Here is a 72089-nt window from a genome sequence, read left to right as displayed (position 1 = left end):
ATTGCGATGCCTGGTTTTTAAATTCTAGTAAATCCAAAACTCATCTGAAATTCATGAAACTTGGCATGCTATCATGGAGCGGCATCAACATGTCGTGGTACAAATTTTGGCCCATTTGGGGCAAGTTTGGGTATATGCTTCTCACAAACCGGAGCTTCTCACAACGAGCATGATGGTTTTCGGTAGGGAACATCCCACCTTTGTGGACAAAACGATATCCATTGCCTCTTATTGCTTTCAAATTTCTTTCTCATGTCAACATAGAAGAACAGGAGTGTTGTGTGATTTTTTGTGATTTTTTGGGGTTCGTTTGGACATTTTTATGCATTAACTGAGTTTTCAATGCATTTTATGTGCATAATTCAAATTTGAACTACATGCACATCCTACAGTGCATATAAATTGGTTGAAAATCCAAATCTGTGTCCTGGGGTGCATGCTTAGGTCCCATGCAAGAAATGGGAATGAATTTCAAACATCGGGGCACCGTTGATTGCCGTCAAAACATTGAGATGCCTGGTTTTTAAATTCTAGTAAATCCAAAACTCATCTGAAATTCATGAAACTTGGCACGCTATCATGAAGTGGCATCAAACATGCCATGGTACAAATTTTGTCCCATTTTGGGCAGGTTTGGGTAGATGCTTCTCACAAACCGGAGCTTCTCACAACAAGCATGATGGTTTTCGGTAGGGATACTCCGACCTTTGTGTACGAAATGATATCCATTGCCTCTTACTGCTTTCAAAAAATTTTCTCGCGTCAACATAGAACAACAAGTGTGTTTTGTGTTTTTTTTGTGATTTTTCAGGGTTCGTTTGGACATTTTTATGCATTAATCAAGTTTTCAATGCATTTATGTGCATATTTCGAATTTGAACTACATGCACATGCTCCGGTGCATATAAATTGGTTGAAAAAAATCAAATATGTGTCCTTGTGTGCATTCTTAGGTCCCATGCAGGAAATGGGAATGAATTTCACACACCGGGGCACCGTTGATTGCTGGCAAAACATTGAGATGCCTGGTTTTTAAATTCTAGTAAATCCAAAACTCGTCTGAAATTCATGAAACTTGGCATGCTATCTTGGAGCGGCATCAACATGTCGTGGTACAAATTTTATCCCATTTTGGGCCGGTTTGGGTATATGCTTCTCACTAACCGAAGCTTCTCACAACAAGCATGATGGTTTTCGGTAGGGAACGTCCCACCTTTGTGGATGAAACAATATTTATTGCCTCTTATTGCTTTCAAATTTCTTTCTCATGTCAACATAGAACAACATGAGTGTTGTGTGATTTCTTGTGATTTTTCGGGGTTCGTTTGGACATTTTTATGCATTAACTGAGTTTTCAATGCATTTTATGTGCATAATTCAAATTTGAACTACATGCGCATGCTCCAGTGCATATAAATTGGTTGAAAAATCAAATCTGTGTCCTTGGGTGCATGCTTAGGTCCCATGCAAGAAATGGGAATGAATTTCAAACATCAGGGCACCGGTGATTGCCGGCAAAACATTAAGATGCCTGGTTTTAAAATTCTAGTAAATCCAAAACTCGTCTGAAATTCATAAAACTTGGCACGCTATCATGAAGTGGCATCAACATGTCGTGGTACAAATTTTGTCCCATTTCGGGCAGGTCTGGGTATGTGCTTCTCACAAACCGGAGTTTCTCACAACAAGCATGATGGTCTTCGGTAGGGATAGTCCCTCCTTTGTGGACGAAATGATATCCATTGCCTCTTACATTGTGTGTTATTTTGTGATTTTTCGGGGTTCGTTTGGACATTTTTATGCATTAACTGAGTTTTCAATGCATTTATGTGCATAATTCAAATTTAAACTACATGCACATGCTCCAGTGCATATAAATTGGTTGAAAAATCAAATATGTGTCCTTGGTTGCATGCTTAGGTCCCATGTAAGAAATGGGAATGAATTTCAAACATCGGGCACCGTTGATTGCCGGCAAAACATTGAGATGCATGGTTTTTTAATTCTAGTAAATCCAAAACTCGTCTGAAATTCATGAAACTTGGCATGCTATCATGGAGCGGCATCAACATGACGTGGTACAAATTTTGTCCCATTTGGGGCAGGTTTGGGTATATGCTTCTCACAAACCAGAGCTTCTCACAACAAGCATGATGGTTTTCGGTAGGGAACGTCCCACCTTTGTGGACGAAACAATATACATTGCCTCTTATTGCTTTCAAAAAAATTCTCGTGTCAACATAGAACAACATGAGTGTTGTGTGATTTTTTGTGATTTTTCGGGGTTCATTTGGACATTTTTATGCATTAACTGAGTTATCAATGCATTTTATGTGCACAATTCAAATTTGAACTACACGCACATGCTCCAGTGCATATAAATTGGTTGAAAAATCAAATCTGTGTCCTTGGGTGCATGCTTAGGTCCCATGCAAGAAATGGGAATGAATTTCACACACCGGGGCAGCGTTGATTGCTGGCAAAACATTGAGATGCCTGGTTTTTAAATTCTAGTAAATCCAAAACTCGTCTGAAATTCATGAAACTTGGCATGCTATCTTGGAGCGGCATCAACATGTCGTGGTACAAATTTTATCCCATTTTGTGCCGGTTTGGGTATATGCTTCTCACTAACCGGAGATTCTCACAACAAGCATGATGGTTTTTGGTAGGGAACGTCCCACCTTTGTGGACGAAACAATATTTATTGCCTCTTATTGCTTTCAAATTTCTTTCTCATGTCAACATAGAACAACATGAGTGTTGTGTGATTTCTTGTGATTTTTCGGGGTTCGTTTGGACATTTTTATGCATTAACTGAGTTTTCAATGCATTTTATGTGCATAATTCAAATTTGAACTACATGCACATGCTCCAGTGCATATAAATTGGTTGAAAAATCAAATCTATGTCCTTGGGTGCATGCTTAGGTCCCATGCAAGAAATGGGAATGAATTTCAAACATCGGGGCACCGGTGATTGCCGGCAAAACATTAAGATGCCTAGTTTTAAAATTCTAGTAAATCCAAAACTCGTCTGAAATTCATAAAACTTGGCACGCTATCATGAAGTGGCATCAACATGTCGTGGTACAAATTTTGTCCCATTTCGGGCAGGTTTGGGTATATGCTTCTCACAAACCGGAGCTTCTCACAACAAGCATGATGGTCTTCGGTAGGGATAGTCCCTCCTTTGTGGACGAAATGACATCCATTGCCTCTTACATTGTGTGTTATTTTGTGATTTTTCGGGGTTCGTTTGAACATTTTTATGCATTAACTGAGTTTTCAATTCATTTATGTGCATAATTCAAATTTAAACTACATGCACATGCTCCAGTGCATATAAATTGGTTGAAAAATCAAATATGTGTCCTTGGGTGCATTCTTAGGTCCCATGCAAGAAATGGGAATGAATTTCAAACATCGGGCACCGTTGATTGCCGGCAAAACATTGAGATGCATGGTTTTTTAATTCTAGTAAATCCAAAACTCGTCTGAAATTCATGAAACTTGGCATGCTATCATGGAGCGGCATCAACATGACGTGGTACAAATTTTGTCCCATTTGGGGCAGGTTTGGGTATATGCTTCTCACAAACCCGAGCTTATCACAACAAGCATGATGGTTTTCGGTAGGGAACGTCCCACCTTTGTGGACGAAACAATATACATTGCCTCGTATTGCTTTCAAAAAAATTCTCGTGTCAACATAGAACAACATGAGTGTTGTGTGATTTTTTGTGCTTTTTCGGGGTTCGTTTGGACATTTTTATGCATTAACTGAGTTTTCAATGCATTTTATGTGCACAATTCAAATTTGAACTACACGCACATGCTCCAGTGCATATAAATTGGCTGAAAAATCAAATCTGTGTCCCTGGGTGCATGCTTAGGTCCCATGCAAGAAATGGGAATGAATTTCAAACACTGGGGCACCGTTGATTGCCGGTAAAACATTGAGATGCATGATTTTTAAATTCTAGTAAATCCAAAACTCATCTGAAATTCATGAAACTTGGCATGTTATCATGGAGCGGCATCAACATGACGTGGTACATATTTTGTCCTATTTGGGGCAGGTTTGGGTATATGCTTCTCACAAACCGGGCTTCTCACAAGAAGCTTGATGGTTTTCAGTAGGGAACATGCTACCTTTGTGGAGAAATGATATCCATTGCCTCTTACTACTTTCAATTTTTTTTCTCGTGTCAACATGACAATAGGAGTGTTGTCTGAATTTTTGTGATTTTTCGGGGTTCGTTTGGAAATTTTTATGCATTAACTGAGTTTTCAATGCATTTATGTGCATAATTCAAATTTGAACTACATGCACATGCTCCAGTGCATATAAATTGGTTGAAAAATCAAATTTGTGTCCTTGGGTGCATGCTTAGGTCCCATGCAAGAAATGGGCATGAATTTCAAACACCGGGGCATCGTTGATTGCCGGCAAGACATTGAGATGCATGGTTTTTAAATTCTAGTAAATCTAAAACTCGTCTAAATTCATGAATCTTGGCATGCTATCATGGAGAGGCATCAACATGTCGTGCTACAAATTTTTTCCCATTTCGGGCAGGTCTGGGTATATGCTTCTCATAAATAGGAGCTTCTCACAACAAGCATGATGGTTTTCGGTAGGGATAGTCCGACCTTTGTGTACGAAATGATATCCATTGCCTCTTACTGCTTTCAAAAAATTTTCTCGCGTCAACATAGAACAACAAGTGCGTTTTGTGTTTTTTTGTGATTTTTCAGGGTTCGTTTGGATATTTTTATGCATTAATCAAGTTTTCAATGCATTTATGTGCCTATTTCGAATTTGAACTACATGCACATGCTCCGGTGCATATAAATTGGTTGAAAAATCAAATATGTGTCCTTGTGTGCATTCTTAGGTCCCATGCAGGAAATGGGAATGAATTTCACACACCGGGGCACCGTTGGTTGCTGGCAAAACATTGAGATGCCTGGTTTTTAAATTCTAGTAAATCCAAAACTCGTCTGAAATTCATGAAACTTGGCATGCTATCTTGGAGCGGCATCAACATGTCGTGGTACAAATTTTATCCCATTTTGGGCCGGTTTGGGTATATGCTTCTCACTAACCGGAGCTTCTCACAACAAGCATGATGGTTTTCGGTAGGGAACGTCCCACCTTTGTGGACGAAACAATATTTATTGCCTCTTATTGCTTTCAAATTTCTTTCTCATGTCAACATAGAACAACATGAGTGTTGTGTGATTTCTTGTGATTTTTCGGGGTTCGTTTGGACATTTTTATGCATTAACGAGTTTTCAATGCATTTTATGTGCATAATTCAAATTTGAACTACATGCACATGCTCCAGTGCATATAAATTGGTTGAAAAAACAAATCTGTGTCCTTGGGTGCATGCTTAGGTCCCATGCAAGAAATGGGAATGAATTTCAAACATCGGGGCACCGGTGATTGCCGGCAAAACATTAAGATGCCTGGTTTTAAAATTCTAGTAAATCCAAAACTCGTCTGAAATTCATAAAACTTGGCACGCTATCATGAAGTGGCATCAACATGTCATGGTACAAATTTTGTCCCATTTTGGGCAGGTTTGGGTATATGCTTCTCACAAACCGGAGCTTCTCACAACAAGCATGATGGTCTTCGGTAGGGATAGTCCCTCCTTTGTGGACGAAATGATATCCATTGCCTCTTACATTGTGTGTTATTTTGTGATTTTTCGGGGTTCGTTTGGACATTTTTATGCATTAATTGAGTTTTCAATGCATTTATGTGCATAATTCAAATTTAAACTACATGCACATGCTCCAGTGCATATAAATTGGTTGAAAAATCAAATATGTGTCCTTGGGTGCATGCTTAGGTCCCATGCAAGAAATGGGAATGAATTTCAAACATCGGGGCACCGTTGATTGCCGGCAAAACATTGAGATGCATGGTTTTTTAATTCTAGTAAATCCAAAACTCGTCTGAAATTCATGAAACTTGGCATGCTATCATGGAGCGGCATCAACATGACGTGGTACAAATTTTGTCCCATTTGGGGCAGGTTTGGGTATATGCTTCTCACAAATCGGAGCTTCTCACAACAAGCATGATGGTTTTCGGTAGGGAACGTCCCACCTTTGTGGACGAAACAATATACATTGCCTCTTATTGCTTTCAAAAAAATTCTCGAGTCAACATAGAACAACATGAGTGTTGTGTGATTTTTTGTGATTTTTCGGGGTTCGTTTGGACATTTTTATGCATTAAGCGAGTTTTCAATGCATTTATGTGCATAATTCAAATTTGAGCTACATGCACATGCTCCAGTGCATATAAATTGGTTGAAAAATCAAATCTGTGTCCTTGGCTGCATGCTTAGGTACCATGCAAGAAATGGGAATGAATTTCAAACACTGGGGCACCATTGATTGCCGACAAAACATTGAGATGCATGGTTTTTAAATTCTAGTAAATCCAGAACTCGTCTGAAATTCATGAAACTTGGCATGTTATCATGGAGCGGCATCAACATGACATGGTACAAATTTTGTTCTATTTGGGGCAGGTTTGGGTATATGCTTCGCACAAACCGGAGCTCCTCACAACAAGCGTGATGGTTTTTGTTAGGGAACGTCCCACCTTTGTGGCGAAACGATATCCATTGCCTCTTACTGCTTCATATTTTTTCTTGTGTCAACATAGAACAACAGGAGTGTTGTCTGAATTTTTATGATTTTTCGGGGTTCGTTTGGAAATTTTTATGCATTAACTGAGTTTTCAATGCATTTATGTGCATAATTCAAATTTGAACTACATGCACATGCTCCAGTGCATATAAATTGGTTGAAAAAACAAATTTGTGTCCTTGGGTGCATGCTTAGGTCCCATGCAAGAAATGGGCATGAATTTCAAACACCGGGGCATCGTTGATTGCCGGCAAGACATTGAGATGCATGGTTTTTAAATTCTAGTAAATCTAAAACTCGTCTAAATTCATGAATCTTGACATGCTATCATGGAGAGGCATCAACATGTCGTGCTACAAATTTTTTCCCATTTCGGGCAGGTCTGGGTATATGCTTCTCATAAATAGGAGCTTCTCACAACAAGCATGATGGTTTTCGGTAGGGATAGTCCGACCTTTGTGTACGAAATGATATCCATTGCCTCTTACTGCTTTCAAAAAAATTTCTCGCGTCAACATAGAACAACAAGTGCGTTTTGTGTTTTTTTGTGATTTTTCAGGGTTCATTTGGACATTTTTATGCATTAATCAAGTTTTCAATGCATTTATGTGCCTATTTCGAATTTGAACTACATGCACATGCTCCGGTGCATATAAATTGGTTGAAAAATCAAATATGTGTCCTTGTGTGCATTCTTAGGTCCCATGCAGGAAATGGGAATGAATTTCACACACCGGGGCACCGTTGGTTGCTGGCAAAACATTAAGATGCCTGGTTTTTAAATTCTAGTAAATCCAAAACTCGTCTAAAATTCATGAAACTTGGCATGCTATCTTGGAGCGGCATCAACATGTCGTGATACAAATTTTATCCCATTTTGGGCCGGTTTGGGTATATGCTTCTCACTAACCGGAGCTTCTCACAACAAGCATGATGGTTTTCGGTAGGGAACGTCCCACCTTTGTGGACGAAACAATATTTATTGCCTCTTATTGCTTTCAAATTTCTTTCTCATGTCAACATAGAACAACATGAGTGTTGTGTGATTTCTTGTGATTTTTCGGGGTTCGTTTGGACATTTTTATGCATTAACGAGTTTTCAATGCATTTTATGTGCATAATTCAAATTTGAACTACATGCACATGCTCCAGTGCATATAAATTGGTTGAAAAAACAAATCTGTGTCCTTGGGTGCATGCTTAGGTCCCATGCAAGAAATGGGAATGAATTTCAAACATCGGGGCACCGGTGATTGCCGGCAAAACATTAAGATGCCTGGTTTTAAAATTCTAGTAAATCCAAAACTCGTCTGAAATTCATAAAACTTGGCACGCTATCATGAAGTGGCATCAACATGTCATGGTACAAATTTTGTCCCATTTTGGGCAGGTTTGGGTATATGCTTCTCACAAACCGGAGCTTCTCACAACAAGCATGATGGTCTTCGGTAGGGATAGTCCCTCCTTTGTGGACGAAATGATATCCATTGCCTCTTACATTGTGTGTTATTTTGTGATTTTTCGGGGTTCGTTTGGACATTTTTATGCATTAATTGAGTTTTCAATGCATTTATGTGCATAATTCAAATTTAAGCTACATGCACATGCTCCAATGCATATAAATTGGTTGAAAAATCAAATATGTGTCCTTGGGTGCATGCTTAGGTCCCATGCAAGAAATGGGAATGAATTTCAAACATCGGGGCACCGTTGATTGCCGGCAAAACATTGAGATGCATGGTTTTTTAATTCTAGTAAATCCAAAACTCGTCTGAAATTCATGAAACTTGGCATGCTATCATGGAGCGGCATCAACATGATGTGGTACAAATTTTGTCCCATTTGGGGCAGGTTTGGGTATATGCTTCTCACAAATCGGAGCTTCTCACAACAAGCATGATGGTTTTCGGTAGGGAACGTCCCACCTTTGTGGACGAAACAATATACATTGCCTCTTATTGCTTTCAAAAAAATTCTCGAGTCAACATAGAACAACATGAGTGTTGTGTGATTTTTTGTGATTTTTCGGGGTTCGTTTGGACATTTTTATGCATTAACCGAGTTTTCAATGCATTTATGTGCATAATTCAAATTTGAGCTACATGCACATGCTCCAGTGCATATAAATTGGTTGAAAAATCAAATCTGTGTCCTTGGCTGCATGCTTAGGTACCATGCAAGAAATGGGAATGAATTTCAAACACTGGGGCACCATTGATTGCCGACAAAACATTGAGATGCATGGTTTTTAAATTCTAGTAAATCCAGAACTTGTCTGAAATTCATGAAACTTGGCATGTTATCATGGAGCGGCATCAACATGACATGGTACAAATTTTGTCCTATTTGGGGCAGGTTTGGGTATATGCTTCGCACAAACCGGAGCTCCTCACAACAAGCGTGATGGTTTTTGGTAGGGAACGTCCCACCTTTGTGGCGAAACGATATCCATTGCCTCTTACTACTTCATATTTTTTCTTGTGTCAACATAGAACAACAGGAGTGTTGTCTGAATTTTTATGATTTTTCGGGGTTCGTTTGGAATTTTTTATGCATTAACTGAGTTTTCAATGCATTTATGTGCATAATTCAAATTTGAACTACATGCACATGCTCCAGTGCATATAAATTGGTTGAAAAAACAAATTTGTGTCCTTGGGTGCATGCTTAGGTCCCATGCAAGAAATGGGCATGAATTTCAAACACCGGGGCACCGTTGATTGCCGGCAAGACATTGAGATGCATGGTTTTTAAATTCTAGTAAATCCAAAACTCGTCTAAATTCATGAATCTTGGCATGCTATCATGGAGAGGCATCAACATGCCGTGGTACAAATTTTTTCCCATTTGGGGCAGGTCTGGGTATATGCTTCTCATAAATAGGAGCTTCTCACAACAAGTATGACGGTTTTCGGTAAGGAACCTCCCAACTCTGTGGAGCAAAATATATCCATTGCCTCTTATTGTTTTCAACTTTTTCTCGTGTCAACATAGAACAACAGGAGTGTTGTGCAATTTTTAGTGATATTTTCGGGGTTCATTTGGACAATTTTATGCATTGATTGAGTCTCCAATGCCTTTTATGTGCATAATTCAAATTTGAACTACATGCACATGCTCTAGTGCATATAAATTGGTTGAAAAATTAAATATATGTCCTTGGGTGCATGCTTAGGTCCTATGCAAGGAATGGGAATGAATTTCAAACACGGGGCACCGTTAATTGCAGGCAAAACATTGAGATGCCTGGTTTTTAAATTCTGGTAAATCCAAAACTCGTCTGAAATTCATGAAAATTGGCATGCTATCATGGAGCAGCATCAACATGCTGTGGTACAAATTTTGTCCCATTTTGGGCAGGTTTGGGTATATGCTTCTCACAAACCGGTGCTTCTCAGAACAAGCATGATGATTTTCGGTAGGGAATGTCCCACCTTTGTGGACGAAACAATATTCATTCCCTCTTATTGCTGTCAAATTTCTTTCTCATGTCAACATAGAACTACATGAGTGTTGTGTGATTTTTCGGGGTTCGTTTGGACATTTTATGCATTAACCAAGTTTTCAATGCATTTATGTGCATAATTCAAATTTGAACTACATGCACATGCTCCAGTGCATATAAATTGGTTGAAAAATCAAATCTGTGTCCTTGGGTGCATGCTTAGGTCCCATGCAAGAAATGGGAATGAATTTGAAACACTGGGCACCGTTGATTGCTGGCAAAACATGGAGATGCATGGTTTTTAAATTCTAGTAAAGCCAGAAGTCATCTGGAATTCATGAAACTTGGCATGTTATCATGGAGCGGCATCAACATGACATGGTACAAATTTTGTCCTATTTGGGGCAGGTTTGGGTATATGCTTCGCACAAACCGGAGCTTCTCACAACAAGCGTGATGGTTTTTGGTAGGGAACGTCCCACCTTTGTGGCGAAACGATATCCATTGCCTCTTACTGCTTTCATATTTTTTCTTGTGTCAACATAGAACAACAGGAGTGTTGTCTGAAGTTTTGTGATTTTTCGGGGTTCGTTTGGAAATTTTTATGCATTAACTGAGTTTTCATTGCATTTTATGTGCATAATTCAAATTTTAACTACAGGAACATGCTTTGTCGGTGTACTAGAATAGGGGTACCCTAGTACCCCGAACTTGTGCACGAGCAGTTGCAGCACCCCGCGGCAAGGCTTGCCGGGCGAACGCCAAGATCCTCCATGGTTCCCTTGGAGCCATTCAAGAACAAAGTATTTAAGCTCAGGAGACAAGGCCCCGGCAAGAGGAGCTTGCTGGGAAGGCCAGCCAGGACACCCCAAGGAACTTGCCATGACGCGCCTCGCGCTCCGGCAAGGCAACAAGGCCCCGGCAAGAGGAGCTTGCCGGGAAGACCAACCAAGGTACCTCGAGGCCCGGTAAGCGACAAGCCTCCGGACCCGACAAGATAACAGCAACGGAAAGGCGCTTGCCGCGGCAGGCGGCCACTCTGTGCCCACGCTCCAGCGCATCCACCAACGTGTCGCCCTGGGGGCTTCTCCAGGCGCGCGTGGCAGGAGGCTATGCAGCCAGCGGTGCGCAGGGGCATGCGAAGCTGACAAGATCGCCATCGTGGCGAACGGTGGCGCCCCTAACGGTCCTTTTCTGCACTGTTTGGGCGATGCAGACGGGCACTTAATGCCCTTGTCCCCTGCCGTCAGGGTTAGGTAGGGTGCACTGTACAAGTAGCTGTACCAACCACCTCACTTTTTACATTTGTACCCTTCTCTGCATTGCCACCTGTCGGTGACCCCTTTGGCGTATAAAAGGAGGCCCATGCGCAACGTAGGGGGGGGGTGGGGTTCGGTTCGGTTCGACGCATTCGTAACCCAGAAAGACACTACGCTCTCTCTCTAGAGCAAGAACAGAATAGAACCAGACAAGCAGCAGTAGGAGTGTTATCTCTCCGGAGAGCTCCGAAGCTGGGTAAACTTCTCGTGTGCTTCGCCTCGATCTGCTCTTCGTACGATGTCCGCCCCCCGCCGAACCGAAAGGGGCCTGGTCCTCCGGCCCCGTAGGTGTTCGAGGATTAGTTTCCCCGACATGCTCCAGTGCATATAAATTGGTTGAAAAACCAAATTTGTGTCCTTGGGTGCATGCTTAATTCCCATGCAAGAAATGGGAATGAATTTCAAACAACGGGGCACCGTTGATTGCCGGCAAAACATTGAGATGCATGATTTTTAAATTCTAGTAAATCCAGAACTCCTCTTAAATTCATGAAACTTGGCATGTTATCATGGAGCGGCATCAACATGACATGGTACACATTTTGTCCTATTTGGGGCAGGTTTGGGTATATGCTTCGCACAAACCGGAGCTTCTCACAACAAGCGTGATGGTTTTTGGTAGGGAACGTCCCACCTTTGTGGCGAAACGATATCCATTGCCTCTTACTGCTTTCATATTTTTTTCTTGTGTCAACATAAAACAACAGGAGTGTTGTCTGAATTTTTGTGATTTTTCGGGGTTCGTTTTGGAAAATTTTATGCATTAACTGAGTTTTCAATGCATTTTATGTGCATAATTCAAATTTGAACTACAGGCACATGCTCCAGTGCATATAAATTGGTTGAAAAACCAAATTTGTGTCCTTGGGTGCATGCTTAGGTCCCATGCAAGAAATGGGAATGAATTTCAAACAACGGGGCACCGTTGATTGCTGGCAAAATATTGAGATGCATGGTTTTTAAATTCTAGTAAATCCAAAACTCGTATGAAATTCATGAAACTTGGCATGCTATCATGGAGCGGCATCAACATGCCGTGGTATAAATTTTGTCCCATTTGGGGCAGGTCTGGGTATATGCTTCTCACAAACCGGAGCTTCTCACAACAAGCATGATGCTTTTCGGTAGGCAACGTCCCACCTTTGTGGATGAAACGATATCCATTGCCTCTTATTGCTTTCAATTTTTTTCTTGGGTCAACATTGAACAACATGAGTGTTGTGTGATTTTTCGGGGTTCGTTTGGCCATTCTTATGCATTAACTGAGTTTCCAATGCATTTTATGTGCATAATTCAAATTTGAACTACATGCACATGCTCCAGTGCATATAAATTGGTTGAAAAATCAAATCTGTGTCCTTGGGTGCATGTTTAGGTCCCATGCAAGAAATGGGAATGAATTTGAAACTTAGGGGCACCGTTGATTGCGGCAAAATATTGAGATGCGTGGTTTTTAATTTCTAGTAAATCCAAATCTCGTCAGAAATTCATGAAACTTGGCATGCTATCATGGAGCGGCATCAACATGTCGTGGTACAAATTTTGTCCCATTTGGGGCGGGTTTGGGTATATACTTCTCACAAACCGGAGCTTCTCACAACAAGCATGATGTTTTTCGGTAGGGAACGTCCCACCTTTGTGGACGAAACAATATTCATTGCCTCTTATTGCTTTCAAATTTTTTTCTCGTGTCAACATAGAACAACAGGAGTGTTGTGTGATTTTTTGTGATTTTTGGGGCTTCGTTTGGACATTTTTATGCATTAACTGAGTTTTCAATGCATTTTATGTGCATAATTCAAATTTGAACTACATGCACATGCTCTAGTGCATATAAATTAGTTGAAAAATCAAATATGTGTCCTTGGGTGCATCCTTAGGTCCGGTGCAAGGAATGGGAATGAATTTCAAACACCGGGGCACCGTTGATTGCCGGCAAAACATTGAGATGCATGGTTTTTAAATTCTAGTAAATCCAGAACTCGTCTGAAATTCATGAAACTTGGCATGTAATCATGGAGCGGCATCAACACGATATGGTACAATTTTTGTCACATTTGGGGCAGGTTTGGGTATATGCTTCTCAGAAACTGGAGCTTCTCACAACAAGCATGATGGTTTTTGGTAAGGAAAGTCCCACCTTTGTGGCGAAATGATATCCATTGCCTCTTTCTGCTTTCATATTTTTTTCTTGTGTCAACATAGAACAACTTGAGTGTTGTCTGATTTTTTTTTATTTTTCGGGGTTTGTTTGGAAATTTTTATGCATTAACTGAGTTTTCAATACATTTTATGTGCATAATTCAAATGTGAACTACATGCACATGCTCCAGTTCATATAAATTAGTTGAAAAATCAAATATGAGTCCTTGGGTGCATGCTTAGGTCCCATGCAAGAAATGGGAATGAATTTAAAACACCGGAGCACCGTTGATTGCCGCAAAACATTGAGATGCATGGTTTTTAAATTCTGGTAAATCCAGAACTCGTCTGAAATTCATGAAACTTGGCATGTTCTCATGGAGCGGCATCAACATGATATGGTACAAAATTTGTCCAATTTGGGGCAGGTTTGGGTATATGCTTCTCACAAACCGGAGCTTCTCACAACAAGCATGATGGTTTTTGGTAGGGAACGTCCCACCTTTGTGGCGAAACAATATCCATTGCCACTTTTCTACCTTCATATTTTTTTTCTTGTGTCAACATAGAACAACTGGAGTGTTGTCTGAATTTTTCTGATTTTTCAGGGTTTGTTTGGAAATTTTTATGCATTAACTGAGTTTTCAATGCATTTTTTGTGCATAATTCAAATTTGAATTACATGCACCTGCTCCAGTGCATATAAATTAGTTGAAAAATCAAATATGTGTCCTTGGGTGCATGCTTAGGTCCCATGCAAGAAATGGGAATGAATTTCTAACACTGGGGCACCGTTGATTGCCGGCAAAACATTGAGATGCATGGTTTTTAAATTCTTGTTAATCTAGAACTCATCTGAAACTCAGGAAACTTGGCATGTTATCATGGAGTGGCATCAACATGACATGGTACAAATTTTGTCCTATTTGGGGCAGGTTTGGGTATATGCTTCTCACAAACCGGAGCTTCTCACAACAAGCATGATGGTTTTTGGTAGGGAACGTCCCACCTTTGTGGCGAAACGATATCCATTGCCTCTTACTGCTTTAATATTTTTTTCTTGTGTCAACATAGAACAAGTGAAGTGTTGTTTGAATTTTTGTGATTTTTCGGGGTTTGTTTGGAAATTTTTATGCATTAACTGAGTTTTCAATGCATTTTATGTGCATAATTCAAATTTGAACTACATGCACATGCTCCAGTGCATATAAATTAGTTGAAAAATCAAATTTGTGTCCTTGGGTGCATGCTTAGGTCTGATGCAAGAAATGGGAATGAATTTCAAACACCGGGGCACCGTTGATTGCCGGCAAAACAATGAGATGCATGGTTTTTAAATTCTAGTAAATCCAGAACTCGTCTGAAATTCATGAAACTTGGCATGTTATCATGGAGCGGCATCAACATGACATGGTACAAATTTTGTCCAATTTGGGGCAGGTTTGGGTATATGCTTCTCACAAACCGGAACTTCTCACAACAAGCTTGATGGTTTTTAGTAGGGAACGTCCCACCTTTGTGGCGAAACGATATCCATTGCCTCTTTCTGCTTTCATATTTCTTTCTTGTGTCAACATAGAACAACTGGAGTGTTGTCTGAATTTTTGTGATTTTTTGGGGTTTGTTTGGAAATTTGTATGCATTAACTGAGTTTTGAATGCATTTTATGTGCATAATTCAAATTAGAACTACATGCACATGCTCCAGTGCATATAAATTACTTGAAAAATCAAATATGTGTCCTTGGGTGCATGCTTAGGTCCCATGCAAGTAATGGGAATGAATTTCAAACACTGGGGCACCGTTGATTGCCGGCAAAACATTGAGATGCATGGTTTTTAAAATCTAGTAAATCCAGAACTCGTCTGAAATTCATGAAACTTGGCATGTTATCATGGAGCGGCATCAACATGACATGGTACAAATTTTGTCCTATTTGGGGCAGGTTTGGGTATATGCTTCTCACAAGCCGGAGCTTCTCACAACAAGCATGATGGTTTTTGGTAGGGAACGTCCCACCTTTGTGGCGAAACGATATCCATTGCCTCTTTCTAGTTTCATATTTTTTTCTTGTGTCAACATAGAACAACTGGAGTGTTGTGTGATTTTTTGTGATTTTTCGGGGTTTGTTTGGAAATTTTTATGCATTAACTGAGTTTTCAATGCATTTTATGTGCATAATTCAAATTTGAATTACATGCACATGCTCCAGTGCATATAAATTAGTTGAAAAATCAAATCTTTGTCCTTGGGTGCATGCTTAGGTCCCATGCAAGAAATGGGAATGAATTTCAAACACCGGGGCACCGTTGATTGCCGGCAAAACATTGAGATGCATGGTTTTTAAATTGTAGTAAATCCTGAACTCGTCTGAAATTCATGAAACTTGGCATGTTATCATGGAGCATCATCAACATGACATGGTGCAATTTTTGTCCTATTTGGGGCAGGTTTGGGTATATGCTTCTCACAAACTGGAGCTTCTCACAACAAGCATGATGCTTTTCGGCAGGGAACGTCCCACCTTTGTGGATGAAACGATATCCATTGCCTCTTATTGCTTTCAATTTTTTTCTCGGGTCAACATAGAACAACATGAGTGTTGTGTGATTTTTCGGGGTTCGTTTGGCCATTTTTATGCATTAACTAAGTTTCCAATGCATTTTATGTGCATAATTCAAATTTGAACTACATGCACATGCTCCAGTGCATATAAATTGGTTGAAAAATCAAATATGTGTCCTTGGGTGCATGTTTAGGTCCCATGCAAGAAACAGGAATGAATTTGAAACACCGGGGCACCGTTGATTGAGGCAAAATATTGAGATGCATGGTTTTTAAATTCTAGTAAATCCAGAAGTCATCTGGAATTCATGAAACTTGGCATGCTATCATGGAGTGGCATCAACATGTAGTGGTACAAATTTTGTCCCATTTGGGGCGGGTTTGGGTATATACTTCTCACAAACCGAAGCTTCTCACAACAAGCATGATGGTTTTCGGTAGGGAACGTCCCACCTTTGTGGACGAAACAATATTCATTGCCTCTTATTACTTTCAAATTTTTTTTCTCGCTCAACATAGAACAACAGGAGTGTTGTGTGATTTTTTGTGATTTTTGGGCGTTCGTTTGGACATTTTTATGCATTAAGTGAGTTTCCAATGCATTTTATGTGCATAATTCAAATTTGAACTACATGCACATGCTCCAGTGCATATAAATTAGTTGAAAAATCAAATATGTGTCCTTGGGTGCATGCTTAGGTGTGATGCAAGAAATGGCAATGAATTTCAAACACCGGGGCATCGTTGATTGGCGGCAAAACATTGAGATGCATGGTTTTTAAATTCTAGTAAATCCAGAATTCGTCTGAAATTCATGAAACTTGGCATGTTATCATGGAGCGGCATCAACACGACATGGTACTATTTTTGTCCTATTTGGGGCAGGTTTGGGTATATGCTTCTCAGAAACCAGAGCTTCTCACAACAAGCATGATGGCTTTTGGTAAGGAACGTCCCACCTTTGTGGCGAAACGATATCCATTGCCTCTTTCTGCTTTCATATTTTTTTTCTTGTGTCAACATAGAACAACTGGGTTGTTGTCTGAATTTTTGTGATTTTTCGGGGTTTGTTTGGAAATTTGTATGCATTAACTGAGTTTTCAATGAATTTTATGTGCATAATTCAAATTTGAACTACATGCACATACTCCAGTGCATATAAATTAGTTGAAAAATCAAATATGTGTCCTTGGGTGCATGCTTAGGTCCCATGCAAGAAATGGGAATGAATTTAAAACACCGAGGAACCGTTGATTGCCGGCAAAACATTGAGATGCATGGTTTTTAAATTCTCGTAAATCTAGAACTCGTCTGAAATTCATGAAACTTGGCATGTTATCATGGAGCGGCATCAACATGACATGGTACAAATTTTGTCCTATTTGGGGCAGGTTTTGGTATATGCTTCTCACAAACCGGAGCTTCTCACAACAAGCATGATGGTTTTTGGTAGGGAACGTCCCACCTTTGTGGCGAAACGATATCCATTGCCTCTTTCTTCTTTCATATTTTTTTCTTGTGTCAACATAGAACAACTGGAGTGTTGTGTGATTTTTTGTGATTTTTCGGGGTTTGTTTGGAAATTTTTATGCATTAATTGAGTTTGCAATGCATTTTATGTGCATAATTCAAATTTGAATTACATGCACATGCTCCAGTGCATATAAATTAGTTGAAAAATCAAATCTTTGTCCTTGGGTGCATGCTTAGGTACCATGCAAGAAATGGGAATGAATTTCAAACACCGGGGCACCGTTGATTGCCGGCAAAACATTGAGATGCATGGTTTGTAAATTCTAGTAAATCCAGAACTCGTCTGAAATTCATGAAACTTGGCATGTTATCATGGAGCGGCATCAACATGACATGGTACAATTTTTGTCCTATTTGGGGCAGGTTTGGGTATATGCTTCTCACAAACTGGAGCTTCCCACAACAAGCGTGATGCTTTTCGGTAGGGAACGTCCCACCTTTGTGGATGAAACGATATCCATTGCCTCTTATTGCTTTCAATTTTTTTTCTCGGGTCAACATAGAATAACATGAGTGTTGTGTGATTTTTCGGGGTTCGTTTGGCCATTTTTATGCATTAACAGAGTTTCCAATGCATTTTATGTGCAAAATTCAAATTTGAAGTATATGCACATGCTCCAGTGCATATAAATTGGATGAAAAATCAAATATGTGTCCTTGGGTGCATGTTTAGGTCCCATGCAAGAAATGGGAATGAATTTGAAACACCGGGGCACCGTTGATTGCGGGAAAATATTGAGATGCATGGTTTTTAATTTTTAGTAAATCCAAAACTCGTCAGAAATTCATAAAACTTGGCATGCTATCATGGAGTGGCATCAACATGCCGTGGTACAAATTTTGTCCCATTTGGGGCGGGTTTAGGTATATACTTCTCACAAACCGAAGCTTCTCACAACAAGCATGATGGTTTTCAGTAGCGAATGCCCCACATTTGTGGACGAAACAATATTCATTGCCTCTTGTTACTTACAATTTTTTTTTCTCGTGTCAACATAGAACAACAGGAGTGTTGTGTGATTTTTTGTGATTTTTGGGGGTTCGTTTGGACATTTTTATGCATTAAGTGAGTTTTCAATGCATTTTATGTGCATAATTCAAATTTGAACTACATGCACATGCTCCAGTGCATATAAATTAGTTGAAAAATCAAATATGTGTCCGTGGGTGCATGCTTAGGTCCGATGCAAGAAATGGGAATGAATTTCAAACACCGGGGCACCGTTGATTGCCGGCAAAACATTGAGATGCATGGTTTTTAAATTCCAGTAAATCCAGAACTCGTGTGAAATTCATGAAACTTGGCATGTTATCATGGAGTGGCATCAACACGACATGGTACAATTTTTGTCCTATTTGGGGCAGGTTTGGGTATATGCTTCTCAGAAACCGGAGCTTCTCACAACAAGCATGATGGTTTTTGGTAAGGAACGTCCTACCTTTGTGGCGAAACGATATCCATTGCCTCTTTCTGCTTTCATATTTTTTTTCTTGTGTCAACATAGAACAACTGGAGTGTTGTCTGAATTTTTTGATTTTTCGGGGTTTGTTTGGAAATTTTTATGCATTAACTGAGTTTTCAATGCATTTTATGTGCATAATTCAAATTTGAACTACATGCACATGCTCCAGTACATATAAATTAGTTGAAAAATCAAATATGTGTCCTTGGGTGCATGCTTAGGTCCCATGCAAGAAATGGGAATGAATTTAAAACACCGGGGCACCGTTGGTTGCCGGCAAAACATTGAGATGCATGGTTTTTAAATTATGGTAAATCAGAACTCGTCTGAAATTCATGAAACTTGGCATGTTATCATGGAGCGGCATCAACATGACATGGTACAAATTTTGTCCAATTTGGGGCAGGTTTGGGTATATGCTTCTCACAAACCGGAGCTTCTCACAACAAGCACGATGGTTTTCGGTAGGGAACGTCCCACCTTTGTGGCTAAACGATATCCATTGCCTCTTTCTACTGTCATACTTTTTTCTCATGTCAACATAGAACAACTGGAGTGTTGTCTGAATTTTTGTGATTTTTCGAGGTTTGTTTGGAAATTTTTGTGCATTAACTGAGTTTTCAATGCATTTTATGTGCATAATTCAAATTTGAAGTACATGCACATGCTCCAGTGCATATAAATCAAATCTGTGTCCTTGGGTGCATGCTTATGTCCCATGCAAGAAATGGGAATGAATTTCTAACACCGGGGCACCGTTGATTGCCGGTAAAACATTGAGATGCATGGTTTTTAAATTCTAGTAAATCCAGAACTCGTTTGAAATTCAGGAAACTTGGCATGTTATCATGGAGCGGCATCAACATGACATGGTACAAATTTTGTCCTATTTGGGGCAGGTTTGGGTATATGCTTCTCACAAACCGGAGCTTCTCACAACAAGCATGATCGTTTTTGGTAGGGAATGTTTCACATTTGTGGCGAAACGATATCCATTGCCTCTTACTGCTTTCATATTTTTTTCTTGTGTCAACATAGAACAACTGGAGTGTTGTCTGAATTTTTGTGATTTTTCAGGGTTCGTTTGGAGATTTTTATGCATTAACTGAGTTTTCAATGCATTTTATGTGCATAATTCAAATTCGAACTACGTGCACATGCTCCAATGCATATAAATTAGTTGAAAAATCAAATATGTGTCCTTGGGTGCATGCTTAGGTCCCATGCAAGAAATGGGAATGAATTTCAAACACTGGGGCACCGTTGATTGCCGGCAAAACATTGAGATGCATGGTTTTTAAATTCAAGTAAATCCAGAACTCACCTGAAATTCATGAAACTTGGCATGTTATCATGGAGCGGCATCAACATGACATGGTACAAAATTTGTCCTATTTGGGGCAGGTTTGGGTATATGCTTCTCACAAACCTGAGCTTCTCACAACAAGCATGATGGTTTTTGGTAGAGAACATCCCACCTTTGTGGCGAAACGATATCCATTGCCTCTTTCTGCTTTCATATTTTTTCTTGTGTCAACATAGAACAACTGGAGTGTTGTGTGATTTTTTGTGATTTTTGGGGTTTGTTTGGAAATTTTTGTGCATTGACTAAGTTTTCAATGCATTTTATGTGCATAATTCAAATTCGAACTACATGCACATGCTCCAGTGCATATAAATTAGTTGAAAAATCAAATATGTGTCCTTGGGTGCATGCTTAGGTCCCATGCAAGAAATGGGAATGAATTAAAACTCGTCTGAAATTCATGAAACTTGGCATGTTATCATGGAGCGGCATCAACATGATATGGTACAAATTTTGTCCTATTTGGGGAAGGTTTGGGTATATGCTTCTCACAAACCGGAGCTTCTCACAACAAGCATTATGGTTTTTGGTAGGGAACGTCCCACCTTTGTGGCGAAACGATATCCATTGCCTCTTTCTGCTTTCATATTTTTTTCTTGTGTCAACATAGAACAACTGGAGTGTTGTGTTATTTTTTGTGATTTTTCAGGGTTTATTTGGAAATTTTTATGCATTAACTGAGTTTTCAATGCATTTTATGAGCATAATTCAAATTTGAATTACATGCACATGCTCCAGTGCATATAAATTAGTTGAAAAATCAAATCTGTGTCCTTGGGTGCATGCTTAGGTCCCATGCAAGAAATGGGAATGAATTTCAAACACTGGGGCACCGTTGATTGCCAGCAAAACATTGAGATGCTTGGTTTTTAAATTCTAGTAAATCAAAGAACTCGCCTGAAATTCATGAAACTTGGCATGTTATCATGGAGCGGCATCAACATGACATGGTACAAATTTTGTCCAATTTGGGGCAGGTTTGGGTATATGCTTCTCACAAACCAGAGCTTCTCACAACAAGCATGATGGTTTTTGGTAGGGAATGTCCCACCTTTGTGGCGAAACGATATCCATTGCCTCTTTCTGCTTTCATATTTTTTCTTTTGTCAACATAGAATAACTGGAGTGTTGTCTGAATTTTTGTGGTTTTTTCGGGGTTTGTTTGGAAATTTTTATGCATTAACTGAGTTTTCAATGCATTTTATGTGCATAATTCAAATTTGAACTACATGCACATCCTCCAGTGCATATAAATTAGTTGAAAAATCAAATATGTGTCCTTGGGTGCATGCTTAGGTCCCATGCAAGAAATGGGAATGAATTTCAAACACCGGGGCACCGTTGATTGCCGGCAAAACATTGAGATGCATGGTTTTTAAATTCTAGTAAATCCAGAACTCGTCTGAAATTCATGAAACTTGGCATGTTATCATGGAGCATCATCAACATGACATTGTACAAAATTTGTCCTATTTGGGGCAGGTTTGGTATATGCTTCTCACAAACCGGAGCTGCTCATAACAAGCATGATGGTTTTTGGTAGGGAACGTCCCACCTTTGTGGCGAAATGATATCCATTGCCTCTTTCTGCTTTCATATTTTTTTCTTGTGTTGACATAGAACAATTGGAGTGTTGTGTGATTTTTTGTGATTCTTCGGGGTTTGTTTGGAAATTTTTATGCATTAACTGAGTTTTTAATGCATTTTATGTGCATAATTCAAATTTGAACTACATGCACATGCTCCAGTGCATATAAATTAGTTGAAAAATCTAATATGTGTCCTTGGGTGCATGCTGAGGTCCCATGCAAGAAATGGGAATGGATTTCAAACACCGGGGAACCGTTGATTGCCGGCAAAACTATTGAGATGCATGGTTTTTAAATTCTAGTAAATCCAGAACTCGTCTGAAATTCATGAAACTTGGCATGTTATCATAGAGCGGCATCCACATGACATGGTACAAATTTTGTCCTATTTGGGGCAGGTTTGGGTATATGCTTCTCACAAACCGGAGCTTCTCACAACAAGCATGATGGTTTTTGGTAGGGAACGTCCCACGTTTGTGGCGAAACCATATCCATTGCCTCTTTCTACTTTCATATTTTTTCTTCTGTCAACATAGAACAACTGCAGTGTTGTCTGAATATTTGTGATTTTTCGGGCTTTGTTTGGAAATTTTAATGCATTAACAGAGTTTTCAATGCATTTTCTGTGCATAATTCAAATTTGAACTACATGCACATGCTCCAGTGCATATAAATTAGTTGAAAAATCAAATATGTGTCCTTGGGTGCATGCTTAGGTCCCATGCAAGAAATGGGAATGAATTTCAAACACTGGGGCACTGTTGATTGCCGGCAAAACATTGAGATGCATGGTTTTTAAATTCTAGTAAATCCAGAACTCACCTGAAATTCATGAAACTTGGCATGTTATCATGGAGCGGCATCAACATGACATGGTACAAAATTTGTCCTATTTGGGGCAGGTTTGGGTATATGCTTCTCACAAACCGGAGCTTCTCACAACAAGCATGATGGTTTTTGGTAGAGAACATCCCACCTTTGTGGCGAAACGATATCCATTGCCTCTTTCTGCTTTCATATTTTTTCTTGTGTCAACATAGAACAACTGGAGTGTTGTGTGATTTTTTGTGATTTTCGGGGTTTGTTTGGAAATTTTTATGCATTTACTAAGTTTTCAATGCATTTTATGTGCATAATTCAAATTTGAACTACATGCACATGCTCCAGTGCATATAAATTAGTTGAAAAATCAAATCTGTGTCCTTGGGGGCATGCTTAGGTCCCATGCAAGAAATGGGAATGAATTAAAACTCGTCTGAAATTCATGAAACTTGGCATGTTATCATGGAGCGGCATCAACATGATACGGTACAAATTTTGTCCTATTTGGGGTAGGTTTCGGTATATGCTTCTCACAAACCGGAGCTTCTCACAACAAGCATTATGGTTTTTGGTAGGGAATGAACCACCTTTGTGGCGAAACGATATCCATTGCCTCTTTCTGCTTTCATATTTTTTTTCTTGTGTCAACATAGAACAACTGGAGTGTTGTGTTATTTTTTGTGATTTTTCAGGGTTTATTTGGAAATTTTTATGCATTAACTGAGTTTTCAATGCATTTTATGTGCATAATTCAAATTTGAATTACATGCACGTGCTCCAGTGCATATAAATTAGTTTAAAAATCAAATTTGTATCCTTGGGTGCATGCTTAGGTCCCATGCAAGAAATGGGAATGAATTTCAAACACTGGGGCACCGTTGATTGCCAGCAAAACATTGAGATGCATGGTTTTTAAATTCTAGTAAATCCAGAACTCGCCTGAAATTCATGAAACTTGGCATGTTATCATGGAGCGGCATCAACATGACATGGTACAAATTTTGTCCAATTTGGGGCAGGTTTGGGTATATGCTTCTCACAAACCGGAGCTTCTCACAACAAGCATGATGGTTTTTGGTAGGGAACGTCCCACATTTGTGGCGAAACGATATCCATTGCCTCTTTCTGCTTTCATATTTTTTCTTTTGTCAACATAGAATAACTGGAGTGTTGTCTGAATTTTTGTGATTTTTTCGGGGTTTGTTTGGAAATTTTTATGCATTAACTGAGTTTTCAATGCATTTTATGTGCATAATTCAAATTTGAACTACGTGCACATCCTCCAGTGCATAAAAATTAGTTGAAAAATCAAATATGTGTCCTTGGGTGCATGCTTAGGTCCCATGCAAGAAATGGGAATGAATTTCAAACACCGGGGCACCGTTGATTGCCGGCAAAACATTGAGATGCATTGTTTTTAAATTCTAGTAAATCCAGAACTCGTCTGAAATTCATGAAACTTGGCATGTTATCATGGAGCATCATCAACATGACATGGTACAAATTTTGTCCTATTCGGGGCAGGTTTGGGTATATGCTTCTCACAAACCGGAACTGCTCATAACAAGCATGATGGTTTTTGGTAGGGAACGTCCCACGTTTGTGGCGAAATGATATCCATTGCCTCTTTCTGCTTTCATATTTTTTTCTTGTGTTAACATAGAACAATTGGAGTGTTGTGTGATTTTTTGTGATTCTTCGGGGTTTGTCTGGAAATTTTTATGCATTAACTGAGTTTTTAATGCATTTTATGTGCATAATTCAAATTTGAACTACATGCACATGCTCCAGTGCATATAAATTAGTTGAAAAATCAAATATGTGTCCTTGGGTGCATGCTGAGGTCCCATGCAAGAAATGGGAATGAATTTCAAACACCGGGGAATCGTTGATTGCCGGCAAAACATTGAGATGCATGGTTTTTAAATTCTAGTAAATCCAGAACTCGTCTGAAATTCATGAAACTTGCCATGTTATCATAGAGCGGCATCAACATGACATGGTACAAATTTTGTCCTATTTGGGGCAGGTTTGGGTATATGCTTCTCACAAACCGGAGCTTCTCACAACAAGCATGATGGTTTTTGGTAGGGAACGTCCCACGTTTGTGGCGAAACCATATCCATTGCCTCTTTCTACTTTCATATTTTTTTCTTGTGTCAACATAGAACAACTGGAGTGTTGTCTGAATTTTTGTGATTTTTCGGGCTTTGTTTGGAAATTTTAATGCATTAACAGAGTTTTCAATGCATTTTCTGTGCATAATTCAAATTTGAACTACATGCACATGCTCAAGTGCATATAAATTAGTTGAAAAATCAAATATGTGTCCTTGGGTGCATGCTTAGGTCCCATGCAAGAAATGGGAATGAATTTCAAACACCGGGGCACCGTTGATTGCCGGCAAAACATTGAGATGCATGGTTTTTAAATTCTAGTAAATCCAGAAATCGTCTGAAATTCATGAAACTTGGCATGTTATCATGGAGCGTCATCAACATGACATGGTACAAATTTTGTCCTATTTGGGGCAGATTTGGGTATAGGCTTCTCACAAACCGGAGCTTCTCACAACAAGCATGATGGTTTTTGGTAGGGAACGTCCCACCTTTGTGGCGAAACGATATCCATTGCCTCTTTCTGCTTTCATATTTTTTTTCTTGTGTCAACATAGAACAACTGGAGTGTTGTGTGATTTTTTGTGATTTTTCGGGGTTTGTTGAGAAATTTTTATGCATTAACTGAGTTTTCAATGAATTTTATGTGCATAATTCAAACTTGAACTACATGCACATGCTCCAGTGCATATAAATTAGTTGAAAAATCAAATATGTGTCCTTGGGTGCATGCTTAGGTCCCATGCAAGAAATGGGAATGAATTTCTAACACTGGGGCACTGTTGATTGCCGGCAAAACATTGAGATGCATGGTTTTTAAATTCTAGTTAATCTAGAACTTGTCTGAAACTCAGGAAACTTGGCATGTTATCATGGAGTGGCATCAACATGACATGGTACAAATTTTGTCCTATTTGGGGTAGGTTTGGGTATATGCTTCTCACAAACCGGAGCTTCTCACAACAAGCATGATGGTTTTTGGTAGGGAACATTCCACCTTTGTGGCGAAACGATATACATTGCCTCTTACTGCTTTAATATTTTTTTCTTGTGTCAACATAGAACAAGTGAAGTGTTGTTTGAATTTTTGTGATTTTTCGGGGTTTGTTTGGAAATTTTTATGCATTAACTGAGTTTTCAATGCATTTTATGTGCATAATTCAAATTTGAACTACATGCACATGCTCCAGTGCATATAAATTAGTTGAAAAATCAAATATGTGTCCTTGGTAGCATGCTGAGGTCCCATGCAAGAAATAGGAATGGATTTCAAACACCGGGGAACCGTTGATTGCCGGCAAAACATTGAGATGCATGGTTGTTAAATTCTAGTAAATCCAAAACTCGTCCGAAATTCATGAAACTTGGCATGTTATCATGGAGTGGCATCAACATGACATGGTACAAATTTTGTCCTATTTGGGGCAGGGTTGGGTATTTGCTTCTCACAAACCGGAGCTTCTCACAACAAGCATGATGGTTTTTGGTAGGGAACGTCCCACATTTTTGGAGAAACCATATCCATTGCCTGTTTCTGCTTTCATATTTTTTTCTTGTGTCAACATAGAACAACTGGAGTGTTGTCTGAATTTTTGTGATTTTTCGGGCTTTGTTTGGAAATTTTTATGCATTAACAGAGTTTTCAATGCATTTTCTGTGCATAATTCAAATTTGAACTACATGCACATGCTCCAATGCATTTAAATTAGTTGAAAAATCAAATATGTGTCCTTGGGTGCATGCTTAGGTCCCATGCAAGAAATGGGAATGAATTTCAAGCACCGGGGCACTGTTGATTGCCGGCAATACATTGAGATGCATGGTTTTTAAATTCTAGTAAATCCAGAACTCACCTGAAATTCATGAAACTTGGCATGTTATCATGGAGCGGCATCAACATGACATGGTACAAATTTTGTCCTATTTGGGGCAGGTTTGGGTATATGCTTCTCACAAACCGGAGCTTCTCACAACAAGCATGATGGTTTTTGGTAGAGAACGTCCCACCTTTGTGGCGAAACGATATCCATTGCCTCTTTCTGCTTTCATATTTTTTCTTGTGTCAACATAGAACAACTGGAGTGTTGTGTGATTTTTTGTGATTTTCAGGGTTTGTTTGGAAATTTTTATGCATTGACTAAGTTTTTAATGCATTTTCTGTGCATAATTCAAATTTGAACTACATGCACATGCTCAAGTGCATATAAATTAGTTGAAAAATCAAATCTGTGTCCTTGGGTGCATGCTTAGGTCCCATGCAAGAAATGGGAATGAATTTCAAACACCAGGGCACCGTAGATTGCCGACAAAATATTGAGATGCATGGTTTTTAAATTCTAGTAAATCCAGAACTCGTCTGAAATTCATGAAACTTGGCATGTTATCGTGGAGCGGCATCAACATGACATGGTACAAATTTTGTCCTATTTGGGGCTGGTTTGAGTATATGCTTCTCACAAACCGGAGCTTCTCACAACAAGCATGATGGTTTTTGGTAGGGAACGTCCCACCTTTGTGGCGAAACGATATCCATTGCCTCTTTCTGCTTTCATTTTTTTTTATTGTGTCAACATAGAACAACTGGAGTGTTGTGTTATTTTTTGTGATGTTTCAGGGTTTGTTTGGAAATTTTTATGCATTAACTGAGTTTTCAATGCATTTTATGTGCATAATTCAAATTTGAATTACATGCACATGCTCCAGTGCATATAAATTAGTTGAAAAATCAAATCTGTGTCCTTGTGTGCATGCTTAGGTCCCATGCAAGAAATGGGAATGAATTTCAAACGATGGGGCACCGTTGATTGCCGGCAAAACATTGAGATGCATGGTTTTTAAATTCTAGTAAATCCAGAACTCGCCTGAAATTCATGAAACTTGGCATGTTATCATGGAGCGGCATCAACATGACATGGTACAAATTTTGTCCAATTTGGGCAGGTTTGGGTATATGCTTCTCACAAACCGGAGCTTCTCACAACAAGCATGATGGTTTTTGGTAGGGAACGTCCCACCTTTGTGGCGAAACGATATCCATTGCCTCTTTCTGCTTTCATATTTTTTCTTTTGTCAACATAGAACAACTGGAGTGTTGTCTGAATTTTTGTGATTTTTTCGGGGTTTGTTTGGAAATTTTTATGCATTAACTGAGTTTTCAATGCATTTTATGTGCATAATTCAAATTTGAACTACATGCACATCCTCCAGTGCATATAAATTAGTTGAAAAATCAAATATGTATCCTTGGGTGCATGCTTAGGTCCCATGCAAGAAATGGGAATGAATTTCAAACTCCGGGGCACCGTTGATTGCCGGCAAAACATTGAGATGCATGGTTTTTAAATTCTAGTAAATCCAGAACTCGTCTGAAATTCATGAAACTTGGCATGTTATCATGGAGCGTCATCAACATGACATGGTACAAATTTTGTCCTATTTGGGGCAGGTTTGGGTATATGCTTCTCACAAACCAGAGCTTCTCACAACAAGCATGATGGTTTTTGGTAGGGAACGTCCCTCCTTTGTGGCGAAACGATATCCATTGCCTCTTTCTGCTTTCATATTTTTTTCTTGTGTCAACATAGAACAACTGGAGTGTTGTGTGATTTTGTGATTTTTTGGGGTTTGTTTGGAAATTTTTATGCATTAACTGAGTTTTCAATGCATTTTATGTGCATAATTCAAATTTGAACTACATGCACATGCTCCAATGCATATAAATTAGTTGAAAAATCAAATATGTGTCCTTGGTTGCATGGTGAGGTCCCATGCAAGAAATGGGAATGGATTTCAAACACCGGGGAACCGTTGATTGCCGCCAAAACATTGAGATGCATGGTTTTTAAATTCTAGTAAATCCAAAACTCTTCCGAAATTCATGAAACTTGGCATGTTATCATGGAGTGGCATCAACATGACATGGTACAAATTTTGTCCTATTTGGGGCAGGTTTGGGTATTTGCTTCTCACAAACCGGAGCTTCTCACAACAAGCATGATGGTTTTTGGTAGGGAACGTCCCACGTTTGTGGCGAAACCATATCCATTGCCTCTTTCTGCTTTCATATTTTTTTTCTTGTGTCAACATAGAACAACTGGAGTGTTGTCTGAATTTTTGTGATTTTTCGGGCTTTGTTTGGAAATTTTTATGCATTGACAGAGTTTTCAATGCATTTTCTGTGCATAATTCAAATTTGAACTACATGCACATGCTCCAGTGCATATAAATTAGTTGAAAAATCAAATATGTGTCCTTGGGTGCATGCTTAGGTCCCATGCAAGAAATGGGAATGAATTTCAAACACCAGGGCACCGTTGATTGCCGGCAAAACACTGAGATGCATGGTTTTTAAATTCTAGTAAATCCAGAACTCACCTGAAATTCATGAAACTTGGCATGTTATCATGGAGCGGCATCAACATGACATGGTACAAATTTTGTCCTATTTGGGGCAGGTTTGGGTATATGCTTCTCACAAACCAGAGCTTCTCACAACAAGCATGATGGTTTTTGGTAGAGAACGTCCCACCTTTGTGGCGAAACGATATCCATTGCCTCTTTCTGCTTTCATATTTTTTCTTGTGTCAACATAGAACAACTGGAGTGTTGTGTGATTTTTTGTGATTTTCGGGGTTTGTTTGGAAATTTTTATGCATTGACTAAGTTTTCAATGCATTTTATGTGCATAATTCAAATTTGAACTACATGCACATGCTCCAGTGCATATAAATTAGTTGAAAAATCAAATTTGTGTCCTTGGGTGCATGCTTAGGTCCCATGCAAGAAATGGGAATGAATTTCAAACACCAGGGCACCGTTGATTGCCGACAAAATATTGAGATGCATGGTTTTTAAATTCTAGTAAATCCAGAACTCGTCTGAAATTCATGAAACGTGGCATGTTATCATGGAGTGGCATCAACATGATATGGTACAAATTTTGTCCTATTTGGGGCAGGTTTGGGTATATGCTTCTCACAAACCGGAGCTTCTCACAACAAGCATGATGGTTTTTGGTAGGGAACGTCCGACCTTTGTGGCGAAACGATATCCATTGCCTCTTTCAGCTTTCATATTTTTTTCTTGTGTCAACATAGAACAACTGGAGTGTTGTGTTATTTTTTGTGATTTTTCAGGGTTTGTTTGGAAATTTTTATGCATTAACTGAGTTTTCAATGCATTTTATGTGCATAATTCAAATTTAAATTACATGCACATGCTCCAGTGCATATAAATTAGTTGATAAATCAAATATGTGTCCTTGGGTGCATGCTTAGGTCCCATGCAAGAAATGGGAATGAATTTCAAACACTGGGGCACCGTTGATTGCCGGCAAAACATTGAGATGCATGGTTTTTAAACTCTAGTAAATCCAGAACTCGCCTAAAATTCATGAAACTTGGCATGTTATCATGGAGCGGCATCAACATGACATGGTACAAATTTTGTGCAATTTGGGGCAGGTTTGGGTATATGCTTCTCACAAATCGGAGCTTCTCATAACAAGCATGATGGTTTTTGGTAGGAAACGTCCCACCTTTGTGGCGAAACAATATCCATTGCCTCTTTGTGCTTTCATATCTTTTCTTTTGTCAACACAGAACAACTGGAGTGTTGTCTGAATTTTTGTGATTTTTTCGGGGTTTGTTTGGAAATTTTTATGCATTAACTGAGTTTTCAATGCATTTTATGTGCATAATTCAAATTTGAACTACATGCACATCCTCCAGTGCATATAAATTAGTTGAAAAATCAAATATGTGTCCTTGGGTGCATGCTTAGGTCCCATGCAAGAAATGGGAATGAATTTCAAACACCGGGGCACCGTTGATTGCCGGCAAAACATTGAGATGCATGGTTTTTAAATTCTAGTAAATCCAGAACTCGTCTGAAATTCATGAAACTTGGCATGTTATCATGGAGCATCATCAACATGACATGGTACAAATTTTGTCCTATTTGGGGCAGGTTTGGGTATATGCTTCTCACAAACCGGAGCTTCTCACAACAAGCATGATGGTTTTTGGTAGGGAACGTCCCACCTTTGTGGCGATACGATATCCATTGCCTCTTTCTGCTTTCATATTTTTTTCTTGTGTCAACATAGAACAACTGGAGTGTTGTGTGATTTTTTGTGATTTTTCGGGGTTTGTTTGCAAATTTTTATGCATTAACTGAGTTTTTAATGCATTTTATGTGCATAATTCAAATTTGAACTACATGCACATGCTCCAGTGCATATAAATTAGTTGAAAAATCAAATATGTGTCCTTGGGTGCATGCTGAGGTCCCATGCAAGAAATGGGAATGGATTTCAAACACCGGGGAACCGTTGATTGCCGGCAAAACATTGAGATGCATGGTTTTTAAATTCTAGTAAATCCAGAACTGGTCTGAAATTCATGAAACTTGGCATGTTATCATAGAGCGGCATCAACATGACATGGTACAAATTTTGTCCTATTTGGGGCAGGTTTGGGTATATGCTTCTCACAAACCGGAGCTTCTCACAACAAGCATGATGGTTTTTGGTTGGGAACGTCCCACGTTTGTGGCGAAACCATATCCATTGCCTCTTTCTGCTTTCATATATTTTTCTTGTGTCAACATAGAACAACTGGAGTGTTTTCTGAATTTTTGTGATTTTTCGGGCTTTGTTTGGAAATTTTTATGCATTAACAGAGTTTTCAATGCATTTTCTGTGCATAATTCAAATTTGAACTACATGCACATGCTCCAGTGCATATAAATTAGTTGAAAAATCAAATATGTGTCCTTGGGTGCATGCTTAGGTCCCATGCAAGAAACGGGAATGAATTTCAAACACCGGGGCACCGTTGATTGCCGGCAAAACATTGAGATGCATGGTTTTTAAATTCTAGTAAATCCAGAACTCACCTGAAATTCATGAAACTTGGCATGTTATCATGGAGCGGCATCAACATGACATGGTACAAATTTTGTCCTATTTGGGGCAGGTTTGGGTATATGCTTCTCACAAACCGGAGCTTCTCACAACAAGCATGATGGTTTTAGGTAGAGAACGTCCCACCTTTGTGGCGAAACGATATCCATTGCCTCTTTCTGCTTTCATATTTTTTCTTGTGTCAACATAGAACAACTGGAGTGTTGTGTGATTTTTTGTGATTTTCGGGGTTTGTTTGGAAATTTTTATGCATTGACTAAGTTTTCAATGCATTTTATGTGCATAATTAAAATTTGAACTACATGCACATGCTCCAGTGCATATAAATTAGTTGAAAAATCAAATATGTGTCCTTGGGTGCATGCTTAGGTCCCATGCAAGAAATGGGAATGGATTTCAAACACCGGGGAACTGTTGATTGCCGGCAAAACATTGAGATGCATGGTTTTTAAATTCTAGTAAATCCAGAACTCGTCTGAAATTCATGAAACTTGGCATGTTATCGTGGAGCGGCATCAACATGACATGGTACAAATTTTGTCCTATTTGGGGCTGGTTTGAGTATATGCTTCTCACAAACCGGAGCTTCTCACAACAAGCATGATGGTTTTTGTTAGGGAACGTCCCACCTTTGTGGCGAAACGATATCCATTGCCTCTTTCAGCTTTCATATTTTTTTCTTGTGTCAACATAGAACAACTGGAGTGTTGTGTTATTTTTTGTGATTTTTCAGGGTTTGTTTGGAAATTTTTATGCATTAACTGAGTTTTCAATGCATTTTATGTGCATAATTCAAATTTAAATTACATGCACATGCTCCAGTGCATATAAATTAGTTGAAAAATCAAATCTGTGTCCTTGGGTGCATGCTTAGGTCCCATGCAAGAAATGGGAATGAATTGCAAACACTGGGGCACCGTAGATTGCCTGCAAAACATTGAGATGCATGGTTTTTAAACTCTAGTAAATCCAGAACTCGCCTGAAATTCATGAAACTTGGCATGTTATCATGGAGCGACATCAACATGACATGGTACAAATTTTGTCGAATTTGGGGCAGGTTTGGGTATATGCTTCTCACAAACCGGAGCTTCTCACAACAAGCATGATGGTTTTTGGTAGGAAACGTCCCACCTTTGTGGCGAAACAATATCCATTGCCTCTTTCTGCTTTCATATCTTTTCTTTTGTCAACATAGAACAACTGGAGTGTTGTCTGAATTTTTGTGATTTTTTCGGGGTTTGTTTGGAAAATTTTATGCATTAACTGAGTTTTCAATGCATTTTATGTGCATAATTCAAATTTGAACTACATGCACATGCTCCAGTGCATATAAATTAGTTGAAAAATCAAAGATGTGTCCTTGGTTGCATGGTGAGGTCCCATGCAAGAAATGGGAATGGATTTCAAACACCGGGGAACCGTTGATTGCCGGCAAAACATTGAGATGCATGGTTTTTAAATTCTAGTAAATCCAAAACTCTTCCGAAATTCATGAAACTTGGCATGTTATCATGGAGTGGCATCAACATGACATGGTACAAATTTTGTCCTATTTGGGGCAGGTTTGGGTATTTGCTTATCACAAACCGGAGCTTCTCACAACAAGCATGATGGTTTTTGGTAGGGAACGTCCCACGTTTGTGGCGAAACCATATCCATTGCCTCTTTCTGCTTTCATATTTTTTTCTTGTGTCAACATAGAACAACTGGAGTGTTGTCTGAATTTTTGTGATTTTTCGGGCTTTGTTTGGAAATTTTTATGCATTAACAGAGTTTTCAATGCATTTTCTGTGCATAATTCAAATTTGAACTACATGCACATGCTCCAGTGCATATAAATTAGTTGAAAAATCAAATATGTGTCCTTGGGTGCATGCTTAGGTCCCATGCAAGAAATGGGAATGAATTTCAAACACCGGGGCACCGTTGATTGCCGGCAAAACACTGAGATGCATGGTTTTTAAATTCTATTAAATCCAGAACTCACCTGAAATTCATGAAACTTGGCATGTTATCATGGAGCGGCATCAACATGACATGGTACAAATTTTGTCCTATTTGGGGCAGGTTTGGGTATATGCTTCTCACAAACCGGAGCTTCTCACAACAAGCATGATGGTTTTTGGTAGAGAACGTTCCACCTTTGTGGCGAAACGATATCCATTGCCTCTTTCTACTTTCATATTTTTTCTTGTGTCAACATAGAACAACTGGAGTGTTGTGTGATTTTTTGTGATTTTCGGGGTTTGTTTGGAAATTTTTATGCATTGACTAAGTTTTCAATGCATTTTATGTGCATAGTTCAAATTTGAACTACATGCACATGCTCCAGTGCATATAAATTAGTTGAAAAATCAAATCTGTGTCCTTGGGTGCATGCTTAGGTCCCATGCAAGAAGTGGGAATGAATTTCAAACACCGGGGCACCGTTAATTGCCGGCAAAACATTGAGATGCATGGTTTTTAAATTCTAGTAAATCCAGAACTCATCTGAAATTCATGAAACTTGGCATGTTATCATGGAGCATCATCAACATGACATGGTACAAATTTTGTCCTATTTGGGCAGGTTTGGGTATATGCTTCTCACAAACCGGAGCTTCTCACAACAAGCATGATGGTTTTTGGTAGGAAACGTCCCACCTTTGTGGCGAAACGATATCCATTGCCTCTTTCTGCTTTCATATCTTTTCTTTTGTCAACATAGAACAACTGGAGTGTTGTCTGAATTTTTGTGATTTTTTCGGGGTTTGTTTGGAAAATTTTATGCATTAACTGAGTTTTCAATGCATTTTATGTGCATAATTCAAATTTGAACTACATGCACATGCTCCAGTGCATATAAATTAGTTGAAAAATCAAATCTGTGCCCTTGGGCGCATGCTTAGGTCCCATGCAAGAAATGGGAATGAATTTCAAACACCAGGGCTCCGTTGATTGCCGACAAAATATTGAGATGCATGGTTTTTAAATTCTAGTAAATCCAGAACTCGTGTGAAATTCATGAAACTTGGCATGTTATCATGGAGTGGCATCAACATGATATGGTACAAATTTTGTCCTATTTGGGGCAGGTTTGGGTATATGCTTCTCACAAACCGGAGCTTCTCACAACAAGCATGATGGTTTTTGGTAGGGAACGTCCCACCTTTGTGGCGAAACGATATCCATTGCCTCTTTCAGTTTTCACATTTTTTTCTTGTGTCAACATAGAACAACTGGAGTGTTGTGTTATTTTTTGTGAGTTTTCAGGGTTTGTTTGGAAATTTTTATGCATTAACTGAGTTTTCAATGCATTTTATGTGCATAATTCAAATTTAAATTACATGCACATGCTCCAGTGCATATAAATTAGTTGAAAAATCAAATATGTGTCCTTGGGTGCATGCTTAGGTCCCATGCAAGAAATGGGAATGAATTTCAAACACTGGGGCACCGTTGATTGCCGGCAAAACATTGAGATGCATGGTTTTTAAACTCTAGTAAATCCAGAACTCGCCTAAAATTCATGAAACTTGGCATGTTATCATGGAGCGGCATCAACATGACATGGTACAAATTTTGTGCAATTTGGGGCAGGTTTGGGTATATGCTTCTCACAAACCGGAGCTTCTCAAAACAAGCATGATGGTTTTTGGTAGGAAACGTCCCACCTTTGTGGCGAAACAATATCCATTGCCTCTTTCTGCTTTCATATCTTTTCTTTTGTCAACATAGAACAACTGGAGTGTTGTCTGAATTTTTGTGATTTTTTCGGGGTTTGTTTGGAAATTTTTATGCATTAACTGAGTTTTCAATGCATTTTATGTGCATAATTCAAATTTGAACTACATGCACATCCTCCAGTGCATATAAATTAGTTGAAAAATAAAATATGTGTCCTTGGGTGCATGCTTAGGTCCCATGCAAGAAATGGGAATGAATTTCAAACACCGGGGCACCGTTGATTGCCGGCAAAACATTGAGATGCATGGTTTTTAAATTCTAGTAAATCCAGAACTCGTCTGAAATTCATGAAACTTGGCATGTTATCATGGAGCATCATCAACATGACATGGTACAAATTTTGTCCTATTTGGGGCAGGTTTGGGTATATGCTTCTCGCAAACCGGAGCTTCTCACAACAAGCATGATGGTTTTTGGTAGGGAATGTCCCACCTTTGTGGCGAAACGATATCCATTGCCTCTTTCTGCTTTCATATTTTTTTTCTTGTGTCAACATAGAACAACTGGAGTGTTGTGTGATTTTTTGTGATTTTTCAGGGTTTGTTTGCAAATTTTTATATATTAACTGAGTTTTTAATACATTTTATGTGCATAATTCAAATTTGAACTACATGCACATGCTCCAGTGCATATAAATTAGTTGAAAAATCAAATATGTGTCCTTGGGTGCATGCTGAGGTCCCATGCAAGAAATGGGAATGGATTTCAAACACCGGGGAACCGTTGATTGCCGGCAAAACATTGGGATGCATGGTTTTAAAATTCTAGTAAATCCAGAACTCGTCTGAAATTCATGAAACTTGGCATGTTATCACAGAGCGGCATCAACATGACATGGTAGAAATTTTGTCCTATTTGGGGCAGGTTTGGGTATATGCTTCTCACAAACCGGAGCTTCTCACAACAAGCATGATGGTTTTTGGTTGGGAACGTCCCACGTTTGTGGCGAAACCATATCCATTGCCTCTTTCTGCTTTCATATTTTTTTCTTGTGTCAACATAGAACAACTGGAGTGTTGTCTGAATTTTCGTGATTTTTCGGGCTTTGTTTGGAAATTTTTATGCATTAACAGAGTTTTCAATGCATTTTCTGTGCATAATTCAAATTTGAACTAAATGCACATGCTCCAGTGCATATAAATTAGTTGAAAAATCAAATATGTGTCCTTGGGTGCATGCTTAGGTCCCATGCAAGAAACGGGAATGAATTTCAAACACCGGGGCACCGTTGATTGCCGGCAAAACATTGAGATGCATGGTTTTTAAATTCTAGTAAATCCAGAACTCACCTGAAATTCCTGAAACTTGGCATGTTATCATGGAGCGGCATCAACATGACATGGTACAAATTTTGTCCTATTTGGGGCAGGTTTGGGTATATGCTTCTCACAAACCGGAGCTTCTCACAACAAGCATGATGGTTTTTGGTAGAGAACGTCCCACCTTTGTGGCGAAACGATATCCATTGCCTCTTTCTGCTTTCATATTTTTTCTTGTGTCAACATAGAACAACTGGAGTGTTGTGTGATTTTTTGTGATTTTCGAGGTTTGTTTGGAAATTTTTATGCATTGACTAAGTTTTCAATGCATTTTATGTGCATAATTAAAATTTGAACTACATGCACATGCTCCAGTGCATATAAATTAGTTGAAAAATCAAATATGTGTCCTTGGGTGCATGCTTAGGTCCCATGCAAGAAATGGGAATGGATTTCAAACACCGGGGAACCATTGATTGCCGGCAAAACATTGAGATGCATGGTTTTTAAATTCTAGTAAATCCAGAACTCCTCTGAAATTCATGAAACTTGGCATGTTATCGTGGAGCGGCATCAACATGACATGGTACAAATTTTGTCCTATTTGGGGCTGGTTTGAGTATATGCTTCTCACAAACCGGAGCTTCTCACAACAAGCATGATGGTTTTTGTTAGGGAACGTCCCACCTTTGTGGCAAAACGATATCCATTGCCTCTTTCTGCTTTCATATTTTTTTCTTGTGTCAACATAGAACAACTGGAGTGTTGTGTTATTTTTTGTGATTTTTCAGGGTTTGTTTGGAAATTTTTATGCATTAACAGAGTTTTCAATGCATTTTATGTGCATAATTCAAATTTGAACTACATGCACATGCTCAAGTGCATATAAATTAGTTGAAAAATCAAATATGTGTCCTTGGGTGCATGCTTAGGTCCCATGCAAGTAATGGGAATGAATTTCAAACACCGGGGCACCGTTGATTGCCGGCAAAACATTGAGATGCATGGTTTTTAAACTCTAGTAAATCCAGAACTCGCCTGAAATTCATGAAACTTGGCATGTTATCATGGAGCGGCATCAACATGACATGGTACAAATTTTGTCCTATTTGGGGCAGGTTTGGGTATATGCTTCTCACAAACCGGAGCTTCTCACAACAAGCATGATGGTTTTTGGTAGGGAACGTCCCACCTTTGTGGCGAAACGATATCCATTGCCTCTTTCTGCTTTCATATCTTTTCTTTTGTCAACATAGAACAACTGGAGTGTTGTCTGAATTTTTGTGATTTTTCGGGGTTTGTCTGGAAATTTTTATGCATTAACTGAGTTTTCAATGCATTTTATGTGCATAATTCAAATTTGAACTACATGCACATCCTCCAGTGCATATAAATTAGTTGATAAATCAAATATGTGTCCTTGGGTGCATGCTTAGGTCCCATGCAAGAAATGGGAATGAATTTCAAACACCGGGGCACCGTTAATTGCCGGCAAAACATTGAGATGCATGGTTTTTAAATTCTAGTAAATCCAGAACTCCTCTGAAATTCATGAAACTTGGCATGTTATCGTGGAGCGGCATCAACATGACATGGTACAAATTTTGTCCTATTTGGGGCTGGTTTGAGTATATGCTTCTCACAAACCGGAGCTTCTCACAACAAGCATGATGGTTTTTGTTAGGGAACGTCCCACCTTTGTGGCAAAACGATATCCATTGCCTCTTTCTGCTTTCATATTTTTTTCTTGTGTCAACATAGAACAACTGGAGTGTTGTGTTATTTTTTGTGATTTTTCAGGGTTTGTTTGGAAATTTTTATGCATTAACTGAGTTTTCAATGCATTTTATGTGCCTAATTCAAATTTAAATTACATGCACATGCTCCAGTGCATATAAATTAGTTGAAAAATCAAATATGTGTCCTTGGGTGCATGCTTAGGTCCCATGCAAGAAATGGGAATGAATTTCAAACACTGGGGCACCGTAGATTGCCGGCAAAACATTGAGATGCATGGTTTTTAAACTCTAGTAAATCCAGAACTCGCCTGAAATTCATGAAACTTGGCATGTTATCATGGAGCGCATCAACATGACATGGTACAAATTTTTTCCAATTTGGGGCAGGTTTGGGTATATGCTTCTCACAAACCGGAGCTTCTCACAACAAGCATGATGGTTTTTGGTAGGGAACGTCCCACCTTTGTGGCGAAACAATATCCATTGCCTCTTTCTGCTTTCATATCTTTTCTTTTGTCAACATAGAACAACAGGAGTGTTGTCTGAATTTTTGTGATTTTTCGGGGTTTGTCTGGAAATTTTTATGCATTAACTGAGTTTTCAATGCATTTTATGTGCATAATTCAAATTTGAACTACATGCACATCCTCCAGTGCATATAAATTAGTTGATAAATCAAATATGTGTCCTTGGGTGCATGCTTAGGTCCCATGCAAGAAATGGGAATGAATTTCAAACACCGGGGCACCGTTAATTGCCGGCAAAACATTGAGATGCATGGTTTTTAAATTCTAGTAAATCCAGAACTCGTCTGAAATTCATGAAACTTGGCATGTTATCATGGAGCATCATCAACATGACATGGTACAAATTTTGTCCTATTTGGGGCAGGTTTGGGTATATGCTTCTCACAAACCGGAGCTTGTCACAACAAGCATGATGGTTTTTGGTAGGGAACGTCCCACCTTTGTGGTGAAACGATATCCATTGCCTCTTTCTGCTTTCATATTTTTTTTCTTGTGTCAAAATAGAACAACTGGAGCATTGTGTGGTTTTTTGTGATTTTTCGGGGTTTGTTTGCAAATTTTTATGCATTAACTGAGTTTTTAATGCATTTTATGTGCATAATTCAAATTTGAACTACATGCACATGCTCCAGTGCATATAAATTAGTTGAAAAATCAAATATGTGTCCTTGGGTGCATGCTGAGGTCCCATGCAAGAAATGGGAATGGATTTCAAACACCGGGGAACCGTTGATTGCCGGCAAAACATTGAGATGCATGGTTTTTAAATTCTAGTAAATCCAGAACTCGTCTCAAATTCATGAAACTTGGCATGTTATCATAGAGCGGCATCAACATGACATGGTACAAATTTTGTCCTATTTGGGGCAGGTTTGGGTATATGCTTCTCACAAACCGGAGCTTCTCACAACAAGCATGATGGTTTTTGGTTGGGAACGTCCCACGTTTGTGGCGAAACCATATCCATTGCCTCTTTCTGCTTTCATATTTTTTTCTTGTGTCAACATAGAACAACTGGAGTGTTGTCTGAATTTTTGTGATTTTTCGGGCTTTGTGTGGAAATTATTATGCAATAACAGTGTTTTCAATGCATTTTCTGTGCATAATTCAAATTTGAACTACATGCACATGCTCCAGTGCATATAAATTAGTTGAAAAATCAAATATGTGTCCTTGGGTGCATGCTTAGGTCCCATGCAAGAAACGGGAATGAATTTCAAACACCGGGGCACCCTTGATTGCCGGCAAAACATTGAGATGCATGGTTTTTAAATTCTAGTAAATCCAGAACTCGTCTGAAATTCATGAAACTTGGCATGTTATCATGGAGCATCATCAACATGACATGGTACAAATTTTGTCCTATTTGGGGCAGGTTTGGGTATATGCTTCTCACAAACCGGAGCTTCTCACAACAAGCATGATGGTTTTTGGTAGGGAACGTCCCACCTTTGTGGCAAAACAATATCCATTGCCTCTTTCTGCTTTCATATTTTTTTCTTGTGTCAACATAGAACAACTGGAGCGTTGTGTGATTTTTTGTGATTTTTCGGGGTTTGTTTGGAAATTTTTATGCATTAACTGAGTTTTCAATGCATTTTATGTGCATAATTCAAATTTGAACTACATGCACATCCTCCAGTGCATATAAATTAGTTGATAAATCAAATATGTGTCCTTGGGTGCATGCTTAGGTCCCATGCAAGAAATGGGAATGAATTTCAAACACCGGGGCACCGTTAATTGCCGGCAAAACATTGAGATGCATGGTTTTTAAATTCTAGTAAATCCAGAACTCATCTGAAATTCATGAAACTTGGCATGTTATCATGGAGCATCATCAACATGACATGGTACAAATTTTGTCCTATTTGGGCAGGTTTGGGTATATGCTTCTCACAAACCGGAGCTTCTCACAACAAGCATGATGGTTTTTGGTAGGGAACGTCCCACCTTTGTGGCGAAACGATATCCATTGCCTCTTTCTACTTTCATATTTTTTTCTTGTGTCAACATAGAACAACTGGAACGTTGTGTGATTTTTTGTGATTTTTCGGGGTTTGTTTGCAAATTTTTATGCATTAACTGAGTTTTTAATGCATTTTATGTGCATAATTCAAATTTGAACTACATGCACATGCTCCAGTGCATATAAATTAGTTGAAAAATCAAATATGTGTCCTTGGGTGCATGCTGAGGTCCCATGCAAGAAATGGGAATGGATTTCAAACACCGGGGAACCGTTGATTGCCGGCAAAACATTGAGATGCATGGTTTTTAAATTCTAGTAAATCCAGAACTCGTCTCAAATTCATGAAACTTGGCATGTTATCATAGAGCGGCATCAACATGACATGGTACAAATTTTGTCCTATTTGGGGCAGGTTTGGGTATATGCTTCTCACAAACCGGAGCTTCTCACAACAAGCATGATGGTTTTTGGTTGGGAACGTCCCACGTTTGTGGCGAAACCATATCCATTGCCTCTTTCTGCTTTCATATTTTTTTCTTGTGTCAACATAGAACAACTGGAGTGTTGTCTGAATTTTTGTGATTTTTCGGGCTTTGTGTGGAAATTATTATGCATTAACAGTGTTTTCAATGCATTTTCTGTGCATAATTCAAATTTGAACTACATGCACATGCTCAAGTGCATATAAATTAGTTGAAAAATCAAATATGTGTCCTTGGGTGCATGCTTAGGTCCCATGCAAGAAACGGGAATGAATTTCAAACACCGGGGCACCGTTGATTGCCGGCAAAACATTGAGATGCATGGTTTTTAAATTCTAGTAAATCCAGAACTCACCTGAAATTCATGAAACTTGGCATGTTATCATGGAGCGGCATCAACATGACATGGTACAAATTTTGTCCAATTTGGGGCAGGTTTGGGTATATGCTTCTCACAAACCGGAGCTTCTCACAACAAGCATGATGGTTTTTGGTAGGGAACGTCCCACCTTTGTGGCGAAACGACATCCATTGCCTCTTTCTGCTTTCATATTTTTTCTTGTGTCAACATAGAACAACTGGAGTGTTGTGTGATTTTTTGTGATTTTCGGGGTTTGTTTGGAAATTTTTATGCATTGACTAAGTTTTCAATGCATTTTATGTGCATAATTAAAATTTGAACTACATGCACATGCTCCAGTGCATATAAATTAGTTGAAAAATCAAATATGTGTCCTTGGGTGCATGCTTAGGTCCCATGCAAGAAATGGGAATGGATTTCAAACACCGGGGAACCGTTGATTGCCGGCAAAACATTGAGATGCATGGTTTTTAAATTCTAGTAAATCCAGAACTCGTCTGAAATTCATGAAACTTGGCATGTTATCGTGGAGCGGCATCAACATGACATGGTACAAATTTTGTCCTATTTGGGGCTGGTTTGAGTATATGCTTCTCACAAACTGGAGCTTCTCACAACAAGCATGATGGTTTTTGTTAGGGAACGTCCCACCTTTGTGGCGAAACGATATCCATTGCCTCTTTCAGCTTTCATATTTTTTTCTTGTGTCAACATAGAACAACTGGAGTGTTGTGTTATTTTTTGTGATTTTTCAGGGTTTGTTTGGAAATTTTTATGCATTAACTGAGTTTTCAATGCATTTTATGTGCATAATTCAAATTTAAATTACATGCACATGCTCCAGTGCATATAAATTAGTTGAAAAATCAAATCTGTGTCCTTGGGTGCATGCTTAGGTCCCATGCAAGAAATGGGAATGAATTTCAAACACTAGGGCACCGTAGATTGCTGGCAAAACATTGAGATGCATGGTTTTTAAACTCTAGTAAATCCAGAACTCGCCTGAAATTCATGAAACTTGGCATGTTATCATGGAGCGGCATCAACATGACATGGTACAATTTTTGTCCAATTTGGGGCAGGTTTGGGTATATGCTTCTCACAAACCGGAGCTTCTCACAAACCGGAGCTTCTCACAACAAGCATGATGGTTTTTGGTAGGGAACGTCCCACCTTTGTGGCGAAACAATATCCATTGCCTCTTTCTGCTTTCATATCTTTTCTCTTGTCAACATAGAACAACTGGAGTGTTGTCTGAATTTTTGTGATTTTTTCGTGGTTTGTTTGGAAATTTTTATGCATTAACTGAGTTTTCAATGCATTTTATGTGCATAATTCAAATTTGAACTACATGCACATCCTCCAGTGCATATAAATTTGTTGAAAAATCAAATATGTGTCCTTCGGTGCAAGCTTAGGTCCCATGCAAGAAATGGGAATGAATTTCAAACACCGGGGCACCGTTGATTGCCAGCAAAACATTGAGATGCATGGTTTTTAAATTCTAGTAAATCCAGAACTCGTCTGAAATTCATGAAACTTGGCATGTTATCATGGAGCATCATCAACATGACATGGTACAAATTTTGTCCTATTTGGGGCAGGTTTGGGTATATGCTTCTCACAAACCGGAGCTTCTCACAACAAGCATGATGATTTTTGGTAGGGAACGTCCCACCTTTGTGGCGAAACGATATCCATTGCCTCTTTCTGCTTTCATATTTTTTTCTTGTGTCAACATAGAACAAATGGAGTGTTGTGTGATTTTTTGTGATTTTTCGGGGTTTGTTTGCAAATTTTTATGCATTAACTGAGTTTTTAATGCATTTTATATGCATAATTCAAATTTGAACTACATGCACATGCTCCAGTGCATATAAATTAGTTGAAAAATCAAATATGTGTCCTCGGGTGCATGCTGAGGTCCCATGCAAGAAATGGGAATGGATTTCAAACACCGGGGAGCCGTTGATTGCCGGCAAAACATTGAGATGCATGGTTTTTAAATTCTAGTAAATCCAGAACTCGTCTCAAATTCATGAAACTTGGCATGTTATCATAGAGCGGCATCAACATGACATGGTACAAATTTTGTCCTATTTGGGGCAGGTTTGGGTATATGCTTCTCACAAACCGGAGCTTCTCACAACAAGCATGATGGTTTTTGGTTGGGAACGTCCCACGTTTGTGGCGAAACCATATCCATTGCCTCTTTCTGCTTTCATATTTTTTCTTGTGTCAACATAGAACAACTGGAGCGTTGTCTAAATTTTTGTGATTTTTCGGGGTTTGTGTGGAAATTTTTATGCATTAACAGAGTTTTCAATGCATTTTCTGTGCATAATTCAAATTTGAACTACATGCACATGCTCCAGTGCATATAAATTAGTTGAAAAATCAAATATGTGTCCTTGGGTGCATGCTTAGGTCCCATGCAAGAAACGGGAATGAATTTCAAACACTGGGGCACCGTTGATTGCCAGCAAAACATTGAGATGCATGGTTTTTAAATTCTAGTAAATCCAGAACTCACCTGAAATTCATGAAACTTGGCATGTTATCATGGAGCGGCATCAACATGACATGGTACAAATTTTGTCCTATTTGGGGCAGGTTTGGGTATATGCTTCTCACAAACCGGAGCTTCTCACAACAAGCATGATGGTTTTTGGTAGAGAACGTCCCACCTTTGTGGCGAAACGATATCCATTGCCTCTTTCTGCTTTCATATTTTTTCTTGTGTCAACATAGAACAACTGGAGTGTTGTGTGATTTTTTGTGATTTTCGGGGTTTGTTTGGAAATTTTTATGCATTAACTGAGTTTTCAATGCATTTTATGTGCATAATTCAAATTTGAACTACATGCACATCCTCTAGTGCATATAAATTAGTTGAAAAATCAAATATGTGTCCTTGGGTGCATGCTTAGGTCCCATGCAAGAAATGGGAATGGATTTCAAACACCGGGGAACCATTGATTGCCGGCAAAACATTGAGATGCATGGTTTTTAAATTCTAGTAAATCCAGAACTCGTCTGAAATTCATGAAAGTTGGCATGTTATCGTGGAGCGGCATCAACATGACATGGTACAAATTTTTCCTATTTGGGGCTGGTTTGAGTATATGCTTCTCACAAACCGGAGCTTCTCACAACAAGCATGATGGTTTTTGTTAGGGAACGTCCCACCTTTGTGGCGAAACGATATCCATTGCCTCTTTCAGCTTTCATATTTTTTTCTTGTGTCAACATAGAACAATTGGAGTGTTGTGTGATTTTTTGTGATTTTTCAGGGTTTGTTTGGAAATTTTTATGCATTAACTGAGTTTTCAATGCATTTTATGTGCATAATTCAAATTTAAATTACATGCACATGCTCCAGTGCATATAAATTAGTTGAAAAATCAAATCTGTGTCCTTGGGTGCATGCTGAGGTCCCATGCAAGAAATGGGAATGGATTTCAAACACCGGGGAACCGTTGATTGCCGGCAAAACATTGAGATGCATGGTTTTTAAATTCTAGTAAATCCAGAACTCGTCTCAAATTCATGAAACTTGGCATGTTATCATAGAGCGGCATCAACATGACATGGTACAAATTTTGTCCTATTTGGGGCAGGTTTGGGTATATGCTTCTCACAAACCGGAGCTTCTCACAACAAGCATGATGGTTTTTGGTTGGGAACGTCCCACGTTTGTGGCGAAACCATATCCATTGCCTCTTTCTGCTTTCATATTTTTTTCTTGTGTCAACATAGAACAACTGGAGTGTTGTCTAAGTTTTTGTGATTTTTCGGGCTTTGTGTGGAAATTTTTATGCATTAACAGAGTTTTCAATGCATTTTCTGTGCATAATTCAAATTTGAGCTACATGCACATGCTCCAGTGCATATAAATTAGTTGAAAAATCAAATATGTGTCCTTGGGTGCATGCTTAGGTCCCATGCAAGAAACGGGAATGAATTTCAAACACCGGGGCACCGTTGATTGCCGGCAAAACATTGAGATGCATGGTTTTTAAATTCTAGTAAATCCAGAACTCACCTGAAATTCATGAAACTTGGCATGTTATCATGGAGCGGCATCAACATGACATGGTAGGAATTTTGTCCTATTTGGGGCAGGTTTGGGTATATGCTTCTCACAAACCGGAGCTTCTCACAACAAGCATGATGGTTTTTGGTAGAGAACGTCCCACCTTTGTGGCGAAACGATATCCATTGCCTCTTTCTGCTTTCATATTTTTTCCTGTGTCAACATAGAACAACTGGAGTGTTGTGTGATTTTTTGTGATTTTCGGGGTTTGTTTGGAAATTTTTATGCATTGACTAAGTTTTCAATGCATTTTATGTGCATAATTAAAATTTGAACTACATGCACATGCTCCAGTGCATATAAATTAGTTGAAAAATCAAATATGTGTCCTTGGGTGCATGCTTAGGTCCCATGCAAGAAATGGGAATGGATTTCAAACACCGGGGAACCATTGATTGCCGGCAAAACATTGAGATGCATGGTTTTTAAATTCTAGTAAATCCAGAACTCGTCTGAAATTCATGAAAGTTGGCATGTTATCGTGGAGCGGCATCAACATGACATGGTACAAATTTTGTCCTATTTGGGGCTGGTTTGAATAAATGCTTCTCACAAACCGGAGCTTCTCACAACAAGCATGATGGTTTTTTTAGGGAACGTCCCACCTTTGTGGCGAAACGATATCCATTGCCTCTTTCAGCTTTCATATTTTTTTCTTGTGTCAACATAGAACAACTGGAGTGTTGTGTTATTTTTTGTGATTTTTCAGGGTTTGTTTGGAAATTTTTATGCATTAACTGAGTTTTCAATGCATTTTATGTGCATAATTCAAATTTAAATTACATGCACATGTCCTGTGCATATAAATTAGTTGAAATATCAAATCTGTGTCCTTGGGTGCATGCTTAGGTCCCATGCAAGAAATGGGAATGAATTTCAAACACTGGGGCACCGTTGATTGCCGGCAAAACATTGAGATGCATGGTTTTTAAACTCTAGTAAATCCAGAACTCGCCTGAAATTCATGAAACTTGGCATGTTATCATGAAGCGGCATCAACATGACATGGTACAAATTTTGTCCAATTGGGGGCAGGTTTGGGTATATGCTTCTCACAAACCGGAGCTTCTCACAACAAGCATGATAGTTTTTGGTAGGGAACGTCCCACCTTTGTGGCGAAACAATATCCATTGCCTCTTTCTGCTTTCACATTTTTTCTTTTGTCAACATAGAACAACTGGAGTGTTGTCTGAATTTTTGTGATTTTTTCGGGGTTTGTTTGGAAATTTTTATGCATTAACTGAGTTTTCAATGCATTTTATGTGCATAATTCAAATTTGAACTACATGCACATCCTCCAGTGCATATAAATTAGTTGAAAAATCAAATATGTGTCATTGGGTGCATGCTTAGGTCCCATGCAAGAAATGGGAATGAATTTCAAACACCGGGGCACCGTTGATTGCCGGCAAAACATTGAGATGCATGGTTTTTAAATTCTAGTAAATCCAGAACTCGTCTGAAATTCATGAAACTTGGCATGTTATCGTGGAGCATCATCAACATGACATGGTACAAATTTTGTCCTATTTGGGGCAGGTTTGGGTATATGCTTCTCACAAACCGGAGCTTCTCACAACAAGCATGATTGTTTTTGGTAGGGAACGTCCCACCTTTGTGGCGAAACAATATCCATTGCCTCTTTTTGCTTTCATATTTTTTTCTTGTGTCAACATAGAACAACTGGAGTGTTGTCTGAATTTTTGTGATTTTTCGGGGTTTGTTTGGAAAATTTTATGCATTAACTGAGTTTTCAAAGCATTTTATGTGCATAATTCAAATGTGAACTACAGGCACAAGCTACAGTGCATATAAATTGGTTGAAAAACCAAATTGGTGTCCTTGGGTGCTTGCTTAGGTCCCATGGAAGAAATGCGAATGAATTTCAAACACCGGGGCACCGTTGATTGCCGGCAAAACATTGAGATGCATGGTTTTTAAATTCTAGTAAATCCAAAACTCGTATGAAATTCATGAAACTTGGCATGTTATCATAGAGCGGCATCAACATGACATGGTACAAATTTTGTCCTATTTGGGGCAGGTTTGGGTATATGCTTCTCACAAACCGGAGCTTCTCACAACAAGCATGATGGTTTTTGGTAGGGAACGTCCCACGTTTGTGGCGAAACCATATCCATTGCCTCTTTCTGCTTTCATATTTTTTTTCTTGTGTCAACATAGAACAACTGGAGTGTTGTCTGAATTTTTGTGATTTTTCGGGCTTTGTTTGCATTTTTTTTTGCATTAACTGAGTTTTTAATGCATTTTATGTGCATAATTCAAATTTGAACTACATGCACATGCTCCAGTGCATATAAATTAGTTGAAAAATCAAATATGTGTCCTTGGGTGCATGCTGAGGTCCCATGCAAGAAATGGGAATGGATTTCAAACACCGGGGAACCGTTGATTGCCGGCAAAACATTGAGATGCATGGTTTTTTAATTCTAGTAAATCCAGAACTCGTCTGAAATTCATGAAACTTGGCATGTTATCATAGAGCGGCATCAACATGACATGGTACAAATTTGTCCTATTTGGGGCAGGTTTGGGTATATGCTTCTCACAAACCGGAGCTTCTCACAACAAGCATGATGGTTTTTGGTAGGGAACGTCCCACGTTTGTGGCGAAACCATATCCATTGCCTCTTTCTGCTTTGATATTTTTTTCTTGTGTCAACATAGAACAACTGGAGTGTTGTCTGAATTTTTGTGATTTTTCGGGCTTTGTTTGGAAATTTTAATGCATTAACAGAGTTTTCAATGCATTTTCTATGCATAATTCAAATTTGAACTACATGCACATGCTCCAGTGCATATAAATTAGTTGAAAAATCAAATATGTGTCCTTGGGTGCATGCTTAGGTCCCATGCAAGAAATGGGAATGAATTTCAAACACCGGGGCACCGTTGATTGCCGGCAAAACATTGAGATGCATGGTTTTTAAATTCTAGTAAATCCAGAACTCGTCTGAAATTCATGAAACTTGGCATGTTATCATGGAGCGGCATCAACATGACATGGTACAAATTTTGTCCTATTTGGGGCAGGTTTGGGTATATGCTTCTCACAAACCGGAGCTTCTCACAACAAGCATGATAGTTTTTGGTAGGGAACATCCCACCTTTGTGGCGAAACGATATCCATTGCCTCTTTCTGCTTTCATATTTTTTTTCTTGTGTCAACATAGAACAACTGGAGTGTTGTGTAATTTTTTGTGATTTTTCGGGGTTTGTTTGGAAAGTTTTATGCATTAACTGAGTTTTCAATGAATTTTATGTGCATAATTCAAATTTGAACTACATGCACATGCTCCAGTGCATATAAATTAGTTGAAAAATCAAATATGTGTCCTTGGGTGCATGCTTAGGTCCCATGCAAGAAATGGGAATGAATTTCAAACACCGGTGCACCGTTGATTGCCGGCAAAACATTGAGATGCATGGTTTTTAAATTCTAGTAAATCCAGAACTCGTCTGAAATTCATGAAACTTGGCATGTTATCATGGAGCGTCATCAACATGACATGGTACAAATTTTGTCCTATTTGGGGCAGGTTTGGGTATATGCTTCTCACAAACCGGAGCTTCTCACAACAAGCATGGTGGTTTTTGGTAGGGAACGCCCCTCCTTTGTGGCGAAACCATATCCATTGCCTCTTTCTGCTTTCATATTTTTTTCTTGTGTCAACATAGAACAACTGGAGTGTTGTGTGATTTTTTGTGATTTTTTGGGGTTTGTTTGGAAATTTTTATGCATTAACTGAGTTTTCAATGCATTTTATGTGCATAATTCAAATTTGAACTACATGCATATGCTCCAGTGCATATAAATTAGTTGAAAAATCAAATATGTGTCCTTGGTTGCATGCTGATGTCCCATGCAAGAAATGGTAATGGATTTCAAACACCGGGGAACCGTTGATTGCCGGCAAAACATTGAGATGCATGGTTTTTACATTCTAGTAAATCCAAAACTCGTCCGAAATTCATGAAAGTTGGCATGTTATCATGGAGTGGCATCAACATGACATGGTACAAATTTTGTCCTATTTGGGGCAGGTTTGGGTATTTGCTTCTCACAAACCGGAGCTTCTCACAACAAGCATGATGGTTTTTGGTAGGGAACGTCCCACGTTTGTGGCGAAACCATATCCATTGCCTATTTCCGCGTTCATATTTTTTTCTTGTGTCAACATAGAACAACTGGAGTGTTGTCTGAATTTTTGTGATTTTTCGGGCTTTGTTTGGAAATTTTTATGCATTAACAGAGTTTTCAATGCATTTTTTGTGCATAATTCAAATTTGAACTACATGCACATGCTCCAGTGCATATAAATTAGTTGAAAAATCAAATATGTGTCCTTGGGTGCATGCTTAGGTCCCATGCAAGAAATGGGAATGAATTTCAAACACCGGGGCACCGTTGATTGCCGGCAAAACATTGAGATGCATGGTTTTTAAATTCTGGTAAATCCAGAAATCGTCTGAAATTCATGAAACTTGGCATGTTATCATGGAGCGTCATCAACATGACATGGTACAAATTTTGTCCTATTTGGGGCAGGTTTGGGTATAGGCGTCTCACAAACCGGAGCTTCTCACAACAAGCATGATGGTTTCTGGTAGGGAACATCCCACCTTTGTGGCGAAACGATATCCATTGCCTCTTTCTGCTTTCATATTTTTTCTTGTGTCAACATAGAACAACTGGAGTGTTGTCTGAATTTTTGTGATTTTTCGGGGTTTGTTTGGAAAATTTTATGCATTAACTGAGTTTTCAATGCATTTTATGTGCATAATTCAAATTTGAACTACATGCACATGCTCAAGTGCATATAAATTAGTTGAAAAATCAAATATGTGTCCTTGGGTGCATGCTTAGGTCCCATGCAAGAAATGGGAATGAATTAAAACTCGTCTGAAATTCATGAAACTTGGCATGTTATCATGGAGCGGCATCAAAATGACATGGTACAAATTTTATCCAATTTGGGGCAGGTTTGGGTATATGCTTCTCACAAACCGGAGCTTCTCACAACAAGGATGATGGTTTTTGGTAGGGAACGTCCCTCCTTTGTGGCGAAACGATATCCATTGCCTCTTTCTGCTTTCATATTTTTTTATTGTGTCAACATAGAACAACTGGAGTGTTGTCTTAATTTTTGTGATTTTTTCGGGGTTTGTTTGGAAATTGTTATGCATTAACTAAGTTTTCAATGCATTTTATGTGCATAATTCAAATTTGAACTACATGCACATCCTCCATTGCATATAAATTAGTTGAAAAATCAAATATGTGTCCTTGGGTGCATGCTTAGGTCCCATGCAAGAAATGGGAATGAATTTCAAACACCGGGGCACCATTGATTGCCGGCAAAACATTGAGATGCATGGTTTTTAAATTCTAGTAAATCCAGAACTCGTCTGGAATTCATGAAACTTGGCATGTTATCATGGAGCGGCATCAACATGACATGGTACAAATTTTGTCCTATTTGGGGTAGGTTTGGGTATATGCTTCTCACAAACCGGAGCTTCTCACAACAAGCATGATGGTTTTTGTAGGGAACGTCCCACCTTTGTGGCGAAACGATATCCATTGCCTCTTTCTGCTTTCAGATTTTTTCTTTTGTCAACATAGAACAACTGGAGTGTTGTCTGAATTTTTGTGATTTTTTCGGGGTTTGTTTGGAAATTTTTATGCATTATCTGAGATTTCAATGAATTTTATGGGCATAATTCAAATTTGAACTACATGCACATCCTCCAGTGCATATAAATTAGTTGAAAAATCAAATATGTGTCCTTGGGTGCACAAACATCGGGGCACCGTTGATTGCCGGCAAAACATTGAGATGCATGGTTTTTAAATTCTAGTAAATCCAGAACTCGTCTGAAATTCATGAAACTTGGCATGTTATCATGGAGCGTCATCAACATGACATGGTAAAATTTTTGTCCTATTTGGGGCAGGTTTGGGTATATGCTTCTCACAAACCGGAGGTTCTCACAACAAGCATGATGGTATTTGGTAGGGAACGTCCCACCTTTGTGGCGAAACGATATCCATTGCCTCTTTCTGCTTTCATATTTTTTTTCTTGTGTCAACATAGAACAACTGGAGTGTTGTGTGATTTTTTGTGATTTTTCGGGGTTTGTTTGGAAATTTTTATGCATTAACTGAGTTTTCAATGCATTTTATGTGCATAATTCAAATTTGAACTACATGCACATGCTCCAGTGCATATAAATTAGTTGAAAAATCAAATATGTGTCCTTGGGTGCATGCTGAGGTCCCATGCAAGAAATGGGAATGGACTTCAAACTCTGGGGAACCGTTGATTGCCGGCAAAACATTGAGATGCATGGTTTTTAAATTCTAGTAAATCTAGAACTCGTCTGAAATTCATGAATCTTGGCATGTTATCATGGAGTGGCATCAACATGACATCGCACAAATTTTGTCCTATTTGGGGCAGGTTTGGGTATATGCTTCTCACAAACCGGAGCTTCTCACAACAAGCATGATGGTTTTTGGTAGGGAACGTCCCACGTTTGTGGCGAAACCATATCCATTGCCTCTTTCTGCTTTCATATTTTTTTCTTGTGTCAACATAGAACAACTGGAGTGTTGTCTGAATTTTTGTGATTTTTCAGGCTTTGTTTGGAAATTTTTATGCATTAACAGAGTTTTCAATGCATTTTCTGTGCATAATTCAAATTTGAACTACATGCACATGCTCCAGTGCATATAAATTAGTTGAAAAATCAAATATGTGTCCTTGGGTGCATGCTTAGGTCCCATGCAAGAAATGGGAATGAATTTCAAACACTGGGGCACCGTTGATTGCCGGCAAAACATTGAGATGCATGGTTTTTAAATTCTAGTAAATCCAGAAATCGTCTGAAATTCATGAAACTTGGCATGTTATCATGGAGCGTCATCAACATGACATGGTACAAATTTTGTCCTATTTGGGGCAGGTTTGGGTATAGGCTTCTCACAAACCGGAGCTTCTCACAACAAGCATGATGGTTTTTGGTAGGCAACGTCCCACCTTTGTGCAGAAATGATATCCATTGCCTCTTTCTGCTTTCATATTTTTTTCTTGTGTCAACATAGAACAACTGAAGTGTAGTGTGATTTTTGTGATTTTTCGGGGTTTGTTTGGAAATTTTTATGCATTAACTGAATTTTCAATGCATTTTATGTGCATAATTAAAATTTGAACTACATGCACATGCTCCAGTGCATATAAATTAGTTGAAAAATCAAATATGTGTCCTTGGGTGCATGCTTAGGTCCCATGCAAGAAATGGGAATGGATTTCAAACACTGGGGAACCGTTGATTGCCGGCAAAACATTGAGATGCATGGTTTTTAAATTCTAGTAAATCCAGAACTCGTCTGAAATTCATGAAACTTGGCATGTTATCGTGGAGCGGCATCAACATGACATGGTACAAATTTTGTCCTATTTGGGGCTGGTTTGAGTATATGCTTCTCACAAACCGGAGCTTCTCACAACAAGCATGATGGTTTTTGTTAGGGAACGTCCCACCTTTGTGGCGAAACGATATCCATTGCCTCTTTCTGCTTTCATATTTTCTTTCTTGTGTCAACATAGAACAACTGGAGTGTTGTGTGATTTTTTGTGATTTTTCGGGGTTTGTTTGGACATTTTTATGCATTAACTGAGTTTTCAATGCATTTTATGTGCATAATTCAAATTTTAACTACATGCACATGCTCCAGTGCATATAAATTAGTTGCAAAAATCAAATATGTGTCCTTGGGTGCATGCTTAGGTCCCATGCAAGAAATGGGAATGAATTTCAAACACCGGGGCACCGTTGATTGCCGGCAAAACATTGAGATGCATGGTTTTTAAATTCTAGTAAATCCAGAACTCATCTGAAATTCATGAAACTTGGCATGTTATCATGGAGCGGAATCAACATGACATGGTACAAATTTTGTCCAATTTGGGGAAGGTTTGGGTATATGATTCTCGCAAACCGGAGCTTCTCACAGCAAGCATGATGGTTTTTGGTAGGGAACGTCCCACCTTTGTGGCGAAACGATATCCATTGCCTCTTTCTGCTTTCATTTTTTGTGTCAACATAGAACAACTGGAGTGTTGTTTGAATTTTTGTGATTTTTCGGGGTTCGTTTGGAGATTTTTATGCATTAACTGAGTTTTCAATGCATTTTATGTGCATAATTCAAATATGAACTACATGCACATGCTCTAGTGCATATAAATTAGTTGAAAAATCAAGTATGTGTCCTTGGGTGCATGCTTAGGTCCGATGCAAGAAATGGGAATGAATTTCAAACACCGGGGCACCGTTGATTGCCGGCAAAACATTGAAATGCATGGTTTCTAAATTCTAGTAAATCCAGAACTCGTCTGAAATTCATGAAACTTGGCATGTTATCATGGAGCGGCATCAACATGACATGGTACAATTTTTGTCCTATTTGGGGCAGGTTTGGGTCTATGCTTCTCACAAACCGGAGCTTCTCACAACAAGCATGATGGTTTTTGGTAGGGAATGTTCCACCTTTGTGGCGCAACGATATCCATTGCCTCTTACTGTTTTCATATTTTTTTCTTGTGTCAACGTAGAACAATTGGAGTGTTGTCTGAATTTTTGTGATTTTTCGGGGTTTGTTTGGAAATTTTTATGCATTAACTGAGTTTTCAATGCATTTTATGTGCATAATTCAAATTTGAACTACATGCACATGCTCCAGTGCATATAAATTAGTTGAAAAATCAAATATGTGTCCTTGGGTGCATGCTTAGGTCCCATGCAAGAAATGGGAATGAATTTCAAACACCGGGGCACCGTTGATTGCCGGCAAAACATTGAGATGCATGGTTTCTAAATTCTAGTAAATCCAGAACTCGTCTGAAATTCACGAAACTTGGCATGTTATCATGGAGCGGCATCACCATGACATGGTACAATTTTTGTCCTATTTGGGGCAGGTTTGGGTCTATGCTTCTCACAAACCGGAGCTTCTCACAACAAGCATGATGGTTTTTGGTAGGAAATGTTCCACCTTTGTGGCGAAACAATATCCATTGCCTCTTATTGTTTTCATATTTTTTTTCTTGTGTCAACATAGAAAAATTGGAGTGTTGTCTGAATTTTTGTGATTTTTCGGCGTTTGTTTGGAAATTTTTATGCATTAACTGAGTTTTCAATGCATTTTATGTGCATAATTCAAATCCGAACTACATGCACATGCTCTAGTGCATATAAATTAGTTGAAAAGCAAATCTGTGTCCTTGGGTGCATGCTTAGGTCCCATGCAAGAAATGGGAATGAATTTCAAACACCGGGGCATCGTTGATTGCCGGCAAAACAATGAGATGCATGGTTTTTAAATTCTAGTAAATCCAGAACTCGTCTGAAATTCATGAAACTTGGCATGTTATCATGGAGAGGCATCAACATGCCATGGTACAAATTTTATCTCATTTGGGGCAGGTCTGGGTATATGCTTCTCACAACAAGCATGATGGTTTTCGATAGGGAAACTCCCACCTTTGTGGACGAAACAATATTCATTGCCTCTTACTTCTTTCAATTTTTTTCTCGTGTCAACATAGAACAACTAGAGTGTTGTGTGATTTTTTGTGATTTTTCGGGGTTCGTTTGGACATTTTTATGAATTAACTGAGTTTTCAATGCATTTTATGTGCATAATTCAAATTTTAACTACATGCACATGCTCCAGTGCATATAAATTATTTGAAAAATCAAATCTGTGTCCTCGGGTGCATGCTTAGGTCCTATGCAAGAAATGGGAATGAATTTAAATCACCGGGCCCCGTTGATTGCCGGCAAAACATTGAGATGCATGGTTTTTAAATTCTAGTAAATCCAGAACTCGTCTGAAATTCATGAAACTTGGCATGTTATCATACAGCGGCATCAACATGACATGGTACAAATTTTGTCCTATTTGGGGCAGGTTTGGGTGTATGCTTCACACAAACCGGAGCTTCTCACAACAAGCATGATGCTTTTCGGCAGGGAACGACCCACCTTTGTGGATGAAACGATATCCATTGCCTCTTATTGCTTTCAATTTTTTTCTCAGGTCAACATAGAACAACAGGAGTGTTGTGTGATTTTTCGGGGTTCTTTTGGCCATTTTTTTGCATTAACTGAGTTTCCAATGCATTTTATGTGCATAATTCAAATTTGAACTACATGCACATGCTCCAGTGCATATAAATTGTTTGAAAAATCAAATCTGTGTCCTTGGGTGCATGTTTAAGTCCCATGCATGAAATGGGAATTAATGTCAAACACCGGGGACCAGTTATTGCGGCAAAATATTGAGATGCATGGTTTTTAAATTCTAGTAAATCCAAAACTCGTCAGAAATTCATGAAACTTCGCATGCTATCATGGAGCGGCATCAACATGCCGTGGTACAAATTTTATCCCATTTGGGGCAGGTTTGGGTATATGCTTCTCACAAACCGGAGCTTTTCACAACAAGCATGATGGTTATCGGTAGGGAACGTCCCACCTTTGTGGACGAAACAATAATCGATGCCTCTTATTGCTTTCAATTTTTTTTCTCGTGTCAACATAGAACAACAGGAGTGTTGTGTGATTTTTCTATTTTTGGGGGTTCATTTGGACAATTTTATGCATTAACTGAGTTTTCAATGCATTTTATGTGCATAGTTCAAATTTGAACTACGTGCACATGCTCCAGTGCATATAAATTAGTTGAAAAATCAAATATGTGTCCTTGGGTGCATGCTTAGGTCCCATGCAAGAAATGGGAATGAATTTCAAACACCGGGGCACCGTTGATTGCCGGCAAAACATTGAGATGCATGGTTTTTAAAGTCTAGTAAATCCAAAACTCGTATGAAATTCATGAAACTTGGAATGCTATCATGGAGCGGCATCAACATGCCGTGGTACAAATTTTATCCCATTTGGGGCAGGTCTGGGTATATGCTTCTCACAACAAGCATGATGGTTTTCGGTAGGGAACGTCCCACCTTTGTGGATGAAATGATATCCATTGCCTCTTATTGCTTTCAAAATTTGACTCGTGTCAACATAGAACAACAGGAGTGTTGTGTGATTTTTGGGGTTCGTTTGGCCATTTTGATGCATTAACTGAGTTTCCAATGCATTTTATGTGCATAATTCAAATTTTAACTACATGCACATGCTCCAGTACATATAAATTGGTTGAAAAATCAAATATGTGTCCTTTGGTGCATGCTTAGGTCCCATGCAAGAAATGGGAATGAATTTCAAACACCGGGGCACCGTTGATTGACGGCAAAACATTGAGATGCATGGTTGTTAAATTCTAGTAAATACAGAACTCGTCTGAAATTCATGAAACTTGGCATGTTATCATGGAGCGGCATCAACATGACATGGTACAAATTTTGTCCTATTTGGGGCAGGTTTGGGTATATGCTTCTCGCAAACCGGAGCTTCTCACAACAAGCATGATGGTTTTTGGTAGGGAATGTCCCACCTTTGTGGCGAAACGATATCCATTGCCTCTTATTGTTTTCATATTTTTTTTCTTGTGTCAACAGAGAACAATTGGAGTGTTGTCTGAATTTTTGTGATTTTTCGGGGTTTGTTTGCAAATTTTTATGCATTAACTGAGTTTTCAATGCATTTTATGTGCATAATTCAAATTCAAACTACATGCACATGCTCCAGTGCATATAAATTAGTTGAAAATCAAATCTGTGTCCTTGGGTGCATGCTTAGGTCCCATGCAAGAAATGGGAATGAATTTCAAACACCGGGGCACCGTTGATTGCCGGCAAAACATTGAGATGCATGGTTTTTAAATTCTAGTAAATCTAGAACTCGTCTGAAATTCATGAAACTTGGCATGTTATCATGGAGCGGCATCAACATGACATGGTACAAATTTTGTCCTATTTGGGGCAGGTTTGGGTCTATGCTTCTCAGAAACCGGAGCTTCTCACAACAAGCATGATGGTTTTTGGTAGGGAATGTTCCACCTTTGTGGCGAAATGATATCCATTGCCTCTTATTGTTTTCATATTTTTTTTCTTGTGTCAACATAGAACAATTGGAGTGTTGTCTGAATTTTTGTGATTTTTTGGGGTTTGTTTGGAAATTTTTATGCATTAACTGAGTTTTCAATGCATTTTATGTGCATAATTCAAATTTGAACTACATGCATATGCTCCAGTGCATATAAATTAGTTGAAAAATCAAATGTGTGTCCTTGGGTGCATGCTTAGGACCCATGCAAGAAATGGGAATGAATTTCAAACACCGGGGCACCGTTGATTGCCGGGAAAACATTGAGATGCATGGTTTTTAAATTCTAGTAAATCCAGAACTCGTCTGAAATTCATGAAACTTGGCATGTTATCATGGAGCGGCGTCAACATGACATGGTACAATTTTTGTCCTATTTGGGGCAGGTTTGGGTCTATGCTTCTCACAAACCGGAGCTTCTCACAACAAGCATGATGGTTTTTGGTAGGGAATGTTCCACCTTTGTGGCGAAACGATATCCATTGCCTCTTACTGTTTTCATATTTTTTTTCTTGTGTCAACATAGAACAATTGGAGTGTTGTCTGAATTTTTGTGATTTTTTGGGGTTTGTTTGTAAATTTTTATGCATTAACTGAGTTTTCAATACATTTTATGTGCATAATTCAAATTTGAACTACATGCACATGCTCCAGTGCATATAAATTAGTTGAAAAATCAAATCTGTGTCCTTGGGTGCATGCTTAGGTCCCATGCAAGAAATGGGAATTAATTTCAAACATCGGGGCACCGTTGATTGCCGGCAAAACATTGAGATGCATGGTTTTTAAATTCTAGTAAATCCAGAACTCGTCTGAAATTCATGAAACTTGGCATGTTATCATGGAGAGGCATCAACATGCCGTGGTACAAATTTTATCTCATTTGGGGCAGGTCTGGGTATATCCTTCTCACAACAAGCATGATGGTTTTCGGTAGAGAACCTCCCACCTTTGTGGACGAAACAATATTCATTGCCTCTTACTACTTTCAATTTTTTTCTCGTGTCAACATAGAACAACTGGAGTGTTGTGTGATTTTTTGTGATTTTTCAGGGTTCGTTTGGACTTTTTTATGCATTAACTGAGTTTTCAATGCAATTTATGTGCATAATTCAAATTTGAACTACATGCACATGCTGAAGTGCATATAAATTATTTGAAAAATCAAATTTGTGTCCTCGGGTGCATGCTTAGGTCCTATGCAAGAAATGGGAATGAATTTAAATCACCCGGGCCCCGTTGATTGATGGCAAAACATTGAGATGCATGGTTTTTAAATTCTAGTAAATCCAGAACTCGTCTGAAATTCATGAAACTTGGCATGTTATCACGTAGCGGCATCAACATGACATGGTACAAAATTTGTCCTATTTGGGGTACGTTTGGGTATATGCTTCTCACAAACCGGAGCTTCTCACAACAAGCATGATGCTTTTCGCTAGGGAACGTCCCACCTTTGTGGATGAAATGGTATCCATTGCCTCTTATTGCTTTCAATTTTTTTTCTCAGGTCAACATAGAACAACAGGAGTGTTGTGTGCTTTTTCGGGGTTCGTTTGGCCATTTTTATGCATTAACTGAGTTTCCAATGCATTTTATGTGCATAATTCAAATTTGAACTACATGCACATGCTCCAGTGCATATAAATTGTTTGAAAAATCAAATCTGTGTCCTTGGGTGCATGTTTAGGTCCCATGTAAGAAATGGGAATTAATGTCAAACAACGGGGACCGTTTACTGCGGCAAAATATTGAGATGCATGGTTTTTAAATTCTAGTAAATCCAAAACTCGTCAGAAATTCATGAAACTTGGCATGCTATCATGCAGCGGCATCAACATGCCATGGTCTCAAATTTTGTCCCATTTGGGGCGGGTTTGGGTATATGCTTCTCACAAACCGGAGCTTCTCACAACAAGCATGATGGTTAACGGTAGGGAACGTCCCACCTTTGTGGACGAAACAATATTCATTGCCTCTTATTGCTTTTAATTTTTTTTCTCGTGTCAACATAGAACAACAGGAGTGTTGTGTGATTTTTCTATTTTTGGGGGTTCGTTTGGACATTTTTATGCATTAACTGAGTTTTCAATGCATTTTATGTGCATAATTCAAATTTGAACTACATGCACATGCTCTAGTGCATATAAATTAGTTGAGAAAAATCAAATATGTGTCCTTGGGTGCATGCTAAGGTCCCATGCAAGTAATGGGAATGAATTTCAAACACCGGGGCACCGTTGATTGCCGGCAAAACATTGAGATGCATGGTTTTTAAATTCTAGTAAATCCAGAACTCGTCTGAAATTCATGAAGCTTGGCATGTTATCATGGAGCGGCATCAACATCACATGGTACAAATTTTGTCCTATTTGGGGCAGGTTTGGGTATATGCTTCTCACAAACCGGAACTTCTCACAACAAGCATGATTGTTTTTGGAAGGGAACATCCCACCTTTGTGGCAAAACGATATCCATTGCCATTTTCAACTTTCATATTTTTTTCTTGTGTCAACATAGAACAACAGGAGTGTTGTGTGAGTTTTTGTGATTTTTGGGGTTTGTTTGGAAATTTTTATGCATTAACTGAGTTTTCAATGCATTTTATGTGCATAATTCAAATTTGAATTACATGCACATGCTCCAGTGCATATAAATTAGTTGAAAAATCAAATCTTTGTCCTTGGGTGCATGCTTAGGTCCCATACAATAAATGGGAATGAATTTCAAACACCGGGGCACCGTTGATTGCCGGTAAAACATTGAGATGCATGATTTTTAAATTCTAGTAAATCCAGAACTTGTCTGAAATTCATGAAACTTGGCATGTTATCATGGAGCGGCATCAACATGACATGGTACAAATTTTGTCCAATTTGGGGCAGGTTTGGGTATATGCTTCTCACAAACCGGAGCTTCTCACAACAAGCATGATGGTTTTTGGTAGGGAACGTCCCACCTTTGTGGCGAAACGATATCCAATGCCTCTTTCTGCTTTCATTTTTTTGTGTCAACATAGAACAACTGGAGTGTTGTCTGAATTTTTGTGATTTTTCGGGGTTCGTTTGGAGATTTTTATGCATTAACTGAGTTTTCAATGCATTTTATTTGCATAATTCAAATTTGAACTACATGCACATGCTCCAGTGCATATAAATTAGTTGAAAAATCAAATATGTGTCCTTGGGTGCATGCTTAGGTCCGATGCAAGAAATGGGAATGAATTTCAAACACCGGGGCACCGTTGATTGCCGGCAAAACATTGAGATGCATGGTTTTTAAATTCTAGTAAATCCAGAACTCGTCTGAAATTCATGAAACTTGGCATGTTATCATGGAGGGTCATCAACATGACATGGTACAAATTTTGTCCTTTTTGCGGTAGGTTTGGGTATATGCTTCTCACAAACCGGAGCTTCTCACAACAAGCATGATGGTTTTTGGTAGGGAACGTCCCACCTTTGTGGCGAAACGATATCCATTGCCTCTTTCTGCTTTCATATTTTTTCTTGTGTCAACATAGAACAACTGGAGTGTTGTGTGATTTTTTGTGATTTTTCGGGGTTTGTTTGGAAATTTTTATGCATTAACTGAGTTTTCAATGCATTTTATGTGCATAATTCAAATTTGAACTACATGCACATGCTCCAGTGCATATAAATTATTTGAAAAATCAAATCTGTGTCCTCGGGTGCATGCTTAGGTCCTATGCAAGAAATGGGAATGAATTTAAATCACCGGGGCCCCGTTGATTGCCGGCAAAACATTGAGATGCATGGTTTTTAAATTCTAGAAAATCCAGAACTGTGACACTCCAAAATTTTTACTTTGGTTTTCAGCAAAAACTTTGTGGTTTTTGAAAAGAGGCCATTTAAAATTTTCCAGAAAACCTTCCTCTTAAGAGACTTTCTTTTCTTTGGCAAGGTTTTTATTCTGGCTTCAAACTTTGGTGTTTGACCTTTTGAAACTTCTTCTCTGTTGGTTCTCTCTCTAAATTATTTTTTGGGAGTTTAATCTTTTTCTTTAAAAAAAAAGAAACTCCATGAAATTTGGGATTTTCATATCTTGGAACCACCATGACTTGGCATTCTTGCCCATGTGGTAAAACCCCTCCAAAACCTCCCCTACAACTTGTGATCAACCTAAATTCCCTGTCCCAACTAATCCAAACTGGTTTTGGATTTTTATTCCAATTATTTTTTCCCTCAATTCAATTCTGAAAATTATTTGGAGCCTGAGAGATTTTCAAAGCAAGTGCCCTATTGCATTTGAGTTTTGACCTCAAACCAATTCTCCTGGATTGTCCTTTGAACCCACAACCCAGAACCATCTTGATCCACTCCTCCTCTTTTCAAATTTTTCAAAATTCAGTCTCTGCAAGTTTGGACCAGATTTGCCAAATTTGGTGAAATTCATATCTACACTCCTCCAAAAATTCCACCAAAATTCAGGCAGCCTATTTGAGCAAGGAGAAGCCACCCCACCAAAAATCAGCTCAAGGAAAAACCACCAGAGGCCAATTTCATTCGGTCGAACACCTTGTGGGCACTGTTACTGTTCAATGTTCAGAAATTCAGTTTCAGTGTCATCTTCAGTTTCGACAGTTTCAGTCACGCGGCCATAGTGCACTTGGCACGTTGCTCGCGGCCTCGTTTTCTTGTCCGAAGCTTCACACGCGCACTTGGCGCGACCCTGGCGTCGGTGGCGCCCTGGCCCGCCTGCGCCAGCGTGTCTTGCGGCGGCCGGCTCCCCGTAACGGCCGACAGGGAGGAGAACGGCGGCGCAACGCCGTTCGGCACCGCCCAAATCTTCTGGTGGCTCCGCGTGGCCTTCTCCGTGCCAGCGCACGCATGCGGCACCGTCGCCGTGGCGCAGCACGCACGGAGAGCGCTCTCTGCCGCCGACGGGCCCGCGCCACCCCGTTCCGTCGAGCTCGACCCAAACGCCCAAACCCCGGCCAGCTTAGCACAAAAATGGACCCGTTGAACCTCCGTGATAACGCTCGACCCCCTAACCACCCTGACCGAGCACTGCGCCACCGTAATCGCTCGCCGGAAATCTCCGTTCACGGCAACCGCCTCGGACGGCCTATGTAAAGGGGTCCCGAGCTCACTCTCGTGCACGCAGCACCTCCACTACTCACCAACACCCCGCCAGGCCACTGGGTGGACCTCGAGGAGGTCTCCTTCCCCGGCTCCGGCCACCTCGCCCCGCCTCGGCCTCCAGCTCGATTCACTTCGGTGAGGCCACCTCCGGCGCCCAAACCTCGTCCGTAGCCCTCTCTTGCACCCAGTAGTCTAACCCCCACCTCAATTTAATCTTTGCAGCCCTCTCCGACGAGCTCCATCCACGCCCGAACCACCGTCCGCCGGAGTTGAGACCGCCGTCGATGTGCTGCTCACCGGCGACCAACACCACCACCCACCGTTGCGGAAGGACACGGTGAGCACATTGGTAACCTCTGATCCCCATGCCTCGCCGTGGATCGCCGCCGGCGACCACAGCAGCTCTCGGGCGCCGACGAGCCTCGTCCCTCCCATTTCAAATTTAAACATGACAAGTGGGACCCGCTGTCAGCCTCTCTGTCCTTTCTAAACGAAGCGTTATCTGAAAACGCTCTCTTCCAAATATGTTTTCTCTTCGGGCTGGCGTAATCGCTACCGAAGCGTTTTCTGCTTTTATAAACTAGCCCCTGGAAATCTTCTGTTTCATTACAGATAAGTCCCTGGACAAAAACCCTTATAACTTTTAATCAGAAAAGTATTTTTGATTGATTCTTTTTCTGTTCTCTTTAAAATTTTGTCTAGTTTTTTATCAGGTTTATTTGAAAAATATTTGGTTTACCTTATGTGCTCTCCTTGGTATTTACGTTAGCGCATATATCTTCTTTAAACGTAGATACCGAAGGAGGTGACGGAGCCGCGAACTTCACCGAGCTAGGCTCCGACTACTCTGAACCAGGCAAGCATGTTTGAACATTTGATATGATGAGTGTCTTGGCATGTTTTGCATTTAGTTAGTTTCATGGCATACCGGTGAGTATACCGATGAACGTTATTTTATGTGATAATGAGGTAAGTGAGTTCGATGATCCATACGTGGATGAATGTGAATATGAATGGCCATGTGTTGGCATGAGGATGGGTACGACGGCAGTGTTGTAGCATGCCAGTCTTACGCCAGACTATGTGACTTCAGTGTCAAACCATATCGGTCCAGTACCTATCATTTCCTTCCTTGTACTACCACATGTTTTCCGCAAGGAATATGGTTTAGTAAGTTCCAAACTGCTTTCATGGTACACACCAAAGAGGAGAGGCCGTGATGATGGTTCCATGGCCCTGGATTAAAGCCAGTCATCCGGTCAGGGGGCATGGGTGTTTCCGGTTGGGACCGAGAGGGGGGCACCCCTTAGAGCGCGCGTATATAAATTTGATCCCATGCTATTCGAGATTGTGATCTCCCCGTCTCAAAAGTTTTTCTTGGACGATGACTAGGGTGATTCCTAGCATCGAGAGGTAGGATGGGTGTGTACCGGTTAGCTGTGTTTTCTTCTGAAATACCGTAAACGGAACTAGTCCTTCGAGACTACGGAAATCCGTTGACTGTGGGAAAACTTTTGTACAAACTCTGCAGAGTCATATATTCCTCCAAATCATCTCTTCCATGTCAAGTTTCGTTCCTTCTTATCCTAATCAATTGTCAGCTTTGATGACAGAGACTCCGGTGAATCGCATGAGTGCTAAGTCCGGTTAAATGATCACTCCTGTGGATGGACTAACCCGTTTGTTTTCATGAAGTGAATGTTTATTATGAGTATTATTTACTTGTGAATTAAAGCCCTTTATGTGATGTCGCTCAGACGTCCGACTGTGGCATTTCTATTAAAGCCATTTATGTGATGTCGCTCAGACGTCCGACTGTGGCATTTCTTTTAAAGCCCTTTCTGCGATGTCGCTCAGACGTCCGACTGTGGCATTTCTTTTAAAGCCCTTTATGTGATGTCGCTCAGACGTCCGACTGTGGCATTTCTTTTAAAGCCCTTTCTGCGATGTCGCTCAGACGTCCGACCGTGGCATTTCTTTTAAAAGCCCTTTATGTGGTGTCGCTAAGATGCCCGACTGTGGCATCATTTTCCTTATTTTTATTTGTTCACCTTTCGAGGCGTCGCTTCAAACACCCGATCGGTCCTTATTTATGTTCTGTGGAATTTCAGGCGGACTACCGCCGTTTTCCCTTTTTACTTACCCGTTATGCCAGTTTTATTTATTGTGCATTAAGGAATTAATCATGTTGCATCCATGCATGCATTTGTTATATCTTACGTCTGAACTGTCTTGCGAGTACTTTCAAAGTACTCACTGGCTTGTTGATTTGGCCAGATGCTGACGAAGGCGATCTCATGGATGAAGAGTTCGATAGCGAGCCCGACACTTAGAGGAGTCCCAGTCAGTCTTGTGTGACCCTGGATTTGGCCACTGTTTTATATCCGCTTCCGCTACCAAATAAATTCATCGAGCCTCTCCTCGACGCTCGATGAGATGACAGACGTAGAGTCTTGTCTTTCTCTCCCTGCTGTGTTTTTCCACCACCATCCTATCCTTGAGTCAGTAGTATGTCTCCACACCACTGTGTTCTGTCCGCCATTATGTATGATTATTGGCGTACTTGTAATAATTTGGTTGAGCAACCGTAGTTCGACCCTGTAATATATTTTATGCTACTGGCTTATTGTATCAAGAATTTGTCTGCCAGTGTGGAGGATTTCTCTCATACTGGACTTAAAAGATTGGCTTTTCAATAAATATTTTTATTGGAAAACCGGTCGTGACAAGAACTCTTCTGAAATTCATGAAACTTGGCATGTTATCATGGAGCGGCATCAACATGACATTGTACAAAGTTTGTCCTATTTGGGGCAGGTTTGGGTATATGCTTCTCACAAACTGGAGTTTCTCACAACAAGCATGATGGTTTTTGGTAGGGAACATCCCACCTTTGTGGTGAAACAATATCCATTGCCTCTTTCTGCTTTCATATTTCTTTTCTTGTGTCAACATAGAACAACTGGAGTGTTGTGTGATTTTTCGGGGTTTGTTTGGATATTTTTATGCATTAACTGAGTTTTCAATGCATTTTATGTGCATAATTCAAATTTGAACTACATGCACATGGTCCAGTGCATATAAATTAGTTGAAAAATCAAATATGTGTCCTTGGGTGCATGCTTAGGTCCCATGCAAGAAATGGGAATGAATTTCAAACACCGGGGCACCGTTGATTGCCAGCAAAACATTGAAATGCTTGGTTTTTAAATTCTAGTAAATCCAGAACTCGTCTGAAATTCGTGAAACTTGGCATGTTATCATGGAGCGGCATCAACATGACATGGTACAAATTTTGTCCTATTTGGGGCAGGTTTGGGTATATGCTTCTCACAAACCGGAGCTTCTCACAACAAGCATGATGGTTTTTGGTAGGGAATGTTCCACCTTTGTGGCGAAATGATATCCATTGCCTCTTACTATTTTCATATTTTTTTTCTTGTGTCAACATAGAACAATTGGAGTGTTGTCTGAAGTTTTGTGATTTTTATGGGTTTGTTTGTAAATTTTTATGCATTAACTGAGTTTTCAATGCATTTTATGTGCATAATTCAAATTCGAACTACATGCACATGCTCCAGTGCATATAAATTAGTTGAAAAATCAAATCTGTGTCCTTGGGTGCATGCTTAGGTCCCATGCAAGAAATGGGAATTAATTTCAAACACTGGGGCACCGTTGATTGCCGGCAAAACATTGAGATGCATGGTTTTTAAATTCTAGTAAATCCAGAACTCGTCTGAAATTCATGAAACTTGGCATGTTATCATGGAGAGGCATCAACATGCCGTGGTACAAATTTTATCTCATTTGGGGCAGGTCTGGGTATATGCTTCTCACAACAAGCATGATGGTTTTTGGTAGGGAACCTCCCACATTTGTGGACGAAACAATATTCATTGCCTCTTATTGCTTTCAATATTCACAGGAGTGTTGTGTGATTTTTCTATTTTTGGGGGTTCGTTTGGACATTTTTATGCATTAACTGAGTTTTCAATGCATTTTATGTGCATAATTCAAATTTGAACTACATGCACATGCTCTAGTGCATATAAATTAGTTGAAAAATCAAATATGTGTCCTTGGGTGCATGCTTAGGTCCCATGCAAGTAATGGGAATGAATTTCAAACACCGGGGCACCATTGATTGCCGGCAAAACATTGAGATGCATGGTTTTTAAATTCTAGTAAATCCAGAATTTGTCTGAAATTCATGAAGCTTGGCATGTTATCATGGAGCGGCATCAACATGACATGGTACAAATTTTGTCCTATTTGGGGCAGGTTTGGGTATATGCTTCTCACAAACCGGAGCTTCTCACAACAAGCATGATGGTTTTTGGAAGGGAACGTCCCACCTTTGTGGCAAAACGATATCCATTGCCTCTTTCATCTTTCATATTTTTTTCTTGTGTCAACATAGAACAACAGGAGTGTTGTGTGAGTTTTTGTGATTTTTCGGGTTTGTTTGGAAATTTTTATGCATTAACTGAGTTTTCAATGCATTTTATGTGCATAATTCAAATTTGAATTACATGCACATGCTCCAGTGCATATAAATTAATTGAAAAATCAAATCTGTGTCCTTGGGTGCATGCTTAGGTCCCATGCAAGAAATGGGAATGAATTTCAAACACCGGGGCATCGTTGATTGCCGGCAAAACAATGAGACGCTTGGTTTTTAAATTCTAGTAAATCCAGAACTCGTCTGAAATTCATGAAACTTGGCATGTTATCATGGAGGGGCATCAACATGACATGGGACAAATTTTGTCCTATTTGGGGCAGGTCTGCGTATATGCTTCTCACAAACCGGAGCTTCTCACAACAAGCATGATGGTTTTTGGTAGGGAACGTCCCACCTTTGTGGCGAAATGATATCCAATGCTTCTTTCTGCTTTCATTTTTTGTGTCAACATAGAACAACTGGAGTGTTGTCCGAAATTTTTGTGATTTTTCGGGATTCGTTTGGAGATTTTTATGCATTAACTGAGTTTTCAATGCATTTTATGTGCATAATTCAAATTTGAACTACATGCACATGCTCCAGTGCATATAAATTAGTTCAAAAATCAAATATGTGTCCTTGGGTGCATTCTTAGCTCCGATGCAAGAAATGGGAATGAATTTCAAACACCGGGGCACCGTAGATTGCCGGCAAAACATTGAGATGCATGGTTTTTAAATTTCTAGTAAATCCAGAACTCGTCTGAAATTCATGAAACTTGGCATGTTATCATGGAGGGTCATCAACATGACATGGTACAAATTTTGTCCTATTTAGGGTAGGTTTGGGTATATGCTTCTCACAAACTGGAGCTTCTCACAACAAGCATGATGGTTTTTGGTAGGGAACGTCCCACCTTTGTGGCGAAACGATATCCATTGCCTCTTTCTGCTTTCATATTTTTTTTCTTGTGTCAACATAGAACAACTTGAGTGTTGTGTGATTTTTTGTGATTTTTCGGGGTTTGTTTGGAAATTTTTATGCATTAACTGAGTTTTCAATGCATTTTATGTGCATAATTCAAATTTGAACTACATGCACATGCTCCAGTGCATATAAATTAGTTGAAAAATCAAATATGTGTCCTTGGGTGCATGATTAGGTCCCATGCAAGAATTGGGAATGGATTTCACACACCGAGGAATCGTTGATTGCCGGCAAAACATTGAGATGCATGGTTTTTAAATTCTAGTAAATCCAGAACTCGTCTGAAATTCATGAAACTTGGCATGTTATCATGGAGCGGCATCAACATGACATGGTACACATTTTGTCCTATTTGGGGCAGGTTTGGGTATATGCTTCTCACAAACCGGAGCTTCTCACAACAAGCATGATTTTTTTGGTAGGGAACGTCCCACCTTTGTGGCGAAACGATATCCATTGCCTCTTTCTGCTTTCATATTTTTTTTCTTGTGTCAACATAGAACAAATGGAGTGTTGTCTGAATTTTTGTGATTTTTCGGGGTTTCTTTGGAAATTTTTATGCATTAACTGAGTTTTCAAAGCATTTTATGTGCATAATTCAAATTTGAACTACAGGCACAAGCTACAGTGCATATAAATTGGTTGAAAAACCAAATTTGTGTCCTTGGGTGCATGCTTAGGTCCCATGGAAGAAATGCGAATGAATTTCAAACACCGGGGAACCGTTGATTGCCGGCAAAACATTGAGATGCATGGTTTTTAAATTCTAGTAAATCCAAAACTCGTATGAAATTCATGAAACATGGCATGCTATCATGGAGCGGCATCAACATGCCGTGGTACAAATTTTATCCCATTTGGGGCAGGTCCGGGTATATGCTTCTCACAACAAGCATGATGGTTTTTGGTAGGGAACGTCCCACCTTTGTGGATGAAATGATATCCATTGCCTCTTATTGCTTTCAATTTTTTACTCGTGTCAACATAGAACAACAGGAGTGTTGTGTGATTTCTGGGGTTTGTTTGGCCATTTTTATGCATTAACTGAGTTTCCAATGCATTTTATGTGCATAATTCAAATTTTAACTACATGCACATGCTCCAGTACATATAAATTGGTTGAAAAATCAAATATGTATCCTTGGGTTCATGCTTAGGTCCCATGCAAGAAATGGGAATGAATTTTAAACACTTGGGCACCATTGATTGACGGCAAAACATTGAGATGCATGGTTTTTAAATTCTAGTAAATCCAAAACTCGTATGAAATTCATGAAACTTGGCATGCTATCATGGAGCGGCATCAACATGCCATTGTACAAATTTTATCCCATTTGGGGCAGGTCTGGGTATATGCTTCTCACAAACCGGACGTTCTCACAGCAAGCATGATGCTTTTCGGTAGGGAACGTCCCACCTTTGTGGATGAAATGATATCCATTGCCTCTTATTGCTTTCAATTTTTTTCTCGGGTCAACATAGAACAACAGGAGTGTTGTGTGATTTTTCGGGGTTCGTTTGGCCATTTTTATGCATTAACTTAGTTTCCAATGCATTTTATGTGCATAATTAAAATTTGAAATACATGCACATGCTCCAGTGCATATAAATTGGTTGAAAAATGAAATCCGTGTCCTTGGGTCCATGCTTAGGTCCCATGCAAGAAATGGGAATGAATTTCAAACACCGGGGCACCGTTGATTGCGGCAAAATATTGAGATGCATGGTATTTAAATTCTAGTAAATCCAAAACTCGTCTGAAATTCGTGAAACTTGGCATGCTATCAGGGAGTGGCATCGGCATGCCGTGGTACAAATTTTGTCCCATTTGGGGCGGGTTTGGGTCTATGCTTCTCACAAACCGGAGCTTCTCACAACAAGCATGATGGTTTTCGGTAGGGAACATCACACCTTTGTGGACGAAAGAATATTCATTGCCTCTTACTGCTTTCAATTTTTTTTCTTGTGTCAACATAGAACAACTGGAGTGTTGTGCGATTTTTTGTGATTTTCGGGGTTCGTTTGGACATTGTTATGCATTAACTGAGTTTTCAATGCATTTTATGTGCATAATTCAAATTTGCACTACATGCACATGCTCCAGTGCATATAAATTAATTGAAAAATCAAATTTGTGTCCTTGGGTGCATGCTTAGGTCCCATGCAAGAAATGGGAATGAATTTCAAACACCGGGGCATCGTTGATTGCCGGCAAAACAATGAGACGCTTGGTTTTTAAATTCTAGTAAATCCAGAACTCGTCTGAAATTCATGAAACTTGGCATGTTATCATGGAGGGGCATCAACATGACATGGTACAAATTTTGTCCTATTTGGGGCAGGTCTGGGTATATGCTTCTCACAAACCGGAGCTTCTCACAACAAGCATGATAGTTTTTGGTAGGGAACGTCCCTCCTTTGTGGCGAAATGATATCCATTGCCTCTTACTGCTTTCATATTTTTTCTTGTGTCAACATAGAACAACAAGAGTGTCGGTGTACTAGAATAGGGGTACCCTAGTACCCCGAACTTGTGCACGGGCAGTTGCAGCACCCCGCGGCAAGGCTTGCCGGGCGAACGCCAAGATCCTCCGTGGTTCCCTTGGAGCCATTCAAGAACAAAGTATTTAAGCTCAGGAGACAAGGCCCCGGCAAGAGGAGCTTGCCGGGAAGGCCAACCAAGGCACTCCAAGGAACTTGCCGCGACGCGCCACGCGCTCTGGCAAGGCAACAAGGCCCCGGCAAGAGGAGCTTGCCGGGAAGACCAACCAAGGTACCTCGAGGCCCGGTGAGCGACAAGCTTCCGGACCTGACAAGATAACAGCAGCGGTAAGGCACTTGCCGTGGCAGGCGGCCACTCTGTGCCCACGCTCCAGCGCATCCACCAACGTGTCGCTTTGGGGGCCTCTCCAGGCGCACGTGGCGGGAGGCTGTGCAGCCAGCGGTGCGCAGTGGCATGCGAAGCTAACAAGATCGCCGTCGTGGCGAACGGTGGCGCCCCTAACGGTCCTTTTCTGCACTGTTTGGGCGACTCGGACGGGCATTTAATGCCCTTGTCCCCTGCCGTCAGGGTTAGGTAGGGTGCACTGTACAAGTAACTGTACCAACCACCTCACTTTTTACATTTGTACCCTTCTCTGCATTGCCACCTGTCGGTGACCCCTTTAGCGTATAAAAGGAGGCCCATGCACAACGTAGAGGAGGTTCGACTGGTTCGGAACCCAGAAAAACACTACGCTCTCTCTCTGGAGCAAGAACACAAGATAATCAAACAAGCAGCAGTAGGAGTGTTATCTCTCCAGAGAGCTTCGAAGCTGGGTAAACT

This window comes from Triticum aestivum, chromosome 6A (assembly GCF_018294505.1).
Source record: "Triticum aestivum cultivar Chinese Spring chromosome 6A, IWGSC CS RefSeq v2.1, whole genome shotgun sequence".
NCBI lineage: Eukaryota > Viridiplantae > Streptophyta > Magnoliopsida > Poales > Poaceae > Triticum > Triticum aestivum.
The sequence above is the reverse complement of the archived record's forward strand: the minus strand, read 5'-3'. Positions refer to the sequence as shown.